The 72,089-nt window shown below is 40.0% G+C and overlaps 2 protein-coding genes across 2 annotated transcripts in view; both read left to right on the top strand.

Annotated features, from left to right (window-relative positions):
- The first annotated feature begins 27,079 nt into the window (after positions 1-27,079).
- Positions 27,080-33,269, top strand: LOC124593882 (inverted formin-2-like). The gene is made up of 11 exons (XM_047132232.1): positions 27,080-27,095; positions 27,264-27,427; positions 27,569-27,648; positions 27,810-28,405; positions 28,633-28,946; positions 29,074-29,190; positions 29,288-29,428; positions 29,519-29,697; positions 32,227-32,336; positions 32,506-32,681; positions 33,078-33,269. Exons 1-11 carry the CDS (start codon positions 27,080-27,082, stop codon positions 33,267-33,269), a joined length of 2,085 nt encoding a protein of 694 aa, XP_046988188.1.
- A 38,773-nt stretch (positions 33,270-72,042) lies between these two features.
- The window catches only part of LOC124593892 (inverted formin-2-like), a 10,850-nt gene continuing 10,803 nt past the window's right edge, over positions 72,043-72,089 (top strand). Inside the window, exon 1 of the mRNA XM_047132241.1 lies at positions 72,043-72,089. This exon is cut by the window's right edge and continues 75 nt beyond it. Coding sequence (XP_046988197.1) covers positions 72,043-72,089 — 47 coding nt within the window.

Genomic DNA, 72,089 nt, shown 5'->3' on the forward strand with positions numbered 1-72,089 from the left:
AAGACTGCATGTTGGTGTACATTTATTAGAACTTACGCATTCCATTAAAGGTGGTGGAAGCAAATAAGCAGCTCGTGTGTACTGCAGTTTAGTACAAATGAGATCAGTGACACGTAATCTGTGGTAACACGAAGGAGGTATGAAGCAGAGAAATACAGGGTGCACATAAGGTCTAGAAACACTTTCAATTATTTATTGCACATTAACCAAACACTGTACAGATATCATACATATGTCATTTTGCAGAGAACCCCTGAAAGTTTTTGTTTCCATGTATACCATCACAGCGCAGTTTGGTAATTTGCCAATAGTCAGCACTAGTCGCAAACATGGCGAGTTTAGGTGAGGAGCGAGCTTCCTGTGTGTTGGAGTTCAACAAAACCAAGTGTGCTATAGCTGTTCAATCGATGTTTAGAACCAAGTATGGTAAGAAGCCACCAAATGCATTGAATTTGAGCATGGTTCACCAAAGGTAAATGTTTTTTGTGCCTCGTCACGTCGAAAACTGTACGGGCCATTCTTCTTCGCTGAGAGCACTGTCACTGTATATTCATAACTGGCCATGTTGCAGCAATGGCTGATGCCTTGAATGCAATCAGACTCTCTGTTCATCTTTCAGCCTCTCTGTTCATGTTTCAGCAGGATGGAGCTCCACCACATTTTCATCGCGAAGTAGTAGAGCTACGGGAGAGAATACGATTAGCGATTGCCACAGTTGACAATCCCATGCTGGGACGGGTATGGCAAGAGTTCATTTACCCTATTGATGTCTGCCAGGTCACTCACGGTTTGCATATTGAATGTTTGTTAAAAAAAATAAAAATAAAAATAAAACTTCAGAGTTTCTCTTCACAATGCAATATGTATGACATCTGTACAATTTTAGTTCTTGTTCAATAAATAGTTGAAAGTGTTCCCAGTCTTGATGTACACCCCCTTTATTTTGAGATATATATATATCTGTGTGTGTGTGTGTGTGTGTGTGTGTGTGTGGGTGTGTGTGTGTGTGTGTGTGTGTGTGTGTGTGTGTGTGTGTGTATGTGTGACCGACAGGTTTACCGTTAACGTTCACAAGAAGACAGTAGACATTTTATATAGGGCTGATGCCGGCATAGTATAATTTCTGAACCCCAATCAGATGTGAACAGTGGGCGCTATACGTCTCTGCAAGGCTGTATTGTACTTGTATCACACAGAGCCAATGTTTTAAGGAAGTTGTTTTTTCATTTTACGGTTCAATAACATAAGTTTATCGTAGAGAAACTGGGGAGAAGGATGTATGTCATCTGCTTGAAATATATTTCTTACATTGGAATATTAACAGCGCTACATTCCATATGACTGATAGGTTGGAAACGCAAGCGATCTAATATTATAGCTCATTTTAAGTGCAGAACGTTGTAGCCTTAGGAGTGTGTGTGTTTATGTTCTATCTTACCAATACCTTTCAGATACTGATCCTAGACTCTAGAACAATACTTTAGAGTTGATAGCTTGGTTGATTTACGTAAAAATGCATCGAATTCCATCCATCTGAAGCTCCATCACTCACAAAAATCACCCGTTTCTTGTTCTACTTAACTGTCTGCTATTACATGACGGCACTTTGAAACCTGTTACTATACATCAATAAGGAGTGCTAATGTCCTCAATATGGCCACATCTTGAGAAATCTTGTGCCCTTGGATGGGTGAGGACTCAGCAAGCTCCACTCATTTATGAGACGTGGATTGTAGCAGCATAATTCTGGTCGGTTGCAGATTAAATAGGTAATGGTGCTGCAGGGCGGGTTGGTCAATGATAGTGTGAGGAGGGTCTTTCACTCTCTAATTTTACCCTAAGACAGCAAGAATGCTCTGTGACTCCCATACACAGAGTGATACATCATAAATTAAGCACTATGCTTGAGGTGTTAGAAATATGTAGAGCACTGTGTGATATGCTTTGATGGTGTACATGTTTGAGAATTAACAATGCATAGATGTAGTGCACAGTCATCTATCCATGTTTGCAATGATATTCCCAAAGTGGAGGAGAGGTGGTTTAGCTATCATACTGAAGTTTGTTAAACATGCTGTCGCATCATTGGTCAGTGTTGAAATTACTGTAAAATTGTTTGTACTATCAACTGTGATGCTTATTATTAGAGTACATTGATGGTGTCTTTTCCATCCCTTCCATGCACTGGCACCCTGTTGGTTACCACATAATGATTGACTGACATCGCTTGTTTGAGTTGGAGAAAGAGTTTTGGTGGATGGATAACAACTTTTGGGGTAAACAGCACCGAAAGTGATTGCATACATAACTGCTATTATGATGAATCAGTTGAAACGGAACATAGAGTCATCAGCTACTTCATGACTATTACAGATGAGTTTCAATGTAGAGCTCGTGAATCACTTTCAGACTGTAGTTTGGAAACCATCCACAACATCGCGAAACTCCCCCAATTTGCTTATTTTGTAACTCTCTTTTATATAAAACCATCCAGTGTTTGTGGCATGTTATGGTAGCCGTAGCAACAATATGATTATCATTGTTCGACATCTAGTTTTCTGCAAGAGGCCATGGATCTGAATGTCTTAATGTCTCTTTAGAATCTGACACATACCTTGAAGTCGTGGAAGAAAAACAAAATGCATGGCAGTGTAAAAAACATGTTACAGCAGAAAAAATAATGTTTCAAACAACGAGACAGGACCACAGGGAGCGTCTCTTGCGATTTACAGTATAGTCCGTGGGATACGATCATCCTACTAAGGTACAGGTGATGGAACCTTAAACTGTCCTCTGCAGTGGATCAAAAGCTGTATATTTAATATAAGTATGCCGCACTGGCAGCAGCAGCAGTTTGACAGGTAAATTCAGTGATGGATGGGGTGTCCCGTTAGGATTGCTAGGAGTAATGTTGTTCTTGGAACCATCACAAGAACTCTCTCTCTCTGTGCCAAAACAACATTGCAGCTAGACGTCATCGCGCCAGCAACACCGCCTACGTGAGTTCTATATCGGACGAAATTAATGGAGATTTTATAGTTCATAAATTTTTTTTGTTGGATGGTAGAGAGTAACGATAATAGCCTGCTGGGCTGATAGAAGGGAATGGACGTGGATCTGCCTCAGACTGTAGTATATGTATCTAGTTTGGAGGCACACCACAATGCGTGCATTTCCACCGAATAGTCAAAACACGGTCCTGTTGCACTAACTCAGGTTGTTCTGTTTCTACACGGGTTGCAGAAGGTGCTGGATATGGCTTTCTCTGCCTTCTGCTCAGTTCTGGCTTAAATTGGAACGATCACATGTCCAAAGCTGCAGAAGTGGGAGCAGTTGCAGGATTCTTAGGGACTGACTACAACGCCCGCATCTCGTGGTCGTGCGGTAGCGTTCTCGCTTCCCACGCCCGGGTTCCCGGGTTCGATTCCCGGCGGGGTCAGGAATTTTCTCTGCCTCGTGATGGCGGGGTGTTGTGTGATGTCCTTAAGTTAGTTAGGTTTAAGTAGTTCTAAGTTCTAGGGGACTGATGACCATAGACGTTAAGTCCCATAGTGCTCAGAGCCATTTGAACTGACTAAAACCACGTTGGAATTTTACTGTAGCAGATAGGTTCGACAAAGGTGACCCATTTTGAGATATGAGAGTGCCACTTGTGGCCATGATCCAATGCAGGTATGTGGTTGAATGGAAGGACTTGATTCCAAATCATAGACATCATTTCTAGCAGATAGCGTAACACTAGAGATCTGAAAATCTAGTGTACATTTCTTACGACCTCAATCAGCGCACCATCTACTACTGTTTGTGATCCTTCTCAATCAGTCATCGCCTATAACTCAGTGGATATTTCGCAGAACCTCTGACATGATATTGAGACAGAATAAGTTACACATACGGGAGAAATATCTAGCGGCGTGAGGGAGTTGCAGATAGCGGTTTCATACCAAGTTCCTTAGCCGAATCATTTTCAAAATTCATCTATTTTATCATGAGGTAGCATCGTCGGCTACATGTAACCGGACTGCTCATCTGATAATACACACTCCTACGATCACTGTCTCGGTATTTCTCCAGAAAAACCAATTCGTTTGGAGGAAATGTCATACTTCGATTTATAAAGGCAGTATAGCTTTTAACACAGATACTTGTGTGCACCTGTAGAACCAAGACCGCATATGATAGTAACATACAGTAGTTGTTGCAATTGGGTATTTTAACTTCTGGCTGGTTACACCCCTTTCTAAGACACATTGGTAACACCCACAAGAAAAACTTATGATACATGTCCTCCCATCGCTGATTTTCTCTCAGTATTATTTTGTATTGTCTGGAATCATTTATTGGCCAAGTATGATACTTACTAGTAGTAGGGGATGTGTGATAGGTTCACCTTGAGCATCAGGATTATAAAGTAAGTGTTTGTGTTCCGACATATGCAAAGGAGATGACTGTGGAATATTGTGATAGCAGAGGGAAGAGTATGTCAAGCCGTAAGAATAGTACAGATATTTCTATTTCCAGAGCCACAGCCGTCAGCTGGGTGTATTTACGCTACTTTGCTCATTGTCTAATGTTGTTCAATTAGGACCGCGATTGTACCATTTAACTGTAAGTACAATGATAAAACACATATGTGACCGGTTTTCTAGGAAGATTCCGCCTATGAATGCTTGGCATTCCGCTCAGGTGATGGGAATGATTCACGTTTCTCGTTAACGGCAGTATCTGCCCGAATGTAGAGGGCTGTTGAAGTGTAGGAATGTATGTGAGTTAACCGTGTTGTCCTCTAGACGACTGAATGGCAAACTAATACTTAGTATGTGTTGGATAGCTTTCATGATCGTGTGGAAAATTGAGAAGATTGAAAATGGAAGTGTGTTTGCGCTGGACCGTTATTCCCCCCCATGTAATTTTTTCGGTTGACTGCTTATACACATTTCACGCCTTTATTTAGTTGAGGGAAAATCGATTGTGGTGTATGCATCCAGTAGGTGGAAGACACGTTTGCTGGTTCTCTAGACATGAGAAACACATTAGCTGACTTTGAAAATTATAGGAATGATTTGGAATCTGTTACATCACGGACATTGGTATTCATGTCGGAAAAATCAGTTTCCTCTATTTTTTTCGAGTTCTCACGAAAGGTCTTCGCAGACGGGATAAGTTACTCAGTTACTCAGTGGTCTACAACACGCTCCACCTCGGTAAAGTTTCGGATTTGTAGAGAAATAATGTCATGTCTATATCTTTCAAATTGTGTTGCATGAGCGATCGGTAGGATACTTTAGTGTGCTTGATATCGAGAAGTACCGCGAAAATGGTATAATATTATCGCAAACCACGCAGAAATACATGTGTTCTTGTAATCCCAGACTCTAGAGATTGGTGTAGAAAAGCAAGCATGCAGGTCTGGACCAGAAACAGTAACGCGTTTGTGCCAAGGGGGAAACGAGCCCAAATTTGTAGAAGAGTTCTGAAAGTGACTTCGGTCCACTGAGGGTGCTCTGGTCACGCATTGGGGGTGGATGACTTGTGATCGGCGGCTGCGGGGATATACCTAGTGCTGTGAGGAGTATATACGGTGCTGTCTGTCTTCGCGGTATATGAGCGAATGATGTAAAAGGGCTGATTTTGTATGGCGCAGGATCTGAATTGTATGTTTACTACATCGACATGGTACACAGTGATACAATGCTGGGTTGGATATCTGTTTCACACTCTAATATGCAATCTCCAGTCCGCAGTGGGAGAGCAATGTAATTCAGTAAGAGGCTTTTAGTATTTGACTATATATACGGCATGTTGTAGTGTTTATTTGTCGACGCAATATGGTGATCTGTACAAAATACAATCACAATGCTCTATTCATTCGCAAGACCTCCTTTGTGCTGGGACGTAGGAGCGTCCACAAATTGATTCAAACAAGATGAGGGGAAGGTATGTACAGAAGGTTCTGGGAAAGAAAGTGTTCAAAGACAGGTTGAAGCATACCATCCGTCTGTGGCAGGGATGCTGTCACTCATCCGCCAACATGGTATTAGTACATCTCCAGATGTGTAGCTGTAGGATACCGAAAAATCCGGCCATTTTTTTCTCTTCTGTAAGACAGTGCTTCAAATTCTGTTTGCGTAATTGTTCTGATTTCCGGTGTCTGTGCTTACAGAATGCGCTCTCTCCAAACAACAAGAATGCTTTTATGATTAACGCTGTTTTCGGAAGCGTGCAAAGGCTTTTAGCGGTGAGGACGTTTAATGTGTCTGAGATGTATATAGATAGCAGGATAGCAGAATGAACATTTCGTGCAATGCGTCAGCCATGCCGAGTACACATCCATGGCCAGACGTAGCTGGCATGCCCCATTAGGAACAATGCACCCTGTGTTATTCTGTGACATCAGTATCCACAGGGATTGCGTCATCAATGGTAAACACACGTGCTGTCCAGAGACGCCTCACATATGGGACCGGCGTGAGTGCACCTTGGAGTTCTGTAAGATCAGTATAACATTCAAAGAACTCAAACTGTATACCCGAAAATAGACCCAACTATCGCCGGTCGCTATGGGCAGTAATGGAGTGATCGCAATGGCTTAAGCTGGCTTGCGCCCAGCGGTGTCCTTGACGTACGTGTGCCCCTGGAGTGTCTGCACTCTGCAAATAGGTCTGCAGCATCAGCAACAGCGCCTAGGTGATCACACATTTTAAAACGAATTTCTCAGGTGTCAAGTATGAAAGGGATGCCCCTGCCTCATGGTTGAGGGACCCAAATGGGTACCTGCGCGTGGCTTCACAGCTGACGGCCATGTCACTTCGCCAGGGCTGTCAGTAGCCTCTTGTGCGGTCCTGTGGACAAGGGGGCGGCAGGCGGTGCTTGCGCACATTGTTTGCGTGTCTGTTGCATTATTTTGTGAGCTGGTGTGTAGGCTGTGCTATTCATTATTTCGACACTTTACGAGTTGATACTGTGTCTGCATATCAATGTACCGCATTATTTAGGAGTAGTTTGCATGTCTGTGTCTTGTGTGCTGAAATTATTTTGGTAAATTAGGAGTTGTTTCCATGTCAGTAGTGCATTATTTCGGTAATTGAAAAGTAGTTTACAGGTCTGTAGGCTGTGTGGTGTGACCCCAAGTGTGTCAGAGCGTGTGTTTTGTATCAATGTGATAAATATATTATACTTCAAAACCCTTCCCTAAATAAATTGTTGCAAAATAAATGAAACACACTCTTTCCTTACTCTCTCCAGCAGCCCAGCGCAGGCTGGATAAGTTTCACCTCCAGACAGCCATTTTGGGTTATGTCACAGAATGGACAACAGCGCCCTCTGGTGGTGGTACTGTGTACTAGGACAGTTGGACTCCAGACCTTGTGGTGAACACATTGTTTCCCACCATTTCCCTTCACCCCAGACCGCCATCTTTGATTACATCACAAAATGGACAAAAGTGCCCCCTGGTGGCTGTACTGAGTACTAGGTCAGTTGGACTCTAGATCTCTCATTTCCCTCTGCCATCTTGGATTACATCACAGAACAGACGACAGTGCCCTCTGGTGGCAGTACTCTGTGCTAGGTCAGTTGGACTACAGATTCCATGGCGATCACGCCGTTTCCCGCCATTTTCCCCCACCATCTTGTATTTGTCATGTAATGGATGACAGTGCCTTCTGGCGGTGGTACTGTGAACTAGGTCAGTTGGACTCTGGAACCCTTGGCAACCACACTGGAAGGCTGTACTGCCTCTAATTTTTTAAATAAAATAGTGCATGCAAAATAAAGACTTATGTCCAGTGCAGGCCGAGGTCCCATTTCCTAGGAAGAGGTGGCGATCGGATGACTTAGGTTGGTGGAGGTAGTCCAAGTGCCTTTTTAAAATAAAGTACACCCATTCCTCTCTCCAGCAGCCCAGTGCAGGTTGAGTCCTTTTCCTACTAATCCCCAGGAACAGGTGGCAGTCGATGGCTTAGGTTAGTGGAGGTGGCCCAAGTAACCTATTTTCCCGCCGTTTTCTTAGGTTAGTAGAGGTAGCTGTGGTGTGTTGCATTCTTCTGATGGAATTTTAACTTCCCACCAATTCATAGCAAGAGGCGGTGGTCGGATGGCTTGGGTTAGTGGAGGTAGCCCAACTGCCCATTCTTTCCCGCCATTTTTCTTATGTTAGTAGAGGCTGCATTATCCTGAAGGAATTTGAGCTTCCCACCATTTTCTGGGTGAGGGGGCTAGGTTTGTGGAGGTAGCCTAATTGACGTATATTCCCTCCAAAATTCAAACTTCCCACCTAAAGCCGCTATCTTGGATGACGTCATCAGATGATGTCATGGCCGCCATCTTGGATAACGGTACTTTCTGCTTGTCCCAATACTAAAGAGTTCAGTCTCACAGCAGTACTGACGAACTGGTGGACAGATACCAATAAGCGGTAGTCAAGTCAAATGTGGGATTAGTGATACTTCGAATGTAGTCACAAATAACCAAAGCGAAGATGTAAATTCAAACTTTTGTCATGAATCCGAAACAGCAGATTCAATAACCAATAATCTTATTGAGAATTATGAAGTAGCCATGAATGATGTCACATACCGAAAAGAAATGAAAATTTTCTGGGACTGCTGAGTTACACAAGGTATGTTTTATATGTAACCAGGCAGATGTGCATTTGATATAACTGGAAAAATCTGCACTCATACGCAAGGTGTGTTTTTTTTATATTTTTATATATGCACTGTGAAACCATGAAATGTTCTTAAAATTTGTATATACTCTCGGTAGATTTTATATGTCACCAAACTGATGTGCTGTGTATAACCCTGCCGACCCCATAAAATATCTACGTATGATTGTATCTTATTAGGTATAGGACCAGACAGATGTACATTTTTGTAATTCTGCAGTTCTCATGAAATTTGCATTTGCTTTTCGATATGTCTTATATGGGACCAGGCAGATGTGCAATTGTGTAGGTCTGCAGTTTTCATAAGTTTTGTATATGTTTACGTTATACAGTAATCTCTAGAATTATGTACAGGCCCTAATGACGTAATGTTACCACACATGCAAAGCCTGTTATGACACGATCTGTGTGCTACTCAAGACAATTTTGTGAGGCTTGCGTGTTCCAGACAACTATTAATAACATCATTGTTTGCCATGATGATGCAGCCTGTATGTGTCCTAAGGTATGTAACTAAATTTAAATGTATATATGTTATATAAGTGGAATCCAAGCCCACTTTTATAGTGTTTTCTGTCTTCTCTAGATCCCATGATGGCGACTTCACTTTCGCCGAAACCGGTAATCATGGAATAAAAAGAATTCCTGCGATCTTGGCAACCAGTTTATTGTTTTACAAGCATTTAGATGGCTCCCACATGAGCACAATGTGTTCCCTACAAAAACGAAGTGTTCTCCACTAGGCCTTGACTCCAACTGGCTTAGTTCATATCCGTGCCAGCAGAGGGCGCTTTTCTGACGTCAGATCATGGGGCTAATACCGGTATACAAGAACACAGCGCCCACTTTGTTCACTGCGAGCTCCAGAACGCCTACGGTCCCGGGTTCAAACCCGCCACCGCTTAAATTTTGAATAAAAATCATCAGCAATTGCGGCTGAAGATTTTCGGCGTAAGATGTCACCCTCATTCTGCCAAAGGCCTTGTCAAAGAGGGAGGAGGAGAGGATAGAGGTTCAGTGCACTCTTTTGCTCAGCCATGATCAACGACATGAGGTTGCAGAAAGCAATGGAAACCACTGCTTTAAAGACATAATGTATATCCACAGGACATGGGGCCTGTAACTGAAAAGTGCCATAATGATCGCACCATTGGTAAAAGATACCTGTCAGGCCCCCCTTTGTATCTCCAGGAAGGGACTGCCATGGAGTTGGCGACCACGAGAAAAAGACTGAATCACCAACAAAAGCATAACGCTCTATGAGTCGGGGTGGGAATATCAGAAGTCTGAACGTGGTAGGGAAGCTAGAGTATCTGAAAAGGGAAATGCTAAGGCTTAATCCAGATATTATGGGGGTCAGTTAAGTGAAATGGAAAGATGACAACGATTTTTGCCAGATGAGCAAAGAGCAGCAGAAAATAGTGTAACGGGAGTAAGATTCGTTATGGGTAGGAAGATAGGACAGAGAGTGATTTACTGTGATCAATTCAGTGACAGCGATGTCTCGTCAGAAACGGCATGAGGATGCAGAAAGCAATGACATTAAAGACACATAACGTGTATCCACAGGACATGTGGCCTGTAAGTGAAAAGTGTCATACTGATGTCACCATTGCTAAAACATTCCGGAATAGTCCCCCATTCGGATCTCCAGGAAGTGACTGCCATGGAGAAGGCGACCACGAGACAAAGACTGAATTACCAACAAAAGGATAACGTTCTATGAGTCGGGGCGTGGAATGTCAGAAGTCTGAACGTGGTAGAGAAGTTAGAATATCTGAAGAGGAAAATGCTAAGGCTCAATTTAGATATTATGTGAGTCAGTTAAGTGAAATGGAAAGAATACAAGGATTTCTGGTCAGGTGAGTAAGGAGTAATATCAACAGCAGCAAAAAATGGTGTAACGGGAGTAGGATTCGTTATGGGTAGGAAGATAGGACAGAGAGTGATTTATTGTGATCAATTCAGTGACGGCGATGTCTCGTCAGGATCGACAGCAAACCAACACCGACAACCATAGTTCAGGTATACATACCGACGTCGCAAGCAGAAGATGAAGAGTTAGAGGATATTAAACGGGTATCTCAGTACGTAAAGGGAGGTGAAAATCTAATAGCCATGGGGGACTGGAATGCGATTGTAGGAGAAAGAGAAGAAAAAAAGATTACGAGATTCGTAGAAGAATCAGAGGCGAGAAAGACTAATTGAGATCTGCAATAAATTTCAGCAAGTTGGAAAAGGCTGGTAGGTATGGGAAAATTTCGGTTTAATTATATCATGGTCAGGCAGAGATTCAGCAATCAGATACGGGGATTGTAAGGTGTACCAGGAGCAGATATTCAGGTCACAACTTAGTAGTGATGAAGAGTAGGTTGAAGTTTAAGGCACTAGTCAGGACAAATCAATATGCAAAGAAAGGAAGATGGTAGTACTAAGGAATGAACAGATACGCTTGAAGTTCTCTGAGGCTATGATACTGCAATAATGAATGGCTCAGCGCGCAAATCAGCTGAAGAGGAATGGCATCACTAAAAGGACAATCACAGAAGTTGGAGAGAAAAACATGGGTACAAAGGAGATAACTGCGAAGAAGCCATCGGTAACAGAAGAAATACTTCAGCTGATAGACGAAAGAAAGAAGTACAAAAATTTTCAGGGAAATTCAGAATAAAGAAATACAAATCGCTTAGGAATGTAATAAATAGGAAGTGCAAGGAAGCCAAGGGGAAATGGCTGCATGAAGAATGTGAAGAAATCGAAAAAGAAATCATTGTCGGAAGTGCAGTCTCAGCATACAGGAAAGTCAAAACAATCTTCGGTAACACTAAAAGCAAGGGTGGTAACATCAAGAGTGCAATGGGAATTCTGCTGTTAAATGCAGAGCAGAGAGCGTGTAGGTAGAAAGTATACACTGAACGTCTCTATGAGTCTGGTGGTATAGAAGAAGAAACAGGAGACGATTTAGAAGAGATACGGGATCCAGTATAAGAACCAGGATTTAAAAGATCTTTGGAGGTCTTAATCAAATAAGGCAGAAGGGATAGATGACATTTTTTCATAATTTCTGAAATCATTGGGGCAACGAAACGACTATTCACGTTGATGTGTAGAATGTATGAGCCTTGCGATATATCATCCACACAATTCCGAAGACTGCAAGAGCTGACAAGTGCGAGAATTATCGCACAATCAGCTTAATAGTTCATGCATCCAAGCTGCTGACAAGAATAGCACATAGAAGAATGGAAAAGAAAACTGAGGATGTGTTGGTTGACTATTAGTTTGGCTTAAGTGTTAGATGACGATCAGTTTGGCTTTAGGTAAGTAAAGGCACCAGTGAAGCGCTTCTGACGTTGCAGCTGATAACGGAAGGAAGACCAAAGAAAAATCACGAGCCGTTCATAGGATTTGTCGACCTTGAAAAAGCGTTCGACAACGGCAAATGGTACAAGATGTCTGAAATTTAGAGGAAAATAGGGGTAAGTTATATGGAGAGACGGGCAATATACAAAATGAACAAATGCGAAGAGTGAACAATGAGACTGGAAAACCAAGAATGAAGTGCTCCGCTTAAAAGGGTGTAAGACAGAGATGTAGTTTTTCGCCACTGTTTTCGGTCCACACGGTGAACATTAATAAGACCGACAAACTGCAGGGATGTATTCCGGACTGACAATAGAGGAAAGTAGGTCCTATGAACAAGCGTCCGCAAACGCATCGTTTCCCATGGTAGATGGTACTGACGAATGACAGTCCCTATAATCATGTGCCATGTGGTGCACCATGTGTGCTGCAGGCTGTGTGACAGACACAGCATGCAGTAAGCAGCCGAATGGCCTGGTATTCATGTCGGGAACAAGCGGAAATGGTAATTGTGTCCGACCAAGTAGAAGGAAACGGTCGAGAGGTGGCACAGCTACACCAAAACAAGTACCTTCACAGGCACCAACCACACCACACAACATTTCAAGCCCTTTTTGGGCGTTTGTGTGGCCACGTGTCCTTACAGACAAACGAAAGGTGCAGGCAGGGTACAGACTGTGCGTACACCAGATTGGAGGTCCAGATTCTACAGGATATTGAGACGATCTCTAATACAAGCTACAGGCAAGTAGCCTGCCATCATAGTGTAAGCCAAAAAACGATTATACGTATCCTGCATGACAACCACTACTATCTCTACCACGTGTAATCCCATGGAGGGCACTTCGAACACTTGTTGTCATGAGGGTAAGATGCAGCTCTGTACTGTGTTCTACGACGATTTGTTATTGTTGCACTCACACCGTCCACTTCAGAGCATACAAGACCTTTTTTCCTTAATTCCCAGTCACCAACCCGTTCTTGCAGTTTGTCATTTCTATTAATGTTTGCACTATATACATCGAAGAAGCAATGATGTAAATAAAAGAAAGGTTCAAGACTGGCGTTAAAATTCAAGGTGAAAGGACATTGCTATCCTCAGTGAAAGTGAAAAAGAATTACAGGATCTGCTCAGCGGAATGAACAGCCTAATGAGTACAGAGTATGGATTGAGAGTAAATCGAAGAAAGAGGACGTTAATGAGAAGTAGCACAAATGAGAACAGCGAGAAACTTAACATCGGGACTGATGGCCACGAAGCAAATGAAGTTAAGGAATTCTGTTGCCTAGGCAGCAAAATAACCCACGACGAATGGAGTAGTAGGACATCAAAAGCAGACCATCATTGGCAAAAAGGGCATTCCTAGCGAAGAGAAGTCTACTAGTATCTAACATAGGCCTTAATTTGAGGAAGAAATGTCTTAGAATCTACGTTTGCAGCACAGCATTATATGGTAGTGAAACATGAAATGTGGGAAAACCAAAACAGAAGAGAATCGAAGCATTTGAGATGTGGTTCTACAGACAAATGTTGAAAATTAGGTGGGCTGATTAGGTAAGGAATGAGGAGATTCTGCGGAGAAGAGGAGAGGAAAGGAATATATGGAACTGAGAAGACATCAAGGAATAACTTACATGGTACTATAGGGAGCTATAAAGGGTAAAAACTGTAAATGAAGACAGAGATTGGAATACATCCAGGAAATAACTGAGGTCACAGGTCGCAAGTGCCACTCTTAGAGGAAGAGGTTGGCACACGAGAGGAATTCGTGGTGAGACGCATAAAAACAATCAGAAAAAAAAGAACGAAAGGAAGAGCAGCAAGAACTCCACTGTTGAACATGAGCAAACCATTGTGTAAGCAAGCGCAATTTTAAGGTTTAGGTGTGGGCCTTTGCCGTGGCCGACGGCAGCTCTATGGCAGTCAATGTTTGAAGCATTAAATTAAAAATTTTGGTTTGCGAATGAGCAAAGTGAGCACTAGGGGCTCCTTTTCTTGTCACACCACTGTCTGCGCCACTTAGAATGGATTCTCTGTTATAACTTCGACCGCACTACTGGCTCAGATTTGACATTTGATGTCGGAGTCCTCTTACAGACTGAGTTTTGCGTGGGGTGAACGAAGTAAATGATTCGCATCTCTGAAGGATTTCCAAAATTATTTTTGGTTATGTTTACATAGGGAGAGACCTCGCTAAAGGAGCATGACACATGACATAAGTAAAACTGATCATTCGTGACAGAAAAAATTGTGTTCTCTCAATGCCTTGAATTATTTTTATTGTGATCTCTCTTACCATCAAATAAATAATTTAATTTTTACTTAAGGTGCTCAGGTACTTCAGAGAACCATGAGATTTCTGTACCACAGCAATTATTTCCACACTGAATCATAAGTGGCAAGAAACGAATTTATCCTTGTTTCAGGCAATTTGTTTTCCACGACAAAAGAAAACTATTGTACATATTGCAAATGGTAATGAGATACGTATTAAATCCTCCTCCTAAAATAAATAAGCCAAAATTTGCACTCCTCTTTTAGCATTCCTGTAACTTCTTCGGCATCTTTTCCATTCTTGATAGGTAGCAGAAATTTGCACGAGACTATTACTGTCACGGTAATATCTAATGTTCAAAGACGCTTGCAAACTGTTTAATCGGAAAGCGAAAGATGCGAAATCTCATGTTACCTTGGTGTTGCTTATGAAGAGGAAGGGCACCAGTCACCAGTCTTCCAAAGTCCGACGATTTCGATAGTGTCGACAACAATCGACAAATGCCGCATTGCGAGTTTCTTAAGCATAGTCAAGCGACAACCGCATAAAAGCTGTGAAAATACTGAAAGTTTTCTCTTTAGTTTCTTTTTCCTTAAGTAAGCACGTGAGTCTTTTTGGTGGATACCTGAAGTAAAAAAGTGAGTCTTTTGGTATTTTCCAATTCATGCACATTTTCCACCGATGAAAACAGTATAAAAACAAGCATTAAACATAAACAGTATAAAAACAAACAACATTGTATTTAATTTAATTACCTCCTTATGTATGTATTATTTTATTCTTGTTTTAGTTGTCATGTCACTCGGCTGAAGAGCGGCGGATTGTGCTGCTGACAGCCCTCCCCTGCCCATATGGGGCAGAGGAATGAAATCACAATAAAGAAAAAAAAATATTTAATTTAAATGCTCCCAGATTCCGTATTGATCGAAGTCTTAGCTGGGATATACACACAGACAAATTATGTATGATCCTCATACGTGATTTATCTGTTGCAACTCTATGTGAAACTCTTCTACTATATTCATACTTCGCTTTTTCAGTCACCATATGGAATGTGGAATGGAGAAACACACGTGTCATATGCTAGACTAGCATAGGCCCACAACAGCTGTAAATTTTTTCTCCCGTAGGTTAACAAACCGTCCAAAAATTTCCACTCAGTGTTGCTGTGTAAGTTTAAAAGCGTAACAACAAAATGGGTAAAATGTAAAGCTTTTTATACAGTGAAAGAATTAGAAGAATGTATGATGGAAGACTTGGTGTTTTGATATGGGAATATACAAAACTATATACTGTAATAAGCTATAAAGAAACCAGTGAGATATGTTGATTAATTTTTTCATAATGAATTAGGAATATAAAGTTCATGTTATTATTATTTACAGATTATATTGGTATGAGTAATTAATGTGATATGGTGATTCATTGTGGCAAACAGTATTAGATTTGCAAATGAGGTCAATCTGTACAACAATGGTCTTTCCTAAAATTCTAACTTACATAAAAACCTTCTTGTAACATAATTAGGCAAGAATCCATATACGAATACCATACTAAAGTAGAGATAACTACACATGTCCATAAATTTCATACACACCATTTGCATGTCAACATGTTTAAAAGTGAATAAATATTCTATTCTGTTCTATTCTATTCCAACTCTGCCAAACATTAGTGACGTCACTACCAAATAATATCACTATAGATTTAGTGAAGACAATTAACAAGGTTTAAAAAGGCGAAACTTAATTGCATACGCACTAGGCGGCAGACAGTAACTTTCCACTGAATATCTGTGAACATTATTACTTCCAACAACGTTGTCATTATAGCGCCACACACATGCAGTTCAAACACCAAACATCGGAGCCAAAGGAAAATACTAAAAAGTACTTTTTCGTGTTAGTATTAAGCTAGATCTATATCATTTGTCAACGTGTATTCATTCGGAAAAAAAGGGTTCATAAAAAATTATCCAACATCATTTTCAAATGGTAGACAAATATCTGACACCTTTTAGTCGTCTTGTTAATGTTGCAGTTCTTATTTCCGAGTTTGCTAAGAAAATTGGAGAGGAATTTCGCCTTCTGCAAGTCACTTTTGTATTCTTGTTCTCACCCAGACATGCTTCAGCAGTTTTTGTGCTATCTTCAGTGAGTTTATTTGTTTATTTTTCTTCTGCAAAACTGTTGTTACATGTTAACCTTTAAAGAAACTTTTGGTAGAACTATTTATATGAGGAAAAGTGGTGAATCTTGTCAAATATTTTACACTGGTTTGCATACGGTACAGAGTTGGGACATGTATCACTGAGTTGAAGCACTCTATGCTGTTTATTTACGGTATGTCTAAAGGTTCTAATTTTGCAGTACATTTGGAAATAAAGTGAATGTATGCACTTGTTTGCATATTTCACATGAAGCTTCATGTTTATGCTAGTGGCTCCAGCTATCTACAGCTTGTCTTCTGCTAAAAGCAAAACGTTACTTTCTTATATTTGTTAAGCGTTTTCGACCACAGCATCAAAAACTATAAATAACACACTAAACAACACGATACGTAGTGATACTCGGCCGGAAATGCATAATAAACAGAAAAATAAAGTAACGTTTTCTGTTTTCACATGACAAGCTGTAGATTGCGTAGTAGACCTACTGTTACTAGCACAAACATCCAACAGCTGATAGCTTCATACGAGGTATGTAAAGAAATGCACACATCCACTTTATTTCCAAATGTACTGCAAAACTAGAACCTTTAGACGTATCGTAAATAAATAACATGCTGTGCTTCAATTCAGTAACACATGTCTCAATTCTGGACTGTATGCAAACCAATGTAAAATATTTACCAATAATCGCTCATTTTACTGATGTAAATATTTTTACGAAATTTCTTTAGGGATTAAAAATTTTCAGAAGAAAAATAAACAAATAAACCCCCTGGAGATAGCACAAAAAGTTCTGAAACACGTCTAGGTGAGACAAAACTGCAAATGTGTTCTGCATAAGGCGAAATTCCTCTCCAATTATCTGATATCTCTATGCGATTTCTTGAGTAAAGGAGCCGATATGAACGGTGAATGGCTCTTTATATCCTATGGTCTGGGACTTTCTCATTAAGATTATTCCAAATAGGAGTTGGGGGTTGGGTTGTATGGGGAAGGAGACCAGACAGCGAGGTCATCGGTGTCATCGAGTTAGGGAAAGATGGGGAAGGAAGTCGGCTGTGTCGTTTTCAAAGGAACCATCCCGGCATTTATCTGGAGAGATTTAGGGAAATCACGGAAAACCTAATCAGGATGGCCGGACGCGGGATTGAACCGTCGTCCTCCCGGATGCGAGTCCAGTGTCTAACCACTGCGCCACCTCGCTCGGTGCCAAATAGGAGTTCCATTGATTCCAATAGCACAGAGTTGCTAGGATACGGAACGGGTCAGTATTATCACAATATTTGCAATACTGTACAGTACAGTGCGATTGCTTCCTGACAACAATCATAGCAACTGATGTTAATCATAATACATGAACAGAAATAATAATTTTTATACATACACTGTGAGTAATTCGCATTAAAAATAGTTGACATTTATGTTTGCATTGAATGGCTCACTCGTCTCTACAATAAAAAGCTACGTGAAAACTTGCCCATTTGTACTAAAGAAAACATTAACTGAATAAAAGGAACTCTGTATCAGGTAATACTTCAATATGCTTTTCAATTTTGGTGTTTCAAGAGCAAGACTTTTGTTGATGTTTCTAGGTAGATCACTGTAAACTTTGATGCCCAAAGAGTTCGCTCCTTATGTACAAAGTTAAAGTTTGATTGGTTGCTATGTAAGTCCTCTCTTGATTTTGTGTTGTATTTATAATATTCATTATTGGTTTTGAAAGAGGGTGATTTTTTAGTAATGAAAATGCAAGAGAGAAGAGATACTGAGATATCGGTGTAAAACCTGCAAGAGTGTTTTGGATGCAAATCGCTTATGACGCTTTATAGCTCTCTACTGAGTGATAACTTTTTATTCTTTTCCATGGGCATGTTACCCCGGAAGATGATGTCGCAAGACAACAGTGTATGGAAATATCTAAAGTAACGGCGATCTTATATGTAGATGGTGCAATTATGCACACAGGAAAAGCTGCAAACTGAAGTCTTTTTTTCAGATGTAAGTTGTGGTTTGACCAGTTTAATTTGCTATGAAGTTACACACCCAGGAACTTGGCACAGTACTGTTACAAAAGAAAAGAAAGAAAAGGTTCTCTCGTTAAAACCACGTAAAATTCGCGTAAGAGTCCACGCCGCCATCTGTAGATGGATTTACCATTACTGATTTCATAAAAGTATATCTCTTAGTCAACAAAATGTGAGCAGATCGCGACGTTTTTCTCACTAGTATAAACTGCGCAGATATCCTCGGACAGTAATAATAGAAGCGAGAAATCAGTTAGTGGATACAGGGAATATAAAATTACGTAATTTCGCTACTGGCGTACTATTATTTGCACAGTAAAAGTGCGTAATAATAGTTAAGTCAAAGGTGAACAACTACTCGTCTTTCACGGCAAGTAAAATGGAATGTAGAGGGATAGGGGTTGCTAATTACTCGGAGTGAGATAGCGGTACGCTGCGATGAATCGGGGGGGTGGGGGGAGGGGGGAGGGGGTTACAGGACTCCCTGCCAGCCGCCGCTCCGGCCGCCAGTCTGTGTTTGTCAGCCGCCCGTGCAGGACAGGAGCTCCGCAACAAGCAGAAGACGATGGACCGGCAGCCCGCGATGCTCTGCATATCCACAAATAAATTGATTTGCGAGCTCGGCAGAAATTCATGTTTTCTCCGTGAACTCACTCAGTACCTCACGTTTATGATACAGCCACTGCATCTTTCATGAAACAGATAATAGGGCAACTGGTTTAAAAATGGTTGATAAATAGATATAAAATAGTACAGTAAAAATTATTTAGGCTACCAACTTATTTACAAATTGCTAAGCACTGTACACAGCTGGGAATGAGCAAGACCCTGACTGTGGTTCATATTCCGTATTACAAACACAAAAAGTCGATCAGTTCATAGATTTCTTTTACAGCCCTACTATAAAATGGGCTATCAAACAGCTACACACTTCTACGAGACGTCTTAAATGCACGCACCGAGCAGGTTTCCAGATGCTAGTTTATGTGACTTGACAGAATTCTCTTTGTGTGAATTCCCAGTTTTTGTGAGTTGCGCCTTTGCATCCTATGCCCTGGTGGTTGCAAAAGCATGCAGTGTTGCAGTTTGAATCTTCTCATATGTACGTCATCACGTTTATTATCTTTTGTAACATGCATACTTCGTCAGGTGGGAAAGATCCTTTGATGTATTGCCAAAGCACTACGGGATGCTATTTAAGCATTGTTGATACGGTTATACTGCGCTGATGTGAAACCGCTACTCACGCGCAAGCAGAGGGATCTTCGTTGAAATTTTCTAGAGCTACGAACAACATGTGATACCACCACCCGAATTATAGCGCGTAAAAAATTACTTCTTCTACGCTACGTCTACCACTGCCGATAGGCAAACTTCAGTCAGTCAATGTTTACTGTTACAGTCTATACCAGAAGCTCTTAAGTAATTTCGTTGATTCGCCACGAAAACGACTGCTTGGATTCTTAAACTGCGTAGTAGCTTAGATCACATCAGCTTTTCTGTTACACTCTACTTTGTTAGACATGTACTTGCACGTATCTGATAGTCATGGCCGGTCGGAGTGGCCGAGCGGTTCTAGGCGCTTCAGTCTGCGACCGCTACGGTCGCAGGTTCGAATCCTGCCTCGGGCATGGATGTTTGTGATATCCTTAGGTTAGTTAGGCTTAATTAGTTCTAAGTTCTATGGGACTGATGACCTCTGCTGTACCAAATTTATGACAGGTACCAAGGTCCACTGTCTCTTGGTGGGGAAAATACTTAGGCTTGTAAGTCAATGCAATCAAAAGATACAGGCATCTGTAAAGAACAGTTAGGGGTCTCAAGTTGAAATTTATGTCAAATACTACAATCTACAGTAGCTTGAGGTGTAAATAATTTAAGCTTCTAAGTCAATGCAGTCAAAATATATGGCTACATGTGTCATTCAACAGAGCTATTTACACATATGTTGGGACTGGTGGTTTAGTAGTAAAGTGTATGCCTGGAAACCAAGAGGTTGCAGGATCGAGTCTCAGTCAGACTATCAGTTTTTCAGTCTTTGTTTTCACCCATTGTTCATCTGTGTGAGTCGCAGGAAAGATGTGGTTTGGATTCCACATCACACTGTAGGTCACCTTACCCTTCTTGGATAACAGATAAGAGCGGCAGGTTGGGAATACGCAAATCGCTGACCTGGTGTCCGATACAAAAACTTTCATCAGTCCATTGAACCATATGACATTATTTTCTATATGCAAGATACGTTTTCAAAACTTGTTACCTTCTATTAATGTCTTGTCCTTATTAACAATTATGTAGCTACTAAAAACATGACAGAATACGTTTTGGGTGTTCAAATACTTGTGGCCACCCATTTCTAAGTAACAGCATAACTATGTTTAACAACATAAGTGTAGCCTCACAACACTATAACATGTCATCAATGACAAAGTTTCCTACTTAACAGCCAGATGTGTGCGGCAACTGTGGTGTGATTCAAACAGTCAAATGCTTTATATAGGTCCATGAAAATCCTCTGAGTCTTCTTTTAGCTGTTACTAAACTCAAGAGTATGTTCGACTAAAGAAATCTGTTGAAACCATTATTATTGACCTCCCTTCTCTGAAACCATGCTGGGACAGATGTAGTATTTTAAATTTAGTTATAAAACGCAGTTCTACTTTTTGCCATCATTCACATACTTTTGCAAAAGCAGATCAATAACACTGCCTTGCAGTTTCCCAATTTACTTCTGTACCGTTTCTTAAATAGTGGATTTGCTTTATTCACTTCCACTTTATTCATTTATTAGGTGATACATAACACTGTCTACGGCAGATGAATGTTTGATTTTTAGTTGCCTTATTATGTTTGAAATTTTTTTATCAGAACGCTACTGGCGTACTATCATTTGCACAGTAAAAGTGCGTAATAATAGTTAAGTCAAAGGTGAACAACTACTCGTCTTTCACGGCAAGTGAAGTGGAATGGAATGTAGAGGGGTAGGGGTTGCCAATTACTCGGAGTGAGATAACGGTACGCCGCGATGAGTCGGGGATGGGGGAGGGGGTTGCAGGACTCCCTGCCAGCCGCCGCTCCGGCCGCCAGTCTGTCTCTGTCAGCCACCCGTGCAGGACAGGAGCTCCGCAACAAGCAGAAGACGATGGACCGGCAGCCCGCGATGCTCTGCCGTTTGGAGCTCGGCGTAGGACGGCTCAGGAGGTTGACCAGGGATGGGTGCAGCCCGCAAGGTAAACACCCACTATTCTATCGTTGTTTGTCGTAACTGTAGCGTCCTTAGTAAAGTGTATGTGTAACGAAATTCCCAGAAAAGATCTCTTTTTGGGTGTGTGCGTTCAGGGAACCCCTCGCACTGCGTTGCGCGTGGTTTGCGGCTAGGTTTTGAACTGTAGAACTTTTCAAAGGATCCATCGTTTGCTTAACAAAGTACACGAACTCTTCGGAAGACCATAGGAGGCGTGATAGAGTCATGTGGGTTGTGTGACAAAACGCGTACTACACATGTTTTAGAAGGCATAAATCTAGCAGTTTGCTGGAGATACATGGCAACAAGTGTGTCATAAGGTCAGGTGAGCACGCGATGTTTCTGATTAGATATGCGTAAATAAACGGTTGGAAATTCACTTACCATTACAATGTATGGTACTGTGTTAAGAACACGTCCGGCTCTAGTTATTTTACTCTGGGACAGAGTTGGTAACGTCTTAGTAACCGAAAATGATCAACAGGAGAATAACTTAGTGAAGAGAGAGAATGAGTAAGTATCAACACTCAATGCCTACAAATGAACTGATTTGCGAGTTCGTCACAAATTCGTGTTTTCTCCGTTAACTCACTCTGAACCGCACGTTTATGGTACAGCCACTGCATCTTTCATGAAACAGATAATAGGGCAACTGGTTTAAAAACGGTCAATAAGTAGATATAAACTAGTACAGGAAAAATTATTTAGGCTGCGAACTTATTAAATTCTTACAAATTACTAAGCACTGTACACAGCTGAGAATGAGCTAGACCCTGACTGTGGTTCATATTCCGTATTACAAACACATAAAATCGATCAGTTCACTGATTTCTTTTATAGTCCTACTACAAAATGGGCTATCGAACAGCTACACACTATTACGAGACGTCTTAAATGCACGTACCGAGCAGGTTTCCATATGGTAATTTGTGTGAGTTGAGAGATTTCTCTTTGTGTGAAGTCCCAGTTTTTGTGCGTCTGCACCTTCGCATCCTACGTCCTGGTAGTTGCAAAAGCATGCAGTGTAGTAGTTTAAGTCTTCTCACATGTACCTCTTCACGGTTTTGGTATCTTTTGTAACTGTTGCATACTTCGTGACGTGGGAGAGAAGTTCATCATTTGACGCACTGGCAAGGCAGTACGGGATGCTATTCGAGCATTGTTGATACGGTGCACATTTTCGTGGTCGAAAAGATATAATAATGCTTTTATACTGCGCTGATGTGAAACCGCTACTAAGGCAAGCAGAGGGAACTTCGTTGAAGTTTTGTGGAGCTACGAACAGCATGTGACACCATCACCCGAATTATAGCACGGAAAAAATTACTTCTTGTACGCTACTTCTACCGCTGCCGATAGGCAAACTTCAGTCAGTCAATGTTTATAGTCACAGTCTATACAGGAAGCTCTTAAGTAATTTCGTGGATTCGTCCTGAAGGGGAGTGCTTGGATTACTAAACTGCGTAGTAGCTTAGACCATATCAGCATTTCTGTTACCCTCTACCGTGTTAGACAAGTAGATGCATGTATGTAATAGTCATGAGCGCAGATCTTGCAATTATAAAGTCATAGAAAGAAGAAGTCAAAGAGTAGGTGGGTACTTGCAAGCGAAGTACCTTTTGAAATGAGTTATTGATGTGATATTGTAACTTTCATTTGCTTGATTACTCTTTATCCTTGCTAAGCTGCTATTTTTGAGGCGATGTTTTTGGGCATATCATACAGTTTTGTAGGCAAGCAAAGACAGACGTAGCATCTGCATTTACCACATTACATTAAGCCACACTTGAATACATTGTATGTACAATAAAGAAAACAGGGTTACAGTCACATGGAAGGTTGTTTACCTATGCCATCAATATTTTGTTTAATTTTCATAACTCATACATACTGTATATACACTTCTTTTTACATTTCAATGATTTAAACAAGAACTAATTCCTTTTTTTCCTCAGTTGAGTTCAGTAACTCGTTAAAAATATTTTTGTATCCTTCATCTGGAGCACTCAATGTAAGTTTGAGATTTTATTATTTTATGTAAAGGAGGTGTTTATCAGTCGCTCTCCCTCCCATAATCTTCTGAGATACACACACAATGAGTGAACTCTTATGATGTTATGGTGTACAAAAGCTCGCCTACGGGACTATCTGGGTAGTTTTGTTATACACCTAACTACTTTTTTCTGAATGTCAAATATTCTTTTTAAGTAACTAGCTTGTATATTTTCTCATATAGGACCTGAGTAGACCATTCGTTGGACTACAAGTCCATAGAACTATATCCAGAGAACATCATCATCTACAGCTTTTGCTTCATTGTGCACGAGGGGAAGGATGTACTTTTGTTTTAGATACTTAACTGCTTTTCCAGTATTTGGGACTGCTTCCTTTGCAAGCTTCGCACAGTCTAAGAAATCATATGTATAGAGGAGTAATAGTATTTGCCTAAGGAGGAACCTAATGTCATACAGTGGCTGACATTTTGTAACTCAGATCTCTAACTGGCTACACTGTACTTCAGAACTCTTGCATTTATGTTGTATGACTGTAGAGTGATTTCAGGTTTCATTCTCATTTTTCTGTACAACTCAGTTAAGAGAGCATTTTTCAATTGGGTTGAAAATAAATTATTTATTTTGTAATCTTGTATAGAATCACTACAGCGTCATTAGAGTAGACAATCACATATGTTTACTTAAAAATGCTGATAATTATTACAACAGCACAACACATAAATGGCAATTTAATTTCGTTTCACTGCAATTTGTTCTTTCTGACATGGGGCAAAACTTCTTTTCCTTGACTGTCCCTCGATCCTGGATTTTCCAATGTATGAATGAAGAATATGAAGCTTCACACATGTTGCATCCTAATTTCATGAAAATCTGCAGTATTATACTAACATGGTTTTATAAATTGCAGGCTTGTTGTTGCTCAGAAAGTTGGCCACCACTTCTCTAAAGAAGACCCAAGCTCATTAAAAATGGAACCCTTACATAATCACATTGCTGTCCGTCTGTTAAGACCCCTTTTTTGCAGGAACGGGTAGAGGAATCAAGCTGAAATTTATTTCACATACTAAGGAGCATGATCAGTTGGCAGCTGGGAAGTTTAAGCCACTAATTCAGTGCAATCACAAGATACAGCCATTTATGTTACATATTTCAATACTTGCAAACTCATTCATCAATATGTACAGGGTACTTCCCGTTGACCTAGAGTCACAAATTTCAACAAGAAACAAGGTCTACAGTACAAGTAAAGAAAAAAATATAAAAATTGTTAATTTGTAATTATATTACAAAAAAATATTTTTTTGCAATTTGTTGCACATCTGTGTGTCCATCAGTTAAGACTCCTTTTTTCCAGCAACAACATGAAGTTGAAATTTATGACAGGTACCAAATTTATGACAGGTACCAAGGTCCACTGTCCCTTGGTGGGGAAAAAACTTAGGCTTCTAAGTCAATGCAATCAAAAGATACAGGCATCTGTAAAGAACAGTTAGGGGTCTCAAGTTGAAATTTATGTCATATACTACAATCTACAGTACCTTGAGGTGTAAATAATTTAAGCTTCTAAGTCAATGCAGTCAAAATATATGGATACATGTGTCATTCATCAGAGCTATTTAGATATATGTTGGGCCTGGTGGTTTAGTAGTAAAGTGTATGCCTGGAAACCAAGAGGTTGCAGGATCGAGTCTCAGTCAGACTATCAGTTTTTCAGTCTTTGTTTTCACCCATTGTTCATCTGTGTGAGTCGCAGGAAAGATGTGGTTTGGATTCCACATCACACTGTAGGTCACCTTACCCTTCTTGGATAACAGATAAGAGCGGCAGGTTCGGAATACGCAAATCGCTGACCTGGTGTCCGATACAAAAACTTTCATCAGCCCATTGAACCATATGACACTATTTTCTATATGCAAGATACGTTTTCAAAACTTGTTACCTTCTATTAATGTCTTGTCCTTATTAACAATTATGTAGCTACCAAAAACATGACAGAATACGTTTTGGGTGTTCAAATACTTGTGGCCACCCATTTCTAAGTAACAGCATAACTATGTTTAACAACATAAGTGTAGCCTCACAACACTATAACATGTCATCAATGACAAAGTTTCCTACTTAACAGCCAGATGTGTGCGGCAACTGTGGTGTGATTCAAACAGTCAAATGCTTTATATAGGTCCATGAAAATCCTCTAAGTCTTCTTTTAGCTGTTACTAAACTCAGAGTACGTTCGACTAAAGAAATCTGTTGGAACCATTATTATTGACCTCCCTTCTCTGAAACCATGCTGGGACAGGTGTAGTATTTTAAATTTAGTTATAAAACTTGCAGTTCTACTTTTTGCCATCATTCACATACTTTTGGATTTGCTTTATTCACTTCCACTTTATTCATTTATTAGGTGATACATAACACTGTCTATGGCAGAAGAATGTTTGATTTTTTGCCTTATTATGTTTGAAATTTTTTTATCAGAACTGGGTTGGATGCAGTAGCTGCTGGCCAAGCATATGTATGCAGTATTTGTATCTGAGTGGTAATACTAAAGGTGGATATATTGTAGAAAGCAGATATCAATGTTCTGCTCAGTTCACACAATTATATTATCACAACCGATTCAGTTTCTGTCAAAATAGCTCTTAACAACAAACCCCTTTGTGCAAAATATATCTTGCTACACCCATGTAGTTTACCACATTTATTGCAATTGCTTGAGTGCAATTAAACTAATTGTCCAGTGATTATCACAAACCATTGTACTATTTGATCTGAAAAATGACTTCAATATGATTTCCTTCCTCTGTTGCAGCACTAGAATCTCAGAACATCACAGTTAAAATGCAAGTTATTGAACTTCTCTGTGCTGTGTGCGCATATTCTTCGAAAGGACATGAAATGGCTCTTCATGCTCTACGGCACTTCAAGGTAAATATTTTGTTCTTCCATTTAGACACTCAGTAATCATGAGGTTAGAAAGCAAACCTGCCTTAAGTCAGTCAGTTGGTCAACATGATGTCGCTAAGAAGTACATAGGTTTAAACTAACTGCAATTCCATTATTTTATGAGTTCCCTGCTAAAAGAACAAATTATCAAGGCACGATATTTTCTAACTGCATATGACAAGTGATGATTCATGATCAATGCAAATATTTTCCTTCTGTGCACAGGTTACTTGTGATCAGAAGCATGGGTTTGACATAATAGTGAGTGAACTTCGTAACACAAAAAATGTTGAATATCAGACAAGGCTGCTTTCTTTCATCAACTGCCTAACACTGGGCTGCCACAATGTCCACAAGCGTGTGCAGATCAGGAATGAATTGCTTGGTGAGTAATTATTTATTCGTATTTCTAGCTGCCTTTGCTGTACAGTGAATGTGTGGCTTAAAAAATCTGTAAAGAATTACCAATAAAAATTCATAGTATTATTATCCTGTTTGTTATCTCAAAACAGAAAAATGTTACATCTGAAAACATACAATATGTTGCATATTCCTAGGTCGTGGGCTTGGACCAAACCTGAGTTCACTAAGTGCAACTGATGATAAGGAGCTACAGATGCAAGTTTCAGCATTCATTGATTACCAACACAGAGATGAGATGGAATTAGAATCAACAAAACAACTAACTCATCATCAGTTGTTTGAAACAATATTCAAAAAGGTACACATTATTGTCCTTATTGCTACTGATAAACAGAAATACTTGTGGTTAGTGTGTATAACTTGCATTAGTAAAAGTACCCATGTGTATTGTGCCACAAAGAGAACAGTAATTAATTAATTTTTTTGTGTCTGTTAACAGATAGCTGATACACCACACGCTATCAGGTTCCACTCCATGCTACAAAAGCTTGCACAGCTAGATCCAACAAATCCAAATGTGTAAGTTATCAGAGCTTAAATTAAAATGGAAATACTTGGCATAATGTTTACCTTATGATAAGTATAACTATGCATGCAATGTCTGTAACCCACTGATGTGTGCATATATTATACTACTAGACCTTTCAAGTAAAATAAAGGCAAATTTTATATGATTTCAGGGACAGTGTGTGGGAAGCACTTGACTCTCTTTCATCTGAAGCTATAAAACCTGGGTTTTCTATCCACAAAAAGCCAGCATGCACTCAAAAATATCATGAAAGAAGAGCTGACAGTATTAACAAAACACATTCTTTTTATATCCATAATACAAGCACAGTGTCTACGCAGACCGAGGTGGAATATACCAGAGAAGTAAAGCAACTTTGTGATAATGAGAAACAGCATCAATTGTCACCATCAGAAGCAAAACTGTCATTTCCAGCACCACCTCCTCTTCCTCCTCCTCCACCTTGTCTCCCACTGCCACTTATTACAGTGGTGTCATCAGCTACTCCATCAGCTTCAGGGGTGCTATCACCTTCATCACTTGGAGGTTACAGTTCTCAACAAAAAAATAATGTACCTCCACCTCCTCCAATTCCCAATAGTGACAGCTTTGAAACACTGATGTTACATAGGAGACATTCACTTCCAGCACATTTACCAGATTCTGCAAGTTTGTGGACACCAGTAAAGGACAAGTCTAACACACTACCACTGCCCAAGCGGAAGATGAAAACCCTAAGCTGGACAAAGATTCCAGTCTCTATGATAGGTAAGAAAAATGATGATTTACTCACTTCATGGTACTATTAAGTTCATTACAGTTGTAATAAATACAGAAGATATAAACAAATTTCAGATTTGTTCCATAAAATGTGTAGTAATAACCACACTGACAGCAATATGTGTGGTGATTTTATTCATCTTCTGTAGGTAAACACAGATTTTTGATTGTTTACTGCTGGCAAACAGTTCTAACAGAATTCTAATTCTTTGCAGGTGAATCAGTATGGACTGAAATGCAGAGCGAAGCAAAGAGTCTTAGAGTTGATTTCAAGCAAATGGAAGAACTGTTCTGTCAGAAAACTGCTACTGTGCAACATCGAAAGTCTTCTCCAGTAACACTTCCAGCACCAATAACTCCCAAGATCACTTTACTGGAAACCAAGAGAGATCTGGCAGTAAACATTTATCTAAAACAGTTCAAATTGGGAGGGAAAGCAGTCATAGAAGTTATAAAGAACCTTAAAGGAGGTGATATAGGTCCTGAGAAACTGAAAGCTCTCTTGCCACTACTTCCCACAGAAAAAGAGGTAGGCCTAATGTATGACAGTTTTAATTTTAGATCATAGTAATTAACACAATTAAAACACAATACATACTATTCCACGGAGCTCAAAAATTATACATTAACTGAGAGAGTTGTCTTATCTGTTACAGCTTACTTCAGTCAGATGCTATTCTGGAGATCTGGATCGTTTAGGAGAGGCAGAGAAATTTTATCTTCAGCTATCAGAAGTACCTTCCTTTGTCCTCAGGATTAGGGCAATGTTGCTTGTAAGTAGAAAGTCATGTCTCCATTATCAACATCATATTGCCAAAATAATAATAATAATATATCCTGACTCATTTCTGTGCATCAATTAATTTGCAGAAAGAAGAGTTTCCTTTAAGAACATATGAACTGAGAGAACAACTAAATGCCGTTGCAGATGCATGCAATAAGCTGAAGGCTAATAAATGTTTGAAAGAATTTCTAGCACTAGTGCTTCAACTTGGAAACTACATAAATGCTGTAAGTATTCCTAACATGAAGCTTTTGTGAGAAGTAAATTCATAAGTTAAAAAAGGAAAAAAAATGTAAGGTACTGTGTGTTTGTTCCAGGGAAGCTATGCGGGCAATGCAGCAGGCTTTACACTCAGCACACTACCAAAGCTCCTAGAAATAAAAGCAAACAAACCAAGGCTGACATTCTTGCACTATGTGGTAGAAGTTGCAGAAGCTAACAATAAGGAAATATTACAATTCACAGAAGATATGAGTAACATGAAAGAAATGGCAAGGTAAGAGTCCATTAAGTCATAACGTTAAAATTGGCAATGCTTGGGGCTCTCTAATTATTAGTAGAGAATCTACTTATAAGAATTTCATTCTGTTTGATTCTAGTACAAATAAGAGCATAAGTTATTTAAGTGTGCTTATGCCTTAATATCTGCTCTGTGTGTGTTTATTTTTTTATCATATTGACACTAGAGTCTTGTAATATTCAATATACTTGAAACCTTGTTCATCTTCTCCATACCTTTACTACAATATCCATTGAATTTTTCACCTAAATAATACAAATTTTGACAGACAGAATTTTCATCCTTGCTCTTGCAATTTATCTGTTTGTTTCTCAAAGGTCACATATCTGCCACCTGTCGTCCCCCTAACCACTCTTATATTTATAAATATTAGCAAAGAGTTGAAAACGGCCCACTTTTATTGGTCCAATTTTTATATTTGTTTTCTGAATTGGAAATAAATTTGTAATTAAGTATCTCATTTGTACAACATTTCACTTTTTCAAAGGATATTGTTATAAACTAAAAAGTAAAGTAAAGGTATATGGCATAAATGGCTGAGAGACCCTGAAGGGCAGGTATCTTTCCTTCACAAAGTATGAGAGCCGTGTGCATAAGCCTGTTTGTTAAGTGTAGGCGGCTGTAGTATTTATCTGCTGAGCCCGGGACGGGAATCTCAAGTAAAATGTCTCCTGTGTACAGGAATATACAGGGTGATTACAGTTAAAGTTAAACTTTCAAACCACCATAGAAATAAACACCACTGGTTGGAATGACGTCAAATTGCAACATAATGTTATTGGAGAATGGGGAAAATGTAAGGCAGAAGAAAAATAAATAGTTGCAAAATGTAGCAATAGGTGGCGCTGTAAGCATCATATATTTAATAGTGGTTGGCTACAAATGACAAATTAATCATACAACAATGCCTAAGGTATATGTTTGTCTTTAAACAAACTGTACTACTCAGTGTGTATGGGTGTAAGCCCATCCACCACAGTAAGATCATATCACATCGGACGGGAGAAATCAGCATAAAAAGCACTTTTTTCTTCTGCCCTATGTTTTGCCCCTTCTCTGAATCTATTCCGTTGCATTTTGATGTCATGCTGACAAGTGGTGCTATTTCTACAACACCCTGAAAGTCTAACTTTAATTATAATCACCCTGTACATATTGGGTGGACAAGAACACATTGTTGGATATAATAGAGGGAAACATTCCACATGGGAAAAATATATCTAAAAACAAAGATGATGTGACTTACCAAACGAAAGCACTGGCAGGTCGATAGACACACAAACATACACACAAAATTCAAGCTTTTGCAACCAACGGTTGCTTCATCAGGAAAGAGGGAAGGAGAGGGAAAGACGAAAGGATGTGGGTTTTAAGGGAGAGGGTAAGGAGTCATTCCAATCCTGGGAGCGGAAAGACTTACCTTAGGGGGAAAAAAGGACAGTGTGCGAGTGTATACCTGTCCTTTTTTCCCCCTAAGGTAAGTCTTTCCACTCCCGGGATTGGAATGACTCCTTACCCTCTCCCTTAAAACCAACATCCTTTCGTCTTTCCTTCATTCCTGATGAAGCAACCGTTGGTTGCGAAAGCTTGAATTTTGTGTGTATGTTTGTGTTTGTTTGTGTGTCTATCGACCTGCCAGCACTTTCATTTGGTAAGTCACATCATCTTTGTTTTTAGATATATAGAACACATTGTTGACAACATATGGGAGTTTGGGTCAGATAGCCAAATAGCAAAGCGACCACTCGCGATAAGCAGGAGATCTGGATTCAAGTTCATGTGCAGCACAAATTTTCATTGTTGTCATTCCACTCCACAGCTGATAGTTTTCCATATTCAGAACTGCAAATACATTTCTTGTATTTCATAATGGCTGTAGTTGCTGCTGTGTCAGTTCCTTCTGACATATACATGTGGCTGAAGGAATATAGCATCATAATTCGGAATAACACAGGCATTGCAATATCATACTTATCCCCTGACACTTTGCAAGAAACTTTCAAGTAAAATGTATCCCCTATATGGGATAGACATAGTGGATGTACAAGTACATGTTGTAGACAAATTGTTGACGAAAAATGCATGTTTGGGCCTGGCCATGTGCTATCAGTTTCCATTTGCTTCTACTTGAGAATAATACACACCATTTGAAAACATCTTTAGCATTCAAGAATATTTGTAGAAACTCTAGAAAATCAAAGGACAATTTTCATGTTTTTTATTTTTTTATTTCTAAAATTACATTGATATGAAATATCAAGATGTTCTAGTGACCCCCATAATTTGAAGATGACTACTTCAAACACTCTTATCTCCGCGACAGCAACTGGTACCACTGCATACTGAATATATAATGACTGTAATGTGGAATAGGTGAACTTGCATCAAGAGTGCTCATTACTACATAATGACATATTAACAAAAAGGTTGTGTTTATAAAACAAATAACAAAATAATTACTTCCAAACAGAATGTCTGAATGAAAGATGGTTTACAATGTTTCAGGATATCAGTGGATCTGCTCCAGGAAGAAGTGATGAAACTTATTAGTGATGTCAAACATGTTGCATCACAGCTGAAGGAAGATACAAGTGGAATCAGGGTGCAGTTCAAAGGTAATGAACACAACTTCCAGCACTGTTAATTTAAATAACCTTGTTGCATAAACAAGTACTTCTTCATCCCATAGTCTCCGATCATGATATAAAATAGATCTACAAATTATTCTCACTTTAGAATTTGTGCTTGCTATTGTTAAAATCTGTTTTGCTCTTCTTTCCACAGATTTCTTTAAGGCTGCTTTGAAATGCAGTAATGAAATTCAGCAGGCTATGAATAAGGTGAAGGCTTGTACTCATGCTTTAGCCAAACATTTCTGTGAAGATCCTAAGAAATTCAAGCCAGAAGAATGTTTCCATTTGTTTGCTGAGTTTTTTACCATAATTCAGAGAGTTCGACTGGTGAGTTTCTGAGATTAATTTTGACACTTTCCTTTATATTATCATTGCCATTTCTGTTACACTTTCAGTCTATAAAATAGTGATATTTGTAGCCATCAGAAGCTGGAACACTGCTGGCAAGTAACAATAAACTTCAGCAGCCATGGTGCAATTGTTGATCATTTAAGGTATTAGGAAATAGACATGGAATATTGAAAATGCCATTCCAAAGGCCAACTGCATAATAATGTCTTTCTGCTCTGATATTCTCAGACATCAGTCAGTTTTACTAACACAGTTAATTTTGTTCAACACATGCAATTTATTGTTTTAAGTAAGAAGTAAAATAATGCTTACTCATTTAAATTTGTATCTGACTAACATTACTTTGTACTGAAAATGCAAATTTTGCAACAGGAAAATGAAGAGAAAAGGAAATCAGAACAACAGCAAATTCAAGAGCAGATGGAAACAAACAAACTAACTGCAAACGGAGGTAGAGGCAGAAAAAAGTTTTTACCACATCGACAATATACTGCAGCTAAACAGATTTTAAGGGATATTTGCAGTAAAAATTTCAAATTACGTCGAACTGTAGCTCAGTACTGAAAATTTAGTGCTATGAAGTGGAAATTTGTACTGAATCATTGTGAAATATGACGTGTGAATTAATCTCATAAGTATGTAACTGACTTGTTCCTTCATACCTAGGACATGACACATTTAATATCACGGCTCAGTATCTCTTTATTGTCAGTGGTGCTTAGTCTACTATTTCAATGTGTTTTGCAAACATGACTTGTCCATATATGTAAATGACTTTATAAATAAGTTTTTTTATAATTAAATGATAGAATCAATGTTCATCTATTTCTTTTAGGGTAATTTTCAAAGAAATCCATCACATCCTTTCTTTCCCAGCATTGTACACAACTCTCATCCACACCATTAATGCAAGCCTATCAAAAGTAGCGAACTATAAAAGATAGATAAATACATCAGCTACTGAGTCACATTTAATTATTTGGAATTTACAGATGGGTGCATATAAAGCAACAGCTTCAACTTTAAACTATTAATGTCATTAACAATGATGGAGTCCACACAATCAGGAAAATTTTGAGCACAAATAATTCAGGTTTAATGAATATGTCACTATCAAACAACTAACAGGTCTTCGTAGTCACTTTATGGAAACCCTCAGTAAAGAAGAAAAGATGTCAACAAATGAAAAGAAAACCATTGTTATGCAATACTTATTCTATGACAAAAACATAGTGATAGTTTGTAATTCTCTTTTAGCTTTAACATTGGTAGTGTCATCAAAACTTAATATGTAATATGATATCCTTTTGGTTACACACGTTCCTCAAAATATGATGCCAGCTGATTAGTTGTTAGATACCACATTTTCTTAGAGGAAAGTGAAAAATCTTCAGGGATGCTATTAGGGACAACCTTAAAAACATTACAAATATCATATGGCAAATCCATAGAGTAACTGGAAATTCACTGTCCAAATCTTTACACCAGTGGTGGATGTATCCTTGGTTTTTAACAGCCACATTGTTGACACATTCAGAACTTGTATGGTTGTAAACCACAAACGTGATGATTGGTCATAAGCCGTAGCACACATACATTGATGGTTTTATGGTCTTGGAAGTAGGTCCAACTTATGTATTAGATATCTTATTACTAAGTTACGTTCAATGAAACTTTAAGATATTCAAATGTATTTACAGCCATCAATGCTTTTGTTAATCACGCTTTCGCTATGTAGTTTTTATTTCAAAAATCATGTACAGTCACAGCCCCTGCAGTGTTGTGCTCTGATTGTCACACTGATAATGTGCAGCACGAAAATGGTTGAGGCAGCTTTCTATTTCGTAGTGAAACACGCGGGTGGAACATAGTTAGAAAGTGCCGAGAAATAGGCTGTTCTTCATGTTTTTCATTAATTTACAGAGACAATCAGCTTTGAAGTTTTGCCAGAGTCGGTCGGTAGCGGGAATGGCGTTCTTCGTGCATCGGTCCAAATCTCCCTGGTATCAATTTTTTTTCTCGGTCAGTTTGAGATACCTACATCTCATAATTATAGAAGTCTCTATTTTTATGAATTATGCACGTCTTCTGGTTTCTAATTACATTCTGGATGCGAAATTCCTGTTTCCATTTCAAATACAAATTCTTAAATATCGATGTTTTGTGAAAGACTATTAATAAAAGGTTGCTTAAATTAAGAAAACATAACAATTTAATTTTTAAGGCGAAAATGAGAAACCAAATCATCTTTATTTGAACTATGTCCATCGTTTTATACCACAGAGGCAAATAAGTGTCATAGAAACATGAAAAACAATCATTTTCACAGCATCGAGCACATTATACCGGGTGATCAAAAAGTCAGTATAAATTTGAAAACTTATTAAACCATGGAATAATGTAGATAGAGAGGTAAAAATTGACACACACGCTTGGAATGACATGGGGTTTTACTAGAACCAAAAAAAATACCCCATATTGCTAGATAGGTGAAAGATCTCTTGCGCGCGTCGTTTGGTGATGATCATGTGCTCAGCCGCCACTTTCATCATGCTTGGTCCCCAGACCTCAGTCTGTGCGATTATTGGCTTTGGGCTTACCTGAAGTCGCAAGTGTATCGTGATCGACCAACATCTCTAGGGATGCTGATAGACAATATCCGAAGCCAATGTCTTACTATAACTCCGGACATGCTTTACAGTGCTGTTCATAACATTATTCCTTGACTACGGCTATTGTTGAGGAATGATGGTGAACATACTGAGTATTTCCTGTAAAGAACATCATCTTCGCTTTGTCTTACTTTATTATGCTAATTAATGCTATTCTGATCAGATGAAGCGCCATCTGTCGGACATTTTTTGAACATTTGTATATTTTTGGTTCTAATAAAACCACATGTCATTCCAAGCATGTGTGTCAATTTGTACCTCTCAATCTACATTATTCTGTGATTTATTCAGTTTTCAAATTTATACTTACTTCTTGATCAGCCGGTACAAATGCTGCATTTTTACATTTGCTACTGTACCATTACAATATGAACCCAACAGAACTGATCTGGAGCCAAGCTGTGGGATTTGGCCCAAGAAGTAAGAAAACTGTTAAGCTGCCAGCCGCACTGGAACTAACACGCACAGCTTTTTCACACTAACTGATGAGTGCTGGTGGGATATAGAACAGCTCGTCATAAAAAAAGAGAAAATGCTGCACCTAATTGGCTTCGTGGATTATGTTGTTGATAGGCTCGTTATTAATGTAGCAGGTAATACTTCCAGAACAGAAATGTACTTCTCTGATTCGGAAAAGGAAGGAGCTAACTGATTAGCAGATGACTGATTGTACGTAATAGCTTCGGTGGCTTTAATATTTAAATATATGGTGAAATCCTTCAATACTCTCTTATGTTACGCAAGGCTTATGCAGGAAAATTACCCTGTGGTTATGTCAGGAATTTTCATCATTCTTGTTTTTAATTACAATAGGAAGGTAAAGGCACTGGTAGTTAACAGAACACCAGCAGTTGACATTTTCAAATACAAGTTCTTAAAATAAGAAAATCACTTTATTCAGAGATGGAGTTTTGACTGTTGTTGCATGGTTGTGCCATCTACAGTGTAATTTGATAACTATCATATTTTTCTAGCAGCCATCTTGAAGTGAGTGCTTCTGTTTGTAACAGTGCATTTGTGTTTCTCTGCGTTCAGTGATTTTCTTCTCGAAATCAATAAGGAGGTAAGTTTTTTGATGTGGCAAAGCAATCCTAAGATATTATTATTTTTTGTGTATAGCTTTTTAGATGGTTCCAGTATTATGCAAAGTAAGCAAATTTGTGAAATATTTGTGAATTTAGGTTATGGTATTGTCAGGGATCAGGTGTCAAGTACTGGTGCTAATATATCCTTACTTTTTACTAGTTGACACATCTGGCAACTACTGGACAGTGTGCAGCACCTGAGTGAATACCTCATACGTAAAAATCCCTTTGTTTGTAACCGCCCAGGGAAATCTTGGTACAATGCTTTTCTGAAGCGCCATCCCAATATTGGGATTAGAATTTCACAAAATCTGACATCACACAGGGCAGGAGCAAAGCAGGAAACTATAAGAAACTGGTTTGATGTGATAGATAAATACACTCCTGGAAATTGAAATAAGAACACCGTGAATTCATTGTCCCAGGAAGGGGAAACTTTATTGACACATTCCTGGGGTCAGATACATCACATGATCACACTGACACAACCACAGGCACATAGACACAGGCAACAGAGCATGCACAATGTCGGCACTAGTACAGTGTATATCCACCTTTCGCAGCAATGCAGGCTGCTATTCTCACATGGAGACGATCGTAGAGATGCTGGATGTAGTCCTGTGGAACGGCTTGCCATGCCATTTCCACCTGGCGCCTCAGTTGGACCAGCGTTCGTGCTGGACGTGCAGACCGCGTGCGACGACGCTTCATCCAGTCCCAAACATGCTCAATGGGGGACAGATCCGGAGATCTTGCTGGCCAGGGTAGTTGACTTACACCTTCTAGAGCACGTTGGGTGGCACGGGATACATGCAGACGTGCATTGTCCTGTTGGAACAGCAAGTTCCCTTGCCGGTCTAGGAATGGTAGAACGATGGGTTCGATGACGGTTTGGATGTACCGTGCACTATTCAGTGTCCCCTCGACGATCACCAGTGGTGTACGGCCAGTGTAGGAGATCGCTTCCCACACCATGATGCCGGGTGTTGGCCCTGTGTGCCTCGGTCGTATGCAGTCCTGATTGTGGCGCTCACCTGCACGGCGCCAAACACGCATACGACCATCATTGGCACCAAGGCAGAAGCGACTCTCATTGCTGAAGACGACACGTCTCCATTCGTCCCTCCATTCACGCCTGTCGCGACACCACTGGAGACGGGCTGCACGATGTTGGGGCGTGAGCGGAAGACGGCCTAACGGTGTGCGGGACCGTAGCCCAGCTTCATGGAGACGGTTGCGAATGGTCCTCGCCGATACCCCAGGAGCAACAGTGTCCCTAATTTGCTGGGAAGTGGCGGTGCAGTCCCCTACGGCACTGCTTAGGATCCTACGGTCTTGGCGTGCATCCGTGCGTCGCTGCGGTCCGGTCCCAGGTCGACGGGCACGTGCACCTTCCGCCGACCACTGGCGACAACATCGATGTACTGTGGAGACCTCACGCCCCACGTGTTGAGCAATTCGGCGGTACGTCCACCCGGCCTCCCGCATGCCCACTATACGCCCTCGCTCAAAGTCCGTCAACTGCACATACGGTTCACGTCCACGCTGTCGCGGCATGCTACCGGTGTTAAAGACTGCGATGGAGCTCCGTATGCCACGGCAAACTGGCTGACACTGACGGCGGCGGTGCACAAATGCTGCGCAGCTAGCGCCATTCGACGGCCAACACCGCGGTTCCTGGTGTGTCCGCTGTGCCGTGCGTGTGATCATTGCTTGTACAGCCCTCTCGCAGTGTCCGGGGCAAGTATGGTGGGTCTGACACACCGGTGTCAATGTGTTCTTTTTTCCATTTCCAGGAGTGTATTTAACAGAGAACAATTTTAAGTCAATTCTTCAAAGTCCCAAATAGTTTTTACTTTAGATGATACTGCTTTCTTTCTGAACCCCAAAGGAAACAAAGTATTGGCCCTGAAAGGAGAAAAAAAATGTGTACCAGCATGTGAATAGTGATGAGAAAGAAAGTCTAACAATTTTGTTGACTGGAAATGCAAATGGTGATTTAGCACCTCCATTGACAGTGTTTAAATACATTCGAATATGACAGGAACTAGCAGAGAGTGTACCAAAACATTGGGGAATAGGTAAATCTGAAACACGTTGGATGACAGGTCCATTATTCTTTGAATTTGTAACGAATGTTTTCCATCCTTACCTTCTAGGAAAGAAAATACCACTGCTAGTCATTGTGTTTATTGATGGCCATGTGTCACATCTCACCTTACACACTAGTAAGTTTTATGATGAGCATGGGATAATACTCGTAGTTCTGCTTCCAAATTCTACACATCTTCTTCAACCTATGGATATTGCTGTCTTTCATTTATTAAAGGAATGTTGGAAAAACAAGGTACATCAGTGGAGATTGGAACATTTGGATCATTTGGATCTTAAGCACTTTAAGAAGATCCATTTTGTACCCTTACTGGAACAAACTCTGGATGAGTTCATTAAACCGTCTGTCCTGCAGAATGGGTTCAGGAAGACTGGACTTGTTCCATGGAATCCAGAGACCGTAGACTACTCAAAAATTCCATCAGTGAGTGATGATGTTATACTTACCACTCACAGAACTGCCACATTTGAAAAATTAAACTTAAAGAGTTGGATTAGAGGTTCTAGAAACATACATTGGGAAAGATAAACTGTCATGTTTTGAGTCTTCAAGTGATATGTGGGAAGGAAATATAAATGACCAGTCTTTGTTTTTGCTTTGGAAGGAAATTAAAACTTATTGTCATAATTCTATCCTTTCCCAGTCTGTTGATGACACAAACAACTGTGTGGCAAATCAAAATGAAAAAGTGGAAGAAGGAAATGTCCATCCACATGAAAAACCAGATAATGAAGTAATAAAAAATAAAAAATAGGAAGACATGAAAAGCTTTCAGGCAACAACCAAAAAAAAAGAGAGAGGAGACTAATGTAACAGACCAGTGTGTCACACCCAAGAAGTCAATGAAAAATTCTGATTTTCCTCAGTGTGCTCCTAGTGGAAATATTAATAGGAAATCAGGGGACCAACTAATCCCCTCCCCATTAAACATGCATTATTCTGGCCACAGAATACAGGAAAACAAGGGAAAAGAAGATTAAGAGGCAGACTTCCAAGTGTTGTGACATCCAACCAGTGGCAGGAATATCATCATAAGAAGGAACAACTGAAGCTACAAATAGAAAGACTAAAAGCTGAGAGAGCAGAAGCATGAAAACTGAAGAAAGAACAGTCTGAGATTGTTAAGAAACTCAAGAAGCAAACTAAAGCAGAGAATTGTAGAAAGCCAAAAGTGCACAAGAAAACAACAATTTCAGTATCCTCAGATTCTGAAGATGAAGAATGGAGTGAGTCAGGCAGCAGTGTGGATGACATTAGTATGCTCCCTGATAGTGATTTGCAGACATCTGATGGCAAGGAAGATGGCAATTCTGATCAAATTAATATAACAGAAAAAGAAACAGCAAACAAAGAAGAAAATATGAATAAATTTTATAAAAATGGTGAATTTCTTCTTGTTTCTTTTCCTGAAAAGAAGAGATATTTCAAATATGTTTTTATTGTTCAGTGTGTGTTTGAGGATGGTGAAATAGAAGTAATGGCTCTAAAATCGTGCAACTGTCAGAAAAAAGCTTTTTATGTTGATGAAAATGATGTTAGTGTTATTAGTCCACCACAGGTTATTGACAAGCTTCCTTTACTACTCTCAAATATCACTAATGAACATTTGAAATATGAATTCCAAAACAGTATTGACTGTGATGTGTAGACGGAAGTTATTTATTTAGTGTCAACTACTGAATATTTTTCCTGTCAACTACTGAAACTTTCATGTCTCACTAGTGTCAACTACTGATGACTGCACTTACACTTTTGTTATAATTTTTATTTACCATTTACTGTACCTTCACTTAGTGAATTATAATAAATATCAAATCGCAAAAGATCAAAGAACCTGAAGATTAATTGTGTTTGTGCCCAACATCCACTTGTATTCATAAATATCAAATTAAAGTAGTTTCATTTCTTAAGGTGTCAACTACTGGTGCCTTTAGCTTACGTTAGCTAAAAACGATAATGTGTTGCGGCTTTCCTCTAGTGGTATAAGGGGCATATTGTGGGAGATTTTCAGTGTATTATTTCATTCTGCAGAAAAATTAAATGACATTCAAAGCTGTATCGCTCCTCTGCTCATTCCTTTTTATGTGTTACTGCAGCTCAGTCACTATATGCTAGCTGTACCAGCTGACCGGCCAGTGCAGAATACATAATGCAATGTTTACGTTAGGTTTATTCTTATGATGAATGGATTATAAATGTAACTGATGTTATACACATTTAATTGTAGTTAAAACCGCTGAAAACTTTTTGCTTCAAAATTAACACACAGCAAAATAGTTCACATTCACTAATTCTTTTCCCCCAAGCAGAGAATTTAATTTTCAAACTGTTGTTTCAAGTCAGCCACCACGATTTTTGCATTTTATCATCTTGAAAAGTTTATTTTCAAAATTCAACAGAATATCACAGCAGTCTTGTTACTCCAACAACATTAGAATCTGGAGCTAAAACAGAAGCAGTTGTAATAGAGGAATTTTGTTGCTAATAGGCCGGCCGGAGTGGTCGAGCGGTTCTGAGTGCTTCAGTCTGGAACTGCGCGACTGCTACGGTCGCAGGTTCGAATCCTGCCTCGGGCATGGATGTGTGTGATGTCCTTAGGTTAGTTAGGTTTACGTAGTTCTAAGTTCTAGGGGACTGATGACCTCAGAAGTTAGGTCCCATAGTGCTCACAGCCATTTGAACCAACACACATAGAGTATGAAAAACACACACTTAATCTTATTTTCATTATAGCTTTCACAGCAAGGATAGCAAAGTTTAATTAACAGATCTCTTCTAGAGTACATCTGCACTGATATCCAACAGCTCACTGATGTAAATACAGTTACCAAGGTGTTAACATGCAGTGCGGCCTTCCAGTGCCTGTAACTGTGTTTTTAGAGATACATATTTGTTTTATAGCCATTAGGCTGCGGTCCAGACATATTTATCTGTCTAACGTTTGCCACCATGGGTGGCCGAGCAGTTCTAGGTGCTTCAGTCTGGAACCATGCGACCGCTACGGTCGCAGGTTCGAATCCTGCCTCAGGCATGGATGTGTGTGATGTCCTTAGGTTAGTTAGGTTCACATAGTTCTAAGTTCTAGGGGACTGATGACCTCAGCTGTTAAGCCCCATAGTGCTCAGAGCCATTTGAACCATTTGTTGCTAATAGCAGTTGTGCAAAATATTTAAAAAAAAAACATTCAAAAACTCAAAAAGGAACAACCTATGTCAAATTCAGAAGTGCTTCAGGTAAGATTTTATCTACTTTCATTGTGGGAGCATTCCAAAAGATAAATGAATGAACTTAAATACAGAAACTTGGAAACAAAAATAAATAACTTTATTTTCTTCCTCATTAAAGAGCAAAAAAGGTGACAAAAAATTTAAAAAGGTGATAACCTTGAAAGTGAGAAAGGTAAGTGAGTCCTCACCCTGAATGAGTAGTCATAGTTTTAGCCATCTATATGACATATGCAGTGAACTATTCTGACAGCAGATTTATCTCCAATAATATAGCAATGTGTGACTGTCTGGATTTTGGATCTATAATGTGGATTCATATTTTAATGTAGGTTAGGACTCTAGCAGTGAGATGCAAGGAGAAATTTTAAACTTTTTGGGAAAAGGAGAAACAATTACATAAAACATGTTGTAATGTGGAACACCGAATGGGAAATTGCGGCAGGTTGAAAAAAATGTCTGGCTCTACTTTTAATCAAAATATGGTGAACTTGAAGCTAATGTTGTGGCATTAGCTTCAGGGAGGACCTCACAAGCAGCCAAGAGATATATGGGCCAGCCAGCGGGCACTGCAACAGTGCTGTCACTGCACCCTGTGTGACTGTCAGTGGTAGTGTTGAAAACATGGTGTTTCCACAGCTGAATTTTTGATGGGAGCCAGCCTCTTGCCATAACACCAGCTAGAGAGGGGGGATAAAAGCTTACTACCCAGGCGTGAGCAGCATTCCTTCAGCGTTATGAATTCGACCAGACAGTCTCCACATCAGTCAAATGTAAAGCAAAGCTGTTCCAGACTCATTGAGCAGCATCAAGAAGCAACTGAAACTGCTTATCTCTCCCTGATGCATCAGTCTTGACGGTTCCAGGTACTGAACTGGGTCTACGGAGGCAAGGTTGCCCATAGGGTGCCGTCGCCAGTCTCGGGTTTGACCAGGTGCCTGCGTTCTTCCCACCAGTCTCACAGAGCTCCACCCCATCACTCTCTTTTATGGCACAAAGCTGACAAAATGACTTGTCTCAGCAAGGTCACTGCCTGCCACCAGCTGCTACCTACAAGTCACAACGAGTTACTGGGCCACTGTAAGAATGGCACCAGGTGATAAGAATGTTTCTCTTGAATAAACATTCATGACTACATATTCACCATAATGCTAGACAACCCATATCAATGCTTCCCGCACAAGTATTGTGTATCCCAATCCAGGAAAAAGTGGCTGCATTACAATACCAAAAAGCAATTTATTCAAGTGTTATTTTCAGATGCAGAGTAGAAAACTGTAAATTATGTATCAGTATATAGTGTGGGGCGAAAAAAGAACTAATTACTGGTATTGGTTACGATTTCTTTTTTTAACTCAGCATTGACAAACTCGCATTGAAAATTGATAACATAGGATGTGAAGAGGATGATAATGAAGAACCAATTCAATCCAAAGGGACATCACAGTGATAAATATCTTGGACTTCTAGAGAACACTGGTTTAAATGGGTTGGAACAAGCTGCAAGGCTTACTTACACAAAAAAAAAGAAAAAAAGAAAAGGAAACTGGCTAAGCTTTTCATTAAGGGCAAGAAGGGTGTTACATTGTAAGCTTTGCAAACAGAACTTGACATAGAAATAAGAGCTGCAGAGATTGACTGACTTGGTAGAAGAAGAAATGGTAATAGTCTTTTCAATAATACTTTATCATAATGAAAGAGATATTAATGACAGTTAACTATTCTAGTGTGTAACAAACAGTACAAAGGATAACTCAGGCAAATCTTCTATTTTATGTGCAGATTGAAGGTGGAGAGGGGAAGAAATGAAATGGGAGGGATCACTGCTGTCAGCTGTGTTGGGACATTATATGGAAACTGCAGGTGTGGTAACCACTGTGCCATCCGGGACACTGTGTTATCGCAACTGCACCGTCTGTCTCAGTTCACATCATGGCTGATCCACACCCTCGTCAAGTACCAATTATCCATAGCCCCTGTCCATTTCCTCCATATTCTCTCTTCCAAGATTCCCACAGGACGTTGGATGCATCTGTGCATCCGCACTGAAGGGGGAGATTAATGTTTAATATCCCATCGACAACGAGTTCAATAGAGATGGAGCACAAACTCAAATTAGGGAAGGATGGGGAAGGAAATCAGTCATGCCTTATCAAAGGAACCATCCCAGCATTTCCCTGAAGCAATATACGAAAATCAAGGAAACCCTAAATCTGGATGGCTGGACGCGGGTTTGTACCGTCGTCCTCCCAAATGCGAGCCCACTATGCTGCACAACCACTGCGCCATCTCGCTCGGTCTCTGTACTGAGGAAGGTGAATTTATTGCCCAGCTAGGCCTATCAAATTACATATATGAATGTGTCATGTCTGTTCTTTTGACATTCATATATTTCTATTTTATGGCACCAGGAATATGAAAAATTTAAAGAAAAAATGAGGCATTACTAAACACTAAGAAGTCTTTGCCAATAAGAAATAACAGAAGTTGCAGCAATACACATTTTGGAATCTCCACCACCGAAGATGGAATAACTAAAAGTACAAGTCGGATACAAATACAAAGAATTTCAACTACAGTGCCAGCAGCCACTGGTCAAAAGCAAGGAAAAGAGATGCTTAATTGCAAGAAGTTCGCCCAAAAATTGTAAGAATGCACAAAAGAGAAGAATAATGAAAATGAATGCACTCACTGTTAAGAAAAAGTACATGTAAAAATGTCAGAGTATGTAACTGAAAAGTGAAGGCCCTAATTGACAGTGACAGTCAATTTATAACAACAAGTTGTTTATGAGGCAATGGATGATCCAGCATTACTGAATACAAATATAGCTTCACATCATTTGGGATAAACTTTGTTTCTCCCCAAGGATACTTTACAGATATGCCAACTGGTGAGATTAACCATATGAAGGCTACAACAGATATTTATGTGGTTTATGAGGACACTATATATTTTGTTGTGATAGTTGGGAACAATATTCTAGACGAAACTTAAATAAGCAAGTGTGGAGTTACTATTAGGATCCAAGAGGGGGTAATTCACCAGATGTATATCCGTATAGCACACAAACAAGAATTACATATAGAAAGCCTTCTAGAGATGACACAAAGGAAAATGACAAACTGCCTATTGGCTTCTGTCTCGGGTTCTTTGGCCGGCGTTCATCTAATGATTTTTCTGACGTTTCACCAGCACGAGTGGCTGGCATTGTCAAAGTTTCACCCTCCATAGAATTTAGTGCTTCCACATACTATTATCCAATGTGAAACCATCGCATTCATCTCGCAAAACTGTACTAAATGAATTCTCTGATAACTAGCTAGAACAGATTATTCAGAATCCTACTCACGCTGGAAACATTTTGGATCTAACATCAAGTAATAAACCTGACTTGTTTGAGAATGTCCATGTACAAACTTGTATAAGTGACATGTGGCATTTGTAGCAACAAAAAACAAGCAGAAGGATTTATATTTTGAGCAAACTATAAATAGCAGTCAAATGAAAATACGGCATATGGCAAGAAAGTAAGTAATCTCTTTATTATTTCAAACGTAACAGCTCTAACTGCTAATGTGTTTATCAAACGGTAGACAAGATCAATGGTTTCATGGGAAAATGTGTCAGTGGTGTTGAGACATAACTGAAATCACTAATAGTGTACAGAGCTCCAGGGCCCAATGGAATCACTAACAGAATCTATAATGAATTTATGCCAGATTTAGCTCCTCTTTTAAGCATAATCTACTGTAGACCCATCAAACAGAAAACTCTGACCAGCAGTCGGAAGCACAGGTCACTTCCATCCACAAGCAGGATAGCAGAAGTGAGCCACAAAACTGCAATCCAATACCCTTGATATCTATTTGATACAGAATCTGAGAACATATTCTGAGATCAAGTGTAATGATGTATCCTGAACAGAACAACCTCTTTCATACCAACTGCCACGGTATCAGAAAACTTCAATACTGTGAAGTGTAGCTTTCACTTTTCTCATATGACGTCCTAAATGCTATGGACCAAGGCAGTCACGTAGATGCAGAATTTCTCGATTTCCGAAAAGTATTTCACTCAGTACCACACCTATGCTTATTATCTATGATCGTATGGGGCATCAAATGACATTTGCAAATGGGTTAATGATTTCGTAGTAGGGAGGACGCAGCATGTTATCTTGGATGAAGAGTCATTGACAGAGGTAGAAGTAACTTCAGATATGCTCCATTGAAGTTTGTTGGGTTCCTTGCTGTTCATGTTGTACATTAATGACCTTGAGGGAATATAAATAATAATGCAGTTATCTATAATAATAAGTGTAACACAAACATTCAAAGTATTACGAAGACTGGTGATCTGTTTTAAAAAGTTCAAAAATTTAAAATTGTGCACTTCACAAAACAAAAAACATACAGTATCCTATGACTGCAGTATCAATGAATCATAACTGGAGTTGGTCAGTTAACACAAATACCTGGATGTAACTGTTTGTAGGGATATGAAATGGAATGGTCACATAGACTGAGTTGCAGGTAAAGCAGGTGGCAGACTTTAATTTATTGTGGAGAATACCATACTAGGGAAATATAGTCATTCTACAAAAAACATTGCTTACAAATTATTTATGCAACCCATCCTAGAATATTGCTCAAGTGTGAGGAACACATAACAGATAGGAATAATGGGATATTGAACATACATAGAAAACTACAAATGGTATCAGGATTATCTGACCCATGGGAGTGTGTCATAGAAATGCTGAAGACTCTGAGCTAGCAGACACTTGATACAGGCAAATTATACTGAGAGAACTACTTACACAAGCTTTAAGGATCATCTTTAAATGATGAGTCTATGAACATACTACAACTCCCTGTTTCCTGCTGTAGGTATTAATGGGACTAGATTAGATTCAATGCGGCACACACATGGAATTTATGTAATCATTCTTCTCACACTCAATATGTGAATGGAACAGGAAGGAGCCTTAACAACTGGTACCTCTGCCATACAACTTCCAGTGATTTGCAGAATATGGATGTAGATGTGAAAAGGACATTTCACCATTAAGCAAATTCAAAAGGAAGCAAAACAAGATTATAATATACCAGGGGATATATATATTACAGGAGAAACATCAGAAGCTTTTGGAATAAAGAGTGGAATGAGGCAAAGAGGTGGGCTCTCACCTGTGCTCTTGAACTGTGCCAAATGGTTCAAATGGCTCTGAGCACTATGGGACTTAACATCTGTGGTCATCAGTCCCCTAGAACTTAGAACTACTTAAACTTAACTAACCTAAGGACATCACACACATCCATGCCCAAGGCAGGATTCGAACCTGCAACCGTAGCGGTCACGCGGTTCGAGACTGAAGCGCCTTGAACCGCACGGCCACACCGGCCGGAGAACTGTGCCCTTGAGAAGGTTATTCACGAGTGGCGCAAAGAACTGGCAAACCAAGAAATTAAAAATGGTGTCAGGCTGGGTTACAAGAAACAAAATCTTGAAATCAATTGGCTCTCTTTTGCAGATGATATTGAATTTTTGTTCTGATTCCATGGAAACAGCTAAGAGACTGATTAATGAGCTTAATGTACAAGCACAGAAGATGGCCTCTAAATTTCATTTGAGAAAACCGAGTTTATAATTGACACAAATTCACCACCAAGGGAACTTATGGAGGGCCAAGGCAAAATAAAGAGAGTTGAAAAGTTTAAATACCTTGGAGAATAGATAGCATCCAACTTATCGGCGAAAGAAGCCTTCATACCGTGCTTGAACAAAATGGAAATGGCATTCCATTTAGCCAAAAACATCTACAACAAAAGATCGGTATCGTTCAATGCAAAGTTAAAGCATTACTGCAGTGTTATCCGTCCGGAGGTATTGTATGCTTCTGAATGCCTAGTAATGAACAAAGGCCTAATGGGAAAACTGGAGGCTAAGGAAAGGAAGATTTTGAGAAAGATCTTAGGTCCCATCAAAGAGAATGGGGAACATAGAAGATATTATAATCATGAACTGTATTCCCACATAGAGAAGATAACCGATACCATCCAGAAAAGAAGGATATATGTTTTATGGACATATGACCCGAATGAGCCCTGGAAGACTCACCAATTATATGATCACCTACTTTCAGGAGAAGAAAACAAAATGTCCCTGGTTCACAGAGGCGGAGGAAGATCTGAAAGAAGTGGGGATCACCCATGATTTCATCTTGGAGCATGTCCCATTCAAGGAGAAACTTATGGCATGGCAGGGTTTCCAAGAAAAGCTAAGAACGAACGCGGGAGCACTGGGAAAACATCAGTACACCTAAAGCTAGACAGTCAAAATAATGTTGTCCAAAGGTGGCCTATAAGAAATGAATGAATGAATTATATACCACTTTTACAGACAAGGTGAGATGATTGCTCTCCAGTTGCGTAAAATGTTGACTGTGAATAAGAAAACCCAAGCGATACTCACTATCTGAGCTTCATGAGTCAAAATGGCTGAATATAGGACTCAGACAGGGGATTTAAAGGTTTCCTTATCAAATGGATTAGTGATGCACTGGAGAAGCAGAATATTACTGAGTAGTTTTGTGTGTTCAAGAGGAACCACATTCACAGAGGAGATGTGTTGCACTGAACTGCTCTTCTGTTTGGATTATCATTAAATTTTTTAACTGTGGTGATAATATATTCTTTATGTGAGAATTGGAAATGTGTTTCTTAGATATTTAGTGAAACAATTAATTAGTAATACATATCTGCTATAATCTGTTTAACAGATTTTCACTATTTTTATTTACAACTTCCGTTAATGCTTTGGGGATAGGAAACTTCTAACTCAACATTAATCAGGCTTCTGTGTATAGCATATTAATCTATATGTAATGCTGTCATCACAGATAATAAATGTTACATTGATTCTCAATGGAGATGTCCTTAATAAACTGGAAATCTACCTTTTGGTTTATTTAGCCCCTCTGAAGAAAGATGTGAGGAATAGAGGCAGTTATCTATACACTATGTACTGACTACTACAATAAGGAGAAGGATACACAATGCACACCTCCTAAAGGCAATCTTCAGAAGCTAAGAAATGGCAGATACACTTTGTTACTCATTTGTAGTAATGAAATACACCCACTATCACATGATATAAGCCCACTTCAAGAATAAAATTATACAATTTAGTCATATCTTCCATATAAATGTCATAGATTTAAACATGTGTTTGTCAAAGAAGCTAAATCCCCATATGTGTTTCCCTTGCACTTAACTAGTTTTCATTGTATAAGGGGCAGCCTGCTTCATTCACAGACTAACTGTAAAAGTGAGCTCTTACCTTGGTTTATTAATATCATTGAATTCAATAATTTTTTGCAATTAAATCTGATATCACATGGATCATGGAGGCAAAAAATGTTGTTCCACTGTTAGACTGTTAGCAGCTCAGATATGTCTCTCCTGCAAATATCATATTATTTTAACTGGAATTTCAGAAGGTGCAAGTTACGATATAAGGAAACCCATAGGAGATAAGGGGAGGTTCTGCTCAAGACCGATGAAAACGTGGTTATCCCACCCCTCAAGAATTTGCGTTCTGAAGCATATAGGTAGTGCCTTCAACAGAATTTTTTGATTGGGAAACCATTTTATAAGTTACAGGATGTTGAATAGAACCATGTCCCAGCCGAAATATAAGCACCTGTAAGCATTAAATGAATTAGTTTAAGAAAAGTTTCAATCAGTACATGGCTTTCTTTCCAATCATGATCTGATTATAGGATGGGAAATGGTAATCTCCAGTTATTATTATTAAACAAACTAAACAGTGTATTTACTTGCATTTCATATTTCACACATCTCTTAATAGCATGCTATCATTTCATTATTTCATAGCTACTAACAACTAGAAGAATAATAAACAACTGCTAAATGAAAAGGCAGATGAAGCACTTTGGTGATCTTCAGATTGCGCTTAACTCGAATGGCGGGCTGTAAGATCAGAGCTGGTCGGGAAGTCTAAAGGACAGAGATGTTGTCTGCCACGGTCGGTGTTAGTTTAGACTTTATTAGCAATGTAGGTTATTTGAACATATAGTTAAAAACAGTGTGATATTAACTATGGAAATATTCAGTTCATTAATTTGTTGAAGAATGGAAATCATTTGTGTCTCTAAAGTGGAATGTAATTGTGCAATTTCTCGTGTTCTGCCGATAAAAAGAGAGTGGCATCCTGTATATTAAAAAAAAAAAAAAAAACTGATTGGAAATTTAATTATTTCTAAAATAACAGTTCCTCACTAGAGTTTCTTACAGCCTCATGATAACAGATCCACAACCTACGTGCTGTTTTCTGCACAAGGGTCAACAACTAAAGAAGACTGCATGTTGGTGTACATTTATTAGAACTTACGCATTCCATTAAAGGTGGTGGAAGCAAATAAGCAGCTCGTGTGTACTGCAGTTTAGTACAAATGAGATCAGTGACACGTAATCTGTGGTAACACGAAGGAGGTATGAAGCAGAGAAATACAGGGTGCACATAAGGTCTAGAAACACTTTCAATTATTTATTGCACATTAACCAAACACTGTACAGATATCATACATATGTCATTTTCAGAGAACCCCTGAAAGTTTTTGTTTCCATGTATACCATCACAGCATAGTTTGGTAATTTGCCAATAGTCAGCACTAGTCGCAAACATGGCGAGTTTAGGTGAGGAGCGAACTTCCTGTGTGTTGGATTTCAACAAAACCAAGTGTGCTATAGCTGTTCAATCGATGTTTAGAACCAAGTATGGTAAGAAGCCACCAAATGCATTGAATTTGAGCACGGTTCACCAAAGGTAAATGTTTTTTGTCCCTCGTCACGTCGAAAACTGTACGGGCCATTCTTCTTCGCTGAGAGCACTGTCACTGGATATTCATAACTGGCCATGTTGCAGCAATGGCTGATGCCTTGAATGCAATCAGACTCTCTGTTCATCTTTCAGCCTCTCTGTTCATCTTTCAGCAGGATGGGGCTCCACCACATTTTCATCGCGAAGTAGTAGAGCTACGGGAGAGAATACGATTAGCGATTGCCACAGTTGACAATCCCATGCTGGGATGGGTATGGCAAGAGTTCATTTACCCTATTGACATCTGCCAGGTCACTCACGGTTTGCATATTGAATGTTTGCTAAAAAAAATAAAAATAAAAATAAAACTTCAGAGTTTCTCTTCACAATGCAATATGTATGACATCTGTACAATTTTAGTTCTTGTTCAATAAATAGTTGAAAGTGTTCCCAGTCTTGATGTACAGCCCCTTTATTTTGAGATATATATATATATATATATATATATATATATATATATATATATATATATATATCTGTGTGTGTGTGTGTGTGTGTGTGTGTGTGTGTGTGACCGACAGGTTTACCGTTAACGTTCACAAGAAGACAGTAGACATTTTATATAGGGCTGATGCCAGCATAGTATAATTTCTGAACCCCAATCAGATGTGAACAGTGGGCGCTATACGTCTCTGCAAGGCTGTATTGTACTTGTATCACACAGAGCCAATGTTTTAAGGAAGTTGTTTTTTCATTTTACAGTTCAATAACATAAGTTTATCGTAGAGAAACTGGGAAGAAGGATGTATGTCATCTGCTTGAAATATATTTCTTACATTGGAATATTAACAGCGCTACATTCCATATGACTGATAGGTTGGAAACGCAAGCGATCTAATATTATAGCTCATTTTAAGTGCAGAACGTTGTAGCCTTAGGAGTGTGTGTGTTTATGTTCTATCTTACCAATACCTTTCAGATACTGATCCTAGACTCTAGAACAATACTTTAGAGTTGATAGCTTGGTTGATTTACGTAAAAATGCATCGAATTCCATCCATCTGAAGCTCCATCACTCACAAAAATCACCCGTTTCTTGTTCTACTTAACTGTCTGCTATTACATGACGGCACTTTGAAACCTGTTACTATACATCAATAAGGAGTGCTAATGTCCTCAATATGGCCACATCTTGAGAAATCTTGTGCCCTTGGATGGGTGAGGACTCAGCAAGCTCCACTCATTTATGAGACGTGGATTGTAGCAGCATAATTCTGGTCGGTTGCAGATTAAATAGGTAATGGTGCTGCAGGGCGGGTTGGTCAATGATAGTGTGAGGAGGGTCTTTCACTCTCTAATTTTACCCTAAGACAGCAAGAATGCTCTGTGACTCCCATACACAGAGTGATACATCATAAATTAAGCACTATGCTTGAGGTGTTAGAAATATGTAGAGCACTGTGTGATATGCTTTGATGGTGTACATGTTTGAGAATTAACAATGCATAGATGTAGTGCACAGTCATCTATCCATGTTTGCAATGATATTCCCAAAGTGGAGGAGAGGTGGTTTAGCTATCATACTGAAGTTGGGAAACATGCTGTCGCATCATTGGTCAGTGTTGAAATTACTGTAAAATTGTTTGTACTATCAACTGTGATGCTTATTATTAGAGTACATTGATGGTGTCTTTTCCATCCCTTCCATGCACTGGCACCCTGTTGGTTACCACATAATGATTGACTGACATCGCTTGTTTGAGTTGGAGAAAGAGTTTTGGTGGATGGATAACAACTTTTGGGGTAAACAGCACCGAAAGTGATTGCATACATAACTGCTATTATGATGAATCAGTTGAAATGGAACATAGAGTCATCAGCTACTTCATGACTATTACAGATGAGTTTCAATGTAGAGCTCGTGAATCACTTTCGGACTGTAGTTTGGAAACCATCCACAACATCGCGAAACTCCCCCAATTTGCTTATTTTGTAACTCTCTTTTATTTAAAACCATCCAGTGTTTGTGGCATGTTATGGTAGCCGTAGCAACAATATGATTATCATTGTTCGACATCTAGTTTTCTGCAAGAGGCCATGGATCTGAATGTCTTAATGTCTCTTTAGAATCTGACACAGACCTTGAAGTCGTGGAAGAAAAACAAAATGCATGGCACTGTAAAAAACATGTTACAGCAGAAAAAATAATGTTTCAAACAACAAGACAGGACCACAGGGAGCGTCTCTTGCGATTTACAGTATAGTCCGTGGGATACGATCATCCTACTAAGGTACAGGTGATGGAACCTTAAACTGTCCTCTGCAGTGGATCAAAAGCTGTATATTTAATATGAGTATGCCGCACTGGCAGCAGCAGCAGTTTGATAGGTAAATTCAGTGATGGATGGGGTGTCCCGTTAGGATAGCTAGGAGTAACGTTGTTCTTGGAACCATCACAAGAACTCTCTCTCTCTGTGCCAAAACAACATTGCAACTAGACGTCATCGCACCAGCAACACCGCCTACGTGAGTTCTATATCGGACGAAATTAATGGAGATTTTATAGTTCATAAATTTTTTTTGTTGGATGGTAGAGAGTAACGATAATAGCCTGCTGGGCTGATAGATGAGAATGGACGTGGATCTGCCTCAGACTGTAGTATATGTATCTAGTTTGGAGGCACACCACAATGCGTGCATTTCCACCGAATAGTCAAAACACGGTCCTGTTGCACTAACTCAGGTTGTTCTGTTTCTATACGGGTTGCAGAAGGTGCTGGATATGGCTTTCTCTGCCTTCTGCTCAGTTCTGGCTTAAATTGGAACGATCACATGTCCAAAGCTGCAGAAGTGGGAGCAGTTGCAGGATTCTTAGGGACTGACTACAACGCCCGCATCTCGTGGTCGTGCGGTAGCGTTCTCGCTACCCACCCCCCGGTTCGATTCCCGGCGGGGTCAGGGATTTTCTCTGCCTCGTGATGGCTGGGTGTTGTGTGATGTCCTTAAGTTAGTTAGGTTTAAGTAGTTCTAAGTTCTAGGGGACTGATGACCATAGACGTTAAGTCCCATAGTGCTCAGAGCCATTTGAACTGACTAAAACCACGTTGGAATTTTACTGTAGCAGATAGGCTCGACAAAGGTGACCCATTTTGAGATATGAGAGTGCCACTTGTGGCCATGATCCAATGCAGGTATGTGGTTGAATGGAAGGACTTGATTCCAAATCATAGACATCATTTCTAGCAGATAGCGTAACACTAGAGATCTGAAAATCTAGTGTACATTTCTTACGACCTCAATCAGCGCACCATCTACTACTGTTTGTGATCCTTCTAAATCAGTCATCGCCTATAACTCAGTGGATATTTCGCAGAACCTCTGACATGGTATTGAGACAGAATAAGTTACACATACGGGAGAAATATCTAGCGGCGTGAGGGAGTTGCAGATAGCGGTTTCATACCAAGTTCCTTAGCCGAATCATTTTCAAAATTCATCTATTTTATCATGAGGTAGCATCGTCGGCTACATGTAACCGGACTGCTCATCTGATAATACACACTCCTACGATCACTGTCTCGGTATTTCTCCAGAAAAACCAATTCGTTTGGAGGAAATGTCATACTTCGATTTATAAAGGCAGTATAGCTTTTAACACAGATACTTGTGTGCACCTGTAGAACCAAGACCGCATATGATAGTAACATACAGTAGTTGTTGCAATTGGGTATTTTAACTTCTGGCTGGTTACACCCCTTTCTAAGACACATTGGTAACACCCACAAGAAAAACTTATGATACATGTCCTCCCATCGCTGATTTTCTCTCAGTATTATTTTGTATTGTCTGGAATCATTTATTGGCCAAGTATGATACTTACTAGTAGTAGGGGATGTGTGATAGGTTCACCTTGAGCATCAGGATTATAAAGTAAGTGTTTGTGTTCCGACATATGCAAAGGAGATGACTGTGGAATATTGTGATAGCAGAGGGAAGAGTATGTCAAGCCGTAAGAATAGTACAGATATTTCTATTTCCAGAGCCACAGCCGTCAGCTGGGTGTATTTACGCTACTTTGCTCATTGTCTAATGTTTTTCAATTAGGACCGCGATTGTACCATTTAACTGTAAGTACAATGATAAAACACATATGTGACCGGTTTTCTAGGAAGATTCCGCTCAGGTGATGGGAATGATTCACGTTTCTCGTTAACGGCAGTATCTGCCCGAATGTAGAGGGCTGTTGAAGTGTAGGAATGTATGTGAGTTAACCGTGTTGTCCTCTAGACGACTGAATGGCAAACTAATACTTAGTATGTGTTGGATAGCTTTCATGATCGTGTGGAAAATTGAGAAGATTGAAAATGGAAGTGTGTTTGCGCTGGACTGTTATTCCCCCCCATGTAATTTTTTCGGTTGACTGCTTATACACATTTCACGCCTTTATTTAGTTGAGGGAAAATCGATTGTGGTGTATGCATCCAGTAGGTGGAAGACACGTTTGCTGGTTCTCTAGACATGAGAAACACATTAGCTGACTTCGTAAATTATAGGAATGACTTGGAATCTGTTACATCACGGACATCGGTATTCATGTCGGAAAAATCAGTTTCCTCTATTTTTTTCGAGTTCTCACGAAAGGTCTTCGCAGACGGGATAAGTTACTCAGTTACTCAGTGGTCTACAACACGCTCCACCTGGGTAAAGTTTCGGATTTGTAGAGAAATAATGTCATGTCTATATCTTTCAAATTGTGTTGCATGAGCGATCGGTAGGATACTTTAGTGTGCTTGATATCGAGAAGTACCGCGAAAATGTTATAATATTATTGCAAACCACGCAGAAATACATGTGTTCTTGTAATCCCAGACTCTAGAGATTGGTGTAGAAAAGCAAGCATGCAGGTCTGGACCAGAAACAGTAACGCGTTTGTGCCAAGGGGGAAACGAGCCCAAATTTGTAGAAGAGTTCTGAAAGTGACTTCGGTCCACTGAGGGTGCTCTGGTCACGCATTGGGGGTGGATGACTTGTGATGGGCGGCTGCGGGGATATACCTAGTGCTGTGAGGAGTATATACGGTGCTGTCTGTCTTCGCGGTATATGTGCGAATGATGTAAAAGGGCTGATTTTGTATGGCGCAGGATCTGAATTGTATGTTTACTACATCGACATGGTACGCAGTGATACAATGCTGGGTTGGATATCTGTTTCACACTCTAATATGCAATCTCCAGTCCGCAGTGGGAGAGCAATGTAATTCAGTAAGAGGCTTTTAGTATTTGACTGTATATACGGCATGTTGTAGTGTTTATTTGTCAACGCAATATGGTGATCTGTACAAAATACAATCACAATGCTCTATTCATTCACAAGACCTCCTTTGTGCTGGGACGTAGGAGCGTCCACAAACTGATTCAAACAAGATGAGGGGAAGGTATGTACAGAAGGTTCTGGGAAAGAAAGTGTTCAAAGACAGGTTGAAGCATACCATCCGTCTGTGGCAGGGATGCTGTCACTCATCCGCCAACATGGTATTAGTACATCTCCAGATGTGTAGCTGTAGGATACCGAAAATTCCGGCCATTTTTTTCTCTTCTGTAAGACAGTGCTTCAAATTCTGTTTGCGTAATTGTTCTGATTTCCCCTGTCTGTGCTTACGGAATGCGCTCTCTCCAAACAACAAGAATGCTTTTATGATTAATGCTGTTTTTGGAAGCGTGCAAAGGCTTTTAGCGGTGAGGACGTTTAATGTGTCTGAGATGTATATAGATAGCAGGATAGCAGAATGAACATTTCGTGCAATGCGTCAGCCATGCTGGGTACACATCCATGGCCAGACGTAGCTGGCATGCCCCATTAGGAACAATGCACCCTGTGCTATTCTGTGACATCAGTATCCACAGGTATCGCGTCACCAATGGTAAACACACATGCTGTCCAGAGGCGCCTCACATATGGGACCGGCGTGAGTGCACCTTGGAGTTCTGTAAGATCAGTATAACATTCAAAGAACTCAAACTGTATACCCGAAAATAGACCCAACTTTCGCCGGTCGCTATGGGCAGTAATGGAGTGATCGCAATGGCTTAAGCTGGCTTGCGCCCAGCCGTGTCCTTGACGTACGTGTGCCCCTGGAGTGTCTGCACTCTGCAAATAGGTCTCCAGTCCGGGCGCATCAGCAACAGTGCCTAGGTGATCACACATTTTAAGACGAATTTCTCAGGTGTCAAGTATGAAAGGGATGCCCCTGCCTCATGGTTGAGGGACCCAAATGGGTACCTGTGCGTGGCTTCACAGCTGACGGCTGTGTCACTTCGCCAGGGCTGTCAGTAGCCACTTGTGCGGTCCTGTGGACAAGGGGGCGGCAGGCGGTGCTTGCGCACATTGTTTGCGTGTCTGTTGCATTATTTTGTGAGCTGGTGTGTAGGCTGTGCTATTCATTATTTGGACACTTTACGAGTTGATACTGTGTCTGCATATCAATGTACCGCATTATTTAGGAGGAGTTTGCATGTCTGTGTCTTGTGTGCTGAAATTATTTTGGTAAATTAGGAGTTGTTTCCATGTCAGTAGTGCATTATTTCGGTAATTGAAAAGTAGTTTACAGGTCTGTAGGCTGTGTGGTGTGACCCCAAGTGTGTCAGAGCGTGTGTTTTGTATCAATGTGATAAATATATTATACTTCAAAATCCTTCCCTAAATAAATTGTTGCAAAATAAATGAAACACACTCTTTCCTTACTCTCTCCAGCAGCCCAGCGCAGGCTGGATAATCTTCACCTCCAGACAGCCATTTTGGGTTATGTCACAGAATGGACAACAGCGCCCTCTGGTGGTGGTACTGTGTACTAGGACAGTTGGACTCCAGACCTTGTGGTGAACACATTGTTTCCCACCATTTCCCCTCACCCCAGACCGCCATCTTGGATTACATCACAGAATGGACAAAAGTGCCCCCTGGTGGCTGTACTGAGTACTAGGTCAGTTGGACTCTAGATCTCTAGATCTCTCATTTCCCTCTGCCATCTTGGATTACATCACAGAACAGACGACAGTGCCCTCTGGTGGCAGTACTCTGTGCTAGGTCAGTTGGACTACAGATTCCATGGCGATCACGCCGTTTCCCGCCATTTTCCCCCACCATCTTGTATTTGTCATGTAATGGATGACAGTGCCTTCTGACCGTGGTACTGTGAACTAGGTCAGTTGGACTCTGGAACCCTTGGCAACCACACTGGAAGGCTGTACTGCCTCTAATTTTTTAAATAAAATAGTGCACGCAAAATAAAGACTTATGTCCAGTGCAGGCCGAGGTCCCATTTCCTAGGAAGAGGTGGCGATCGGATGACTTAGGTTGGTGGAGGTAGTCCAAGTGCCTTTTTAAAATAAAGTACACCCATTCCTCTCTCCAGCAGCCCAGTGCAGGTTGAGTCCTTTTCCTACTAATCTCTAGGAACAGGTGGCAGTCGATGGCTTAGGTTAGTGGAGGTGGCCCAAGTAACCTATTTTCCCGCCGTTTTCTTAGGTTAGTAGAGGTAGCTGTGGTGTGTTGCATTCTTCTGATGGAATTTTAACTTCCCACCAATTCATAGCAAGAGGCGGTGGTCGGATGGCTTGGGTTAGTGGAGGTAGCCCAACAGCCCATTCTTTCCCGCCATTTTTCTTATGTTAGTAGAGGCTGCATTATCCTGAAGGAATTTGAGCTTCCCACCATTTTCTGGGTGAGGGGGCTAGGTTTGTGGAGGTAGCCTAATTGACGTATATTCCCTCCAAAATTCAAACTTCCCACCTAAAGCCGCTATCTTGGATGACGTCATCAGATGATGTCATGGCCGCCATCTTGGATAACGGTACTTTCTGCTTGTCCCAATACTAAAGAGTTCAGTCTCACAGCAGTACTGACGAACTGGTGGACAGATACCAATAAGCGGTAGTCAAGTCAAATGTGGGATTAGTGATACTTCGAATGTAGTCACAAATAACCAAAGCGAAGATGTAAATTCAAACTTTTGTCATGAATCCGAAACAGCAGATTCAATAACCAATAATCTTATTGAGAATTATGAAGTAGCCATGAATGATGTCACATACCGAAAAGAAATGAAAATTTTCTGGGACTGCTGAGTTACACAAGGTATGTTTTATATGTAACCAGGCAGATGTGCATTTGATATAACTGGAAAAATCTGCACTCATACGCAAGGTGTGTTTTTTTTATATTTTTATATATGCACTGTGAAACCATGTAATGTTCTTAAAATTTGTATATACTCTCGGTAGATTTTATATATCACCAAACTGATGTGCTGTGTATAAGCCTGCCGATCCCATAAAATATCTACGTATGATCGTATCTTATTAGGTATAGGACCAGACAGATGTACATTTTTGTAATTCTGCAGTTCTCATGAAATTTGCATTTGCTTTTCGATATGTCTTATATGGGACCAGGCAGATGTGCAATTGTGTAGTTTTGTATATGTTTACGTTATACAGTAATCTCTAGAATTATGTACAGGCCCTAATGACGTAATGTTACCACACATGCAAAGCCTGTTATGACACGATCTGTGTGCTACTCAAGACAATTTTGTGAGGCTTGCGTGTTCCAGACAACTATAAATAACATCATTGTTTGCCTTGATGATGCAGCCTGTATGTGTCCTAAGGTATGTAACTAAATTTAAATGTATATATGTTATATAAGTGGAATCCAAGCCCACTTTTATAGTGTTTTCTGTCTTCTCTAGATCCCATGATGGCGACTTCACTTTCGCCGAAACCGGTAATCATGGAATAAAAAGAATTCCTGCGATCTTGGCAACCAGTTTATTGTTTTACAAGCATTTAGATGGCTCCCACATGAGCACAATGTGTTCCCTACAAAAACGAAGTGTTCTCCACTAGGCCTGGACTCCAACTGGCTTAGTTCATATCCGTGCCAGCAGAGGGCGCTCTTCTGACGTCAGATCATGGCGCTAATACCGGTATACAAGAACACAGCGCCCACTTTGTTCACTGCGAGCTCCAGAACGCCTACGGTCCCGGGTTCAAACCCGCCACCGCTTAAATTTTGAATAAAAATCATCAGCAATTGCGGCTGAAGATTTCCGGCGTAAGATGTCACCCTCATTCTGCCAAAGGCCTTGTCAAAGAGGGAGGAGGAGAGGATAGAGGTTCAGTGCACTCTTTTGCTCAGCCATGATCAACGACATGAGGTTGCAGAAAGCAATGGAAACCACTGCTTTAAAGACATATAATGTACATCCACAGGACATGGGGCCTGTAACTGAAAAGTGCCATAATGATCGCACCATTGGTAAAAGATTCCTGTCAGGCCCCCCTTTGTATCTCCAGGAAGGGACTGCCATGGAGTTGGCGACCACGAGAAAAAGATTGAATCACCAACAAAAGGATAACGTTCTATGAGTCGGGGCGCGGAATGTCAGAAGTCTGAACGTGGTAGAGAAGTTAGAATATCTGAAGAGGAAAATGCTAAGGCTCAATTTAGATATTATGGGAGTCAGTTAAGTGAAATGGAAAGAATACAAGGATTTCTGGTCAGGTGAGTAAGGAGTAATATCAACAGCAGCAAGAAATGGTGTAACGGGAGTAGGATTCGTTATGGGTAGGAAGATAGGACAGAGAGTGATTTATTGTGATCAATTCAGTGACGGCGATGTCTCGTCAGAATCGACAGCAAACCAACACCGACAACCATAGTTCAGGTATACATACCGACGTCGCAAGCAGAAGATGAAGAGTTAGAGGATATTAAACGGGTATCTCAGTAAGTAAAGGGAGGTGAAAATCTAATAGCCATGGGGGACTGGAATGCGATTGTAGGAGAAAGAGAAGAAAAAAAGATTGCGAGATAATATGGGCTTCGTAGAAGAATTAGAGGCGAGAAAGACTAATTGAGATCTGCAATAAATTTCAGCAAGTTGGAAAAGGCTGGTAGGTATGGGAAAATTTCGGTTTAATTATATCATGGTCAGGCAGAGATTCAGCAATCAGATACGGGGATTGTAAGGTGTACCAGGAGCAGATATTCAGGTTACAACTTAGTAGTGATGAAGAGTAGGTTGAAGTTTAAGGCACTAGTCAGGACAAATCAATATGCAAAGAAAGGAAGATGGTAGTACTAAGGAATGAAGAGATACGCTTGAAGTTCTCTGAGGCTATGATACTGCAATAATGAATGGCTCAGCGCGCAAATCAGCTGAAGAGGAATGGCATCTCTAAAAGGACAATCACAGAAGTTGGAGAGAAAAACATGGGTACAAAGGAGATAACTGCGAAGAAGCCATCGGTAACAGAAGAAATACTGCAGCTGATAGACGAAAGAAAGAAGTACAAAAATTTTCAGGGAAATTCAGAATAAAGAAATACAAATCGCTTAGGAATGTAATAAATAGGAAGTGCAAGGAAGCCAAGGGGAAATGGCTGCATGAAGAATGTGAAGAAATCGAAAAAGAAATCATTGTCGGAAGTGCAGTCTCAGCATACAGGAAAGTCAAAACAATCTTCGGTAACACTAAAAGCAAGGGTGGTAACATCAAGAGTGCAATGGGAATTCCGCTGTTAAATGCAGAGCAGAGAGCGTATAGGTAGAAAGTATACACTGAAAGTCTCTACGAGTCTGGTGGTATAGAAGAAGAAACAGGAGACGATTTAGAAGAGATAGGGGATCCAGTATAAGAACCAGGATTTAAAAGATCTTTGGAGGTCTTAATCAAATAAGGCAGAAGGGATAGATGACATTTTTTCATAATTTCTGAAATCATTGGGGCAACGAAACGACTATTCACGTTGATGTGTAGAATGTATGAGCCTTGCGATATATCATCCACACAATTCCGAAGACTGCAAGAGCTGACAAGTGCGAGAATTATCGCACAATCAGCTTAATAGTTCATGCATCCAAGCTGCTGACAAGAATAGCACATAGAAGAATGGAAAAGAAAACTGAGGATGTGTTGGTTGACTATTAGTTTGGCTTAAGTGTTAGATGACGATCAGTTTGGCTTTAGGTAAGTAAAGGCACCAGTGAAGCGCTTCTGACGTTGCAGCTGATAACGGAAGGAAGACCAAAGAAAAATCACGAGCCGTTCATAGGATTTGTCGACCTTGAAAAAGCGTTCGACAACGGCAAATGGTACAAGATGTCTGAAATTTAGAGGAAAATAGGGGTAAATTATATGGAGAGACGGGCAATATACAAGATGAACAAATGCGAAGAGTGAACAATGAGACTGGAAAACCAAGAATGAAGTGCTCCGCTTAAAAGGGTGTAAGACAGAGATGTAGTTTTTCGCCACTGTTTTCGGTCCACACGGTGAACATTAATAAGACCGACAAACTGCAGGGATGTATTCCGGACTGACAATAGAGGAAAGTAGGTCCTATGAACAAGCGTCCGCAAACGCATCGTTGCCATGGTAGATGGTACTGACGAATGACAGTCCCTATAATCATGTGCCATGTGGTGCACCATGTGTGCTGCAGGCTGTGTGACAGACACAGCATGCAGTAAGCAGCCGAATGGTCTGGTATTCATGTCGGGAACAAGCGGAAATGGTAATTGTGTCCGACCAAGTAGAAGGAAACGGTCGAGAGGTGGCACAGCTACACCAAAACAAGTACCTTCACAGGCACCAACCACACCACACAACATTTCAAGCCCTTTTTGGGCGTTTGTGTGGCCATGTGTCCTTACAGACAAACGAAAGGTGCAGGCAGGGTACAGACTGTGCGTACACCAGATTTGGAGGTCCAGATTCTACAGGATATTGAGACGATCTCTAATACAAGCTACAGGCAAGTAGCCTGCCATCACAGTGTAAGCCAAAAAACGATTATACGTATCCTGCATGACAACCACTACTATCTCTACCACGTGTAATCCCATGGAGGGCACTTCGAACACTTGTTGTCATGAGGGTAAGATGCAGCTCTGTACTGTGTTCTACGACGATTTGTTATTGTTGCACTCACACCGTCCACTTCAGAGCATACAAGACCTTTTTTCCTTAATTCCCAGTCACCAACCCGTTCTTGCAGTTTGTCATTTCTATTAATGTTTGCACTATATACATCGAAGAAGCAATGATGTAAATAAAAGAAAGGTTCAAGACTGGCGTTAAAATTCAAGGTGAAAGGACATTGCTATCCTCAGTGAAAGTGAAAAAGAATTACAGGATCTGCTCAGCGGAATGAACAGCCTAATGAGTACAGAGTATGGATTGAGAGTAAATCGAAGAAAGAGGACGTTAATGAGAAGTAGCACAAATGAGAACAGCGAGAAACTTAACATCGGGACTGATGGCCACGAAGCAAATGAAGTTAAGGAATTCTGTTGCCTAGGCAGCAAAATAACCCACGACGAATGGAGTAGTAGGACATCAAAAGTAGACTATCATTGGCAAAAAGGGCATTCCTGGCGAAGAGAAGTCTACTAGTATCTAACAAAGGCCTTAATTTGAGGAAGAAATGTCTTAGAATCTACGTTTGCAGCACAGCATTATATGGTAGTGAAACATGAAATGTGGGAAAACCAAAACAGAAGAGAATCGAAGCATTTGAGCTGTGGTTCTACAGACAAATGTTGAAAATTAGGTGGGCTGATTAGGTAAGGAATGAGGAGATTCTGCGGAGAAGAGGAGAGGAAAGGAATATATGGAACTGAGAAGACATCAAGGAATAACTTACATGGTACTATAGGGAGCTATAAAGGGTAAAAACTGTAAATGAAGACAGAGATTGGAATACATCCAGGAAATAACTGAGGTCACAGGTCGCAAGTGCCACTCTTAGAGGAAGAGGTTGGCACACGAGAGGAATTCGTGGTGAGCCGCATAAAAACAATCAGAAAAAAAAGAACGAAAGGAAGAGCAGCAAGAACTCCACTGTTGAACATGAGCAAACCATTGTGTAAGCAAGCGCAATTTTAAGGTTTAGGTGTGGGCCTTTGCCGTGGCCGACGGCAGCTCTATGGCAGTCAATGTTTGAAGCATTAAATTTAAATTTTGGTTTGCGAATGAGCAAAGTGAGCACTAGGGGCTCCTTTTCTTGTCACACCACTGTCTGCGCCACTTAGAATGGATTCTCTGTTATAACTTCGACCGCACTATTGGCTCAGATTTGACATTTGATGTCGGAGTCCTCTTACAGACTGAGTTTTGCGCGGGGTGAACGAAGTAAATGATTCGCATCTCTGAAGGATTTCCAAAATTATTTTTGGTTATGTTTACATAGGGAGAGACCTCGCTAAAGGAGTATGACACATGACATAAGTAAAACTGATCATTCGTGACAGAAAAAATTGTGTTCTCTCAATGCCTTGAATTATTTTTATTGTGATCTCTCTTACCATCAAATAAATAATTTAATTTTTACTTAAGGTGCTCAGGTACTTCAGAGAATCATGAGATTTCAGTACCACAGCAATTATTTCCACACTGAATCATAAGTGGCAAGAAACGAATTTATCCTTGTTTCAGCCAATTTGTTTTCCACGACAAAAGAAAACTATTGTACATATTGCAAATGGTAATGAGATACGTATTAAATCCTCCTCCTAAAACAAATAAGCCAAAATTTGCACTCCTCTTTTAGCGTTCCTGTAACTTCTTCGGCATCTTTTCCATTCTTGATAGGTAGCAGAAATTTGCACGAGACTATTACTGTCACGGTAATATCTAATGTTCAAAGACGCTTGCAAACTGTTAGAAGCAGCTTGGGTATTATAAAATACTGATTGTCTGGGAACCGTGTACATTGACAATCCGAAACCAATGGCGGAAGAACGAATAACAAGAGCAAACGGAACTGTCGAATTGAGACAACGGAACCACACGATTGTTTGCTAAGACCTAAATCCGCGCACCCGCAAGCGAACGCTAGGGCATACTGGACATACGCCAATAATTTTAATCGGAAAGCGAAAGATGCGAAATCTCATGTTACCTTGGTGTTGCTTATGAAGAGGAAGGGCACCAGTCACCAGTCTTCCAAAGTCCGACGATTTCGATAGTGTCGACAACAATCGACAAATGCCGCATTGCGAGTTTCTTAAGCATAGTCAAGCGACAACCGCATAAAAGCTGTGAAAATACTGAAAGTTTTCTCTTTAGTTTCTTTTTCCTTAAGTAAGCACGTGAGTCTTTTTGGTGGATACCTGAAGTAAAAAAGTGAGTCTTTTGGTATTTTCCAATTCATGCACATTTTCCACCGATGAAAACAGTATAAAAACAAGCATTAAACATAAACAGTATAAAAACAAACAACATTGTATTTAATTTAATTACCTCCTTATGTATGTATTATTTTATTCTTGTTTTAGTTGTCATGTCACTCGGCTGAAGAGCGGCGGATTGTGCTGCTGACAGCCCTCCCCTGCCCATATGGGGCAGAGGAATGAAATCACAATAAAGAAAAAAAAATATTTAATTTAAATGCTCCCAGATTCCGTATTGATCGAAGTCTTAGCTGGGATATACACACAGACAAATTATGTATGATCCTCATACGTGATTTATCTGTTGCAACTCTATGTGAAACTCTTCTACTATATTCATACTTCGCTTTTTCAGTCACCATATGGAATGTGGAATGGAGAAACACACGTGTCATATGCTAGACTAGCATAGGCCCACAACAGCTGTAAATTTTTTCTCCCGTAGGTTAACAAACCGTCCAAAAATTTCCACTCAGTGTTGCTGCGTAAGTTTAAAAGCGTAACAACAAAATGGGTAAAATGTAAAGCTTTTTATACAATGAAAGAATTAGAAGAATGTATGATGGAAGACTTGGTGTTTTGATATGGGAATATACAAAACTATATACTGTAATAAGCTATAAAGAAACCAGTGAGATATGTTGATTAATTTTTTCATAATAAATTAGGAATATAAAGTTCATGTTATTATTATTTACAGATTATATTGGTATGAGTAATTAATGTGATATGGTGATTCATTGTGGCAAACAGTATTAGATTTGCAAATGAGGTCAATCTGTACAACAATGGTCTTTCCTAAAATTCTAACTTACATAAAAACCTTCTTGTAACATAATTAGGCAAGAATCCATATACGAATACCATACTAAAGTAGAGATAACTACACATGTCCATAAACTTCATACACACCATTTGCATGTCAACATGTTTAAAAGTGAATAAATATTCTATTCTGTTCTATTCTATTCCAACTCTGCCAAACATTAGTGACGTCACTACCAAATAATATCACTATAGATTTAGTGAAGACAATTAACAAGGTTTAAAAAGGCGAAACTTAATTGCATACGCACTAGGCGGCAGACAGTAACTTTCCACTGAATATCTGTGAACATTATTACTTCCAACAACGTTGTCATTATAGCGCCACACACATGCAGTTCAAACACCAAACATCGGAGCCAAAGGAAAATACTAAAAAGTACTTTTTCGTGTTAGTATTAAGCTAGATCTATATCATTTGTCAACGTGTATTCATTCGGAAAAAAGGGGTTCATAAAAAATTATCCAACATCATTTTCAAATGGTAGACAAATATCTGACACCTGTTAGTCGTCTTGTTAATGTTGCAGTTCTTATTTCCGAGTTTGCTAAGAAAATTGGAGAGGAATTTCGCCTTCTGCAAGTCACTTTTGTATTCTTGTTCTCACCCAGACATGCTTCAGCAGTTTTTGTGCTATCTTCAGTGAGTTTATTTGTTTATTTTTCTTCTGCAAAACTGTTGTTACATGTTAACCTTTAAAGAAACTTTTGGTAGAACTAATTATATGAGGAAAAGTGGTGAATCTTGTCAAATATTTTACACTGGTTTGCATACGGTACAGAGTTGGGACATGTATCACTGAGTTGAAGCACTCTATGCTGTTTATTTACGGTATGTCTAAAGGTTCTAATTTTGCAGTACATTTGGAAATAAAGTGAATGTATGCACTTGTTTGCATACTTCACATGAAGCTTCATGTTTATGCTAGTGGCTCCAGCTATCTACAGCTTGTCTTCTGCTAAAAGCAAAACGTTACTTTCTTATGTTTGTTAAGCGTTTTCGACCACAGCATCAAAAACTATAAATAACACACTAAACAACACGATACGTAGTGATACTCGGCCGGAAATGCATAATAAACAGAAAAAAAAGTAACGTTTTCTGTTTTCACATGACAAGCTGTAGATTGCGTAGTAGACCTACTGTTACTAGCACAAACATCCAACAGCTGATAGCTTCATACGAGGTATGTAAAGAAATGCACACATCCACTTTATTTCCAAATGTACTGCAAAACTAGAACCTTTAGACGTATCGTAAATAAATAACATGCAGTGCTTCAATTCAGTAACACATGTCTCAATTCTGGACTGTATGCAAACCAATGTAAAATATTTACCAATAATCGCTCATTTTACTAATGTAAATATTTTTACGAAATTTCTTTAGGGATTAAAAATTTTCAGAAGAAAAATAAACAAATAAACCCCCTGGATATAGCACAAAAAGTTCTGAAACACGTCTAGGTGAGAACAAAACTGCAAATGTGTTCTGCATAAGGCGAAATTCCTCTCCAATTATCTGATATCTCTATGCGATTTCTTGAGTAAAGGAGCCGATATGAACGGTGAATGGCTCTTTATATCTTATGGTCTGAGACTTTCTCATTAAGATTATTCCAAATAGGAGTTGGGGGTTGGGTTGTATGGGGAAGGAGACCAGACAGCGAGGTCATCGGTGTCATCGAGTTAGGGAAAGATGGGGAAGGAAGTCGGCTGTGTCGTTTTCAAAGGAACCATCCCGGCATTTATCTGGAGAGATTTAGGGAAATCACGGAAAACCTAAATCAGGATGGCCGGACGCGGGATTGAACCGTCGTCCTCCCGGATGCGAGTCCAGTGTCTAACCACTGCGCCACCTCGCTCGGTGCCAAATAGGAGTTCCATTGATTCCAATAGCACAGAGTTGCTAGGATACGGAACGGGTCAGTATTATCACAATATTTCCAATACTGTACAGTACAGTGCGATTGCTTCCTGACAACAATCATAGCAACTGATGTTAATCATAATACATGAACAGAAAAAATAATTTTTATACATACACTGTGAGTAATTCGCATCAAAAATAGTTGACATTTATGTTTGCATTGAATGGCTCACTCGTCTCTACAATAAAAAGCTACGTGAAAACTTGCCCATTTGTACTAAAGAAAACATTAACTGAATAAAAGGAACCCTGTATCAGGTAATACTTCAATATGCTTTTCAATTTTGGTGTTTCAAGAGCAAGACTTTTGTTGATGTTTCTAGGTAGATCACTGTAAACTTTGATGCCCAAAGAGTTCGCTCCTTATGTACAAAGTTAAAGTTTGATTGGTTGCTATGTAAGTCCTCTCTTGATTTTGTGTTGTATTTATAATATTCATTATTGGTTTTGAAAGAGGGTGATTTTTTAGTAATGAAAATGCAAGAGAGAAGAGATACTGAGATATCGGTGTAAAACCTGCACGAGTGTTTTGGATGCAAATCGCTTATGACGCTTTATAGCTCTCTACTGAGTGATAATTTTTTATTCTTTTCCATGGGCATGTTACCCCAGAAGATGATGTCGCAAGACAACAGTGTATGGAAATATCTAAAGTAACGGCGATCTTATATGTAGATGGTGCAATTATGCACACAGGAAAAGCTGCAAACTGAAGTCTTTTTTTCAGATGTAAGTTGTGGTTTGACCAGTTTAATTTGCTATGAAGTTACACACCCAGGAACTTAGCACAGTACTGTTACAAAAGAAAAGAAAGAAAAGGTTCTCTCGTTAAAACCACGTAAAATTCGCGTAAGAGTCCACGCCGCCATCTGTAGATGGATTTACCATTACTGATTTCATAAAAGTATATCTCTTAGTCAACAAAATGTGAGCAGATCGCGACGTTTTTCTCACTAGTATAAACTGCGCAGATATCCTCGGACAATAATAATAGAAGCGAGAAATCAGTTAGTGGATACAGGGAATATAAAATTACGTAATTTCGCTTCTGTCGTACTATTATTTGCACAGTAAAAGTGCGTAATAACAGTTAAGTCAAAAGTGAACAACTACTCGTCTTTCACGGCAAGTGGAATGGAATGTAGAGGGGTAGGGGTTGCTAATTACTCGGAGTGAGATAGCGGTACGCCGCGATGAATCGGGGGGGTGGGGAGGGGGGAGGGGGGGAGGGGGTTGCAGGACTCCCTGCCAGCCGCCGCTCCGGCCGCCAGTCTGTGTCTGTCAGCCGCCCGTGCAGGACAGGAGCTCCGCAACAAGCAGAAGACGATGGACCGGCAGCCCGCGATGCTCTGCATATCCACAAATAAATTGATTTGCGAGCTCGGTAGAAATTCATGTTTTCTCCGTGAACTCACTCAGTACCTCACGTTTATGATACAGCCACTGCATCTTTCATGAAACAGATAATAGGGCAACTGGTTTAAAAATGGTTGATAAATAGATTTAAAATAGTACAGGAAAAATTATTTAGGCTACCAACTTATTAAAGTCTTACAAATTGCTAAGCACTGTACACAGCTGGGAATGAGCAAGACCCTGACTGTGGTTCATATTCCGTATTACAAACACAAAAAGTCGATCAGTTCATAGATTTCTTTTACAGCCCTACTATAAAATGGGCTATCAAACAGCTACACACTTCTACGAGACGTCTTAAATGCACGCACCGAGCAGGTTTCCAGATGCTAGTTTATGTGACTTGACAGAATTCTCTTTGTGTGAATTGCCAGTTTTTGTGAGTTGCGCCTTTGCATCCTATGCCCTGGTGGTTGCAAAAGCATGCAGTGTTGCAGTTTGAATCTTCTCATATGTACGTCATCACGTTTATTATCTTTTGTAACATGCATACTTCGTCAGGTGGGAAAGATCCTTTGATGTATTGCCAAAGCACTACGGGATGCTATTTAAGCATTGTTGATACGGTTATACTGCGCTGATGTGAAACCGCTACTCACGCGCAAGCAGAGGGATCTTCGTTGAAATTTTCTAGAGCTACGAACAACATGTGATACCACCACCCGAATTATAGCGCGTAAAAAATTACTTCTTCTACGCTACGTCTACCACTGCCGATAGGCAAACTTCAGTCAGTCAATGTTTACTGTTACAGTCTATACCAGAAGCTCTTAAGTAATTTCGTTGATTCGCCCCGAAAACGACTGCTTGGATTCTTAAACTGCGTAGTAGCTTAGATCACATCAGCTTTTCTGTTACACTCTACTTTGTTAGACATGTACTTGCACGTATCTGATAGTCATGGCCGGTCGGAGTGGCCGAGCGGTTCTAGGCGCTTCAGTCTGCGACCGCTACGGTCGCAGGTTCGAATCCTGCCTCGGACATGGATGTTTGTGATGTCCTTAGGTTAGTTAGGCTTAATTAGTTCTAAGTTCTAGGGGACTGATGACCTCTGCTGTACCAAATTTATGACAGGTACCAAGGTCCACTGTCTCTTGGTGGGGAAAATTCTTAGGCTTGTAAGTCAATGCAATCAAAAGATACAGGCATCTGTAAAGAACAGTTAGGGGTCTCAAGTTGAAATTTATGTCAAATACTACAATCTACAGTAGCTTGAGGTGTAAATAATTTAAGCTTCTAAGTCAATGCAGTCAAAATATATGGCTACATGTGTCATTCAACAGAGCTATTTACACATATGTTGGGACTGGTGGTTTAGTAGTAAAGTGTATGCCTGGAAACCAAGAGGTTGCAGGATCGAGTCTCAGTCAGACTATCAGTTTTTCAGTCTTTGTTTTCACCCATTGTTCATCTGTGTGAGTCGCAGGAAAGATGTGGTTTGGATTCCACATCACACTGTAGGTCACCTTACCCTTCTTGGATAACAGATAAGAGCGGCAGGTTGGGAATACGCAAATCGCTGACCTGGTGTCCGATACAAAAACTTTCATCAGCCCATTGAACCATATGACATTATTTTCTATATGCAAGATACGTTTTCAAAACTTGTTACCTTCTATTAATGTCTTGTCCTTATTAACAATTATGTAGCTACCAAAAACATGACAGAATACGTTTTGGGTGTTCAAATACTTGTGGCCACCCATTTCTAAGTAACAGCATAACTATGTTTAACAACATAAGTGTAGCCTCACAACACTATAACATGTCATCAATGACAAAGTTTCCTACTTAACAGCCAGATGTGTGCGGCAACTGTGGTGTGATTCAAACAGTCAAATGCTTTAGTTAGGTCCATGAAAATCCTCTGAGTCTTCTTTTAGCTGTTACTAAACTCAAGAGTATGTTCGACTAAAGAAATCTGTTGAAACCATTATTATTGACCTCCCTTCTCTGAAACCATGCTGGGACAGATGTAGTATTTGAAATTTAGTTATAAAACGCAGTTCTACTTTTTGCCATCATTCACATACTTTTGCAAAAGCAGATCAATAACACTGCCTTGCAGTTTCCCAATTTACTTCTGTACCGTTTCTTAAATAGTGGATTTGCTTTATTCACTTCCACTTTATTCATTTATTAGGTGATACATAACACTGTCTACGGCAGATGAATGTTTGATTTTTAGTTGCCTTATTATGTTTGAAATTTTTTTATCAGAACGCTACTGGCGTACTATCATTTGCACAGTAAAAGTGCGTAATAATAGTTAAGTCAAAGGTGAACAACTACTCGTCTTTCACGGCAAGTGAAGTGGAATGGAATGTAGAGGGGTAGGGGTTGCCAATTACTCGGAGTGAGATAACGGTACGCCGCGATGAGTCGGGGATGGGGGAGGGGGTTGCAGGACTCCCTGCCAGCCGCCGCTCCGGCCGCCAGTCTGTCTCTGTCAGCCACCCGTGCAGGACAGGAGCTCCGCAACAAGCAGAAGACGATGGACCGGCAGCCCGCGATGCTCTGCCGTTTGGAGCTCGGCGTAGGACGGCTCAGGAGGTTGACCAGAGATGGGTGCAGCCCACAAGGTAAACACCCACCATTCTATCGTTGTTTGTCGTAACTGTAGCATCCTTAGTAAAGTGTATGTGTAACGAAATTCCCAGAAAAGATCTCTTTTTGGGTGTGTGCGTTCAGGGAACCCCTCGCACTGCGTTGCGCGTGGTTTGCGGCTAGGTTTTGAACTGTAGAACTTTTCAAAGGATCCATCGTTTGCTTAACAAAGTACACGAACTCTTCGGAAGACCATAGGAGGCGTGATAGAGTCATGTGGGTTGTGTGACAAAACGCGTACTACACATGTTTTAGAAGGCATAAATCTAGCAGTTTGCTGGAGATACATGGCAACAAGTGTGTCATAAGGTCAGGTGAGCACGCGATGTTTCTGATTAGATATGCGTAAATAAACGGTTGGAAATTCACTTACCATTACAATGTATGGTACTGTGTTAAGAACACGTCCGGCTCTAGTTATTTTACT

Source organism: Schistocerca americana, chromosome 1, assembly GCF_021461395.2.
Source record: "Schistocerca americana isolate TAMUIC-IGC-003095 chromosome 1, iqSchAmer2.1, whole genome shotgun sequence".
In the NCBI taxonomy this organism is placed as follows: Eukaryota; Metazoa; Arthropoda; class Insecta; order Orthoptera; family Acrididae; genus Schistocerca; species Schistocerca americana.

Excerpts from the sequence above, each read along its gene's own strand:
- LOC124593882 (XM_047132232.1), top strand. Across the intron at positions 28,406-28,632 it reads GATTCCAGTCTCTATGATAG|GTGAATCAGTATGGACTGAA; the intron begins GTAAGAAAAATG and ends AATTCTTTGCAG. Across the intron at positions 28,947-29,073 it reads TACTTCCCACAGAAAAAGAG|CTTACTTCAGTCAGATGCTA; the intron begins GTAGGCCTAATG and ends TATCTGTTACAG.